Raw genomic sequence first — 70987 nt, forward strand, 5'->3', positions numbered from 1 at the left:
GGTATATGGAAACTCTACTTTAGCAGGTCGGTTGCGTTTGTACGAAAGGGAAATGTAGCGGTACTTACATAATAGTCAGTTTTCACATGCAACATGCCTCGTTACACGTTCGCATTCCCTTGATCTACTGTACCCAACAGAGAGCAGACTGAACAATGATGTACCATCCCATTGATTTAAAATATAATGAGAATAATACAAAGGAAATACACAACAAATACTGGTAGCAGCGTGTCGCCAGCGCGATACCTGTCGCCAACGACTGTTTTATGTTCACTTCTTGCCGAAAATTGAAGTCCACAAAGCCGCAACAACTTCTGGATCATGCGGCGCAAAAATAAATCACGTTAGGAGTTTAACCTCATCATTATTTGACTTTTTAGTCCTTGTATGACTTCAATCGCTTAATATTATGCCATGGGTTTTTTTTCTCTAAAGTTTGAGCCTCTAGTCAAAATTCTTTTTTTTTTCATTATTTTTGTTAAGATTCTTTTTCATGCAAATATAAAACTAGATTCCAGGAACGGTGACAACTTTTATACCTCCACAAGACGTCAATCTCGGATTTATTAGAAAGATTGAAAACTGAGTCTTTACTCTTGTTAACCCTTTAAGCCCAAAACACTAAACAATTGACAGCAATTCTGTAATTCTGTAAACTCCTTTAATGGTTCTTGAGAACAAAAAGACTACAACATTTCAAATATAATTTTCCATGAATTTGGATCATATGTATGTGATACATCAGTTTTTATTAGGGGATAAAATATCACACTGCATAAAATTCATGTATCAAATATTATACCTTTGGCCATATAGGGTTAAGAATATGACTTTTTCATAAGTTAACTTTTTTGTTTTCTATAAATAAATCACTTTTTTTCTAAGATTTTATTCTTGTGAAAAACAGAAGTTTCTTCAGAATAATTTCATATTTTCTTCACTCATTGGTTGCCATTCACAGCAGTGAGCATGATTTAAGAGTGGGAAAAAAAGTCCTGAATTTCACGATAATAATCCCTTTTTCTGGGGGAGTTGAATGTAATGGACAAGTGAGACAACCAGCTACAAAAATGTGTCTTATGTGGTTGCTGGGGGCGATGCACTCTGATGGGCTGTCACAACACAACCTCTTGATAAAAGTCTGCAAAAAAATAAAAAAGACAGTTTGGAGCCTTCCAAACCTGACCTTGGCTGCATGCATTTGCATCATGCTCGCTTTTGTTGTCGCTTTGTTAGTTGTGATGGGCTTGCTAGGCAACATTAAGTACAAAAAAGGTAGTGGGCTTCTTATGGAAATGCTAATAGCCTTATGGTTTGGAGGCTTCGAATACATCGTTGTCATTCTAACCCACAAAAGATACAGATAAAATTGACTGAGCAGTTACGTTTAAATTTTTCCATTTGTAATCTGACTCATAAGCTACTTTTCCCCTTTCGTATTAGCAAACACAGACACAAGGAAAACATCTCATTCTCTAAAGACGTTTCTATAGTATCTAAAATTCGGAAAAGCTTAGTATGACCAAACAGAAAAATAGTCTCATAAAAAGCTTTATGGGGTTTATTGTGATGAAAATCACAGTAGCAGTAAAGTGGTTAAACAATGTAAAAATATGAACGTTAAAACGTTGACATGAAATTACAATGTTATCACGTTACGACCTGTGTCATGTTTAGTTTTGTTATAACGGGAAATTGAACATGTTGTACTGGTTAAAATTTAGAACATTATGTCCTATGGAAAATAATAAATAATAATAATAATGTAAAACCTAAATGCTGGCCCGGTGAGAGAGTGGGTAGCGCGTCAGCCTCACAGTTCAGGGGCTGAGGGTTCGATCCCAGGTGGGTCCTCACTGTGTGGAATTTGCATGTTCTCCCCGGGCTTGCGTTGGTTTCCTCTCATATCCCAAAAACATCCATGGTAGGTTGGTTGATCACTCTAAATTGCCTCTAGGTATGAGTGTGAACATGAATTTTGTTGTCCATCTCCCGGCACCCTGTGATTGACTACCCACCAATTCAGGGTGATCCCCGCCTGGTGCCCATAGTTAGCTGGGATAGGCTCCAGCGGTTCAGAGAACTAATGAATGAATAAATATTGTCTGTCATTGACAAGGTTAGACGCCCAAGGAATTTAAACTGTGAAGAACTGTGAATGGTCATGTTTTAGTACCCATGACGAATGGTCACTGCCATCTCCCCTAGTCGAAATGTATTCCAGGTCTCGTGACAAAAATGGCAGCCCAATAGTTAGGTTTTATTTATTCTTTTTTTTTTTGAGCCGCTTAGTGTCACAATGGTGCTGGAGCCCATCCCAGCTAACTATGAGCACCAGGTGGGAGACACCCTGAATAGGTGGCCAGCCAATCGCAGGCCACAATGAGATAGACAACCATTCATGCTCACACTTCAGAGCACATGTGTCAAAGTGGCGGCCCGGGGGCCAAATCTGGCCCGCCGCATCATTTTGTGTGGCCCGGGAAAGTAAATCATGAGTGCCGACTTTCTGTTTTAGGATCAAATTAAAATGAAGAGTATAGATGTGTATTAAATTTCCTGATTTTTTCCCCCTTTTAAATCAATGATTGTAATATTTTTTAATCATTTTTTTTCTGTTTTTTTTTAAATCTAAAAATGTATTTAAAAAAAAGCTAAAATAAACATTGTTTTAGATCTCTAAAAAACTGAATATTCAGGGCTTTTAATCCAGTTCTTTTAATCCATTTATAAAAAAAATCTAAATTTTATATCTAAAATGGTCCAGCCCACATGAAATCGAGTTGACGTTAATGCGGCCCGCGAACCAACCCGAGTCTGACACAGTCAGAACACTCTAAAGTTTAGAGTGTTCAACCAGCCTACTTTGCATGTTTTCGACCCCTGGGCTGCCTGGCAGACTTCAAGATAATCAAAACGAAAATGAAAAATGTATCATGTTAAAACCAAAATTTCATTTCAAAAGGTGAAACTGTTTATTATAATGTGAAATTGATCATGTTAATACCTCGAACTTATGTTCTTATTTAATCGATATTATCGCCAAAAATACCTGCACCTGTTCCTGCAATGCACATTTTGGCCAGTAATGGCACCCCTATTTTTACTCACTTGCCATAATAGTACCACCAAATCCAATCCCAACACACATAATACATACAGAACAGGGAAAATACAACTTGTTCCAATTATCAATATTAATTAAATAATTATTGATATTATTTGGGCAGCATGGTGGTTAGCACATATGCCTCACTCTACTGATAGAGGGTTCAATCCCCGATAGGCTCCAACCTTCCTGTGTCGACGTTGCATATTATTGTGCCTGTGTGGGTTTTCTCTGGGTACTCTGGCTTCCTCCCACACTTTAAAAACATGCATAACATGTTGGTTGAACACTCTAAATTGCCCGTCTACTTGTGCCCTGCAATTGGCTCCCCCACAGATTCAGGCTGTCCCCCGCCTGCTGCCCAGAGTTGGCTGGTATAGGCTCCAGCATGCCCACAACCCTTGGGACGATAAGCGTTATATAAATAAATACATAAATAATTGATATTATGCTGTAAATTATGGCAGTGCAGCACAGTGGAACCATGCTTGTCCGCCACCGTTCTGAGAGCAAGGGTTCAATCCCTGGTGCATTCCGTCCGGCCTTTATGTGTGGACTTTGCTTGTCCATTCCGTGCCCGTGTGGGTTTTCTCTGGGTACTTTGGTTTCTACCACATTCCAAAAACATGCATGGTAGGCTGATTGAACACTCCAAATTGTCCGTAGATATAAGTGCGTGTGTGCATGGTAGTTTCAATCATTATGCCCAGAAATTGACTGTAAACCAATTCAGGGTGTATCCCAGCTACTGGCCAAAGTTGGCTGGGATAGGCTTCAGCACCCCTAGGACACTTTTAAGCATAGGGGGCTTGGGTGGTGAAATAATGAATATTATGGCAGTATTAAAAGTCAAAACAACTAGTAACAATTAATTGTAACTTAACATTTAAGCATGAATATGTTTGACACTGGGCCATTTCTGTTTACACTTGAGTTTTAGGTTGCAGCACTACTTGATCATTTGTGGCAGGTCAGTTTAATTTCAATTCAAAATTAAAGTAAGAGAAAAGCTGTCGTAGCTGTTGTAAAAATGTTCACCGAATAATTATAAATGTAGTACATTCTGGATTATAACAAATGGTCCATATTGTGATGATTTTTTTTCCATATCACAGAGTGCAAAGTGAATCCAACCAATGAGTCTATGGATTAAACAATCACCTGTCGTACCTTAACATGTGCGTCCAGACACACATGCATACGCACACGCACGTTCTTCTGTTGGCAGGATTTCTGTTCCATCACCATGGATATACCTCATTAACCATGTCAATATATTTGTTGGATGGGATGAACAGTGAGTATGCTTGAGTGTGTCCAAACACTTTGTACTGAGAGACGAGCGCTGGCTTACTGGATGCTTTCTAACTCTTTTTCTGTACAGAAATAAACAATTTCTATTTGCCTTCCGGTGTGGTCTGTGTTCTACTAAAATTATCAAGTAATTTTTTTGGGGGGAGGTGTATGAAATTTTTTCATATTGTCCAACAGGTGCAAAAAGGTTCCCAAAAAATTCTAACATACACATTTTTATACAATATTTTGACTACCACGAATCAGTAATATAGATTTAATATTTTACAGTAATGAGTCTAAAATGTTTGTTTTTATTTCTACAAATAGGAATAAGAAAAATAATCTTTTATTGTTTTAAAGTTGGAAACACATTTATATATATAGTGTGTGTGTATGTATATATATATACACACACATGTATGTATATATATATATATATATATATATATATACACACACACACACATATATACACACACACACGTGTATATATATATATACATATATATACATATATATACATATATATACACATATATACACATATACATATACACACATATGTATACATATATATATATACATATATGTATACATATATATATATATGTATACATATATATGTATACATATACATGTATTCATATACATATATACATGTATACATATACATATATATGTATACGTATATATATATATATATACACACACATGTATATATATACATATATATATACACACATGTATATATATAAATATATATATACACATATATATATATACACATATATATACGTATATACATATACACATGTATATGTATACATATATATATGTATATGTATACATATATGTATACATATATATATGTATACATATACATATATACATGTATACATATACATATATACATGTATACATATACATGTATTCATATACATATATACATGTATACATATACATATATACATGTATACATATACATATATGTATATATATATATATATATACGTATACATATATATACGTATACATATATATATATATACGTATACATATATGTATACATATATATATATATATATACATATATGTATACATATATATATATATATATATATATATATATATATATATATATATATACACATATACATATTGTCTGTGTCCTTGTGCCCTACGATTGGCTGACCAGATTCAGGGTGTCCCATAGTTAGCTGGGATAGACTCCAGCACCCCACATGTGAGAATTAGCGGTTGGGAAATTGAATGAATGAATGCAAAATATGGACATGTGGGTTTTGAAATCTATACTATTTCACTATGTTCACGTATGACTCTCAAATATTAAACTTATGAGTTTCTCTGTGTGTCTGGGTTGGCTTACAGCTAAATCAACATGCACTTTGTGTTTGTTTGTTTTTTTTTTTTTTTTTCTTCTCACTCCCCACGGCTTTCAAAAAGCTTCATTTCTCACTCTCTTCTATTTGATCGACATGTTGTTGTGTTTGTTTGTCTGCTCCTGATTGGCATTTGACCTTCTGAGTGTTCTTATTTCACACCGTCTACACTATCACTCACTCGTGGGGGCCGCAGAACTGTCATTACCCGCGCCAATCTCGTTCTTACTCCATGTGTTTTCGTTATCGGATTCCGGTTCTTCGTCAACTCCATGGCTACGGCTTTGGTTGGCATCATCGGCGACCTCCTTTCCGGGCCCCCACTTTTCCCGCGTGGCGTCCCAGTAGGTCTTATTCTGGTGAGTGTGCCTGCTCCGGAGGTTCTCAACCAACTTCTTCAGCTCCTGGCGAACAAAGGGTTTTAACTGTGGATCCAACTTCTCCACGGCAGCCCAGTCCTGACGAGCTTCTTCTTCGTTGCACAAGGCAGTGTGCGCTCGGGCGCGCTGGTGGAGTAACTTGAAGTGGCCTAAGATGTACGAAAAAAATAAAATGGAGGCGTTTTCCGGTGACTCCCCCCGCTTTTGTATGTACGAATTATATTGAAGTATAAATATGATGTAATTATATTTGTGTGAAAAATTTGTCCCAGCTCTCTGCCATTGCACTGAATCATATTTTATATTAGTGTTAACACTGTATTTTAAACCTTGATGTAAGATTCTACATTTAATTATAATTGATCATGCTATTGATAATTTCAAACTCCTGTTAATTGAACTCATTGCATAATTTTGACAGCGTTAGAGGTCTAATTAATTTTAGTGATCAACCAATATATCGGCATTAGACATATATTGGTATCGGACCTTTTTTAATCAAACTGGCCGAAATGAAGAAATCAATTTAAAACTGGGTTATTTCGGCTAAGATGCAGCCACGCTTTTCCTTTCATTAATGTTCTATGACGTTCAGGGCTTTCATCATTATTATTATCTCTTTTACACATTTACTGCAAATGAATATCGTCTCCAAATATCAGCCTCCTTTAACTAGTACTAATAATCAGTATCGGTCCTAATAAACCCATATTGGTCGATCATGAATTTATTTAATGGTGCTATGAAATGTCAAAATTTAAAAAAAATACAAATGCTTAATATAATTTTACATGTAGAATTTGGCTTTCAAATCTGGCCATTTTTTTGCCATTTTATAGTTATCCCACCCAAAATGACGCGATAAGTTACACTCCCCTTTTCATTTCAATTCTGGTTGTGACATCACAACCTGAATTGATGATAATTTTTAGCTTTATTGTGCTGCCCTAGCTTGTAAATGTTGACAGAATGAGAGGATGGTGACATGGCAACAAAAGAATAGCACAACTATTGATAGCATGCTAGCATTCTGGTGTGATATTAAATTCTGTTCAAGATCATTTTTTTCTTTTGTGGGTGGGAAAAGGAAAACTAACTAGGATCTTTTTTCAATATGAAGCCTTTTCTGGTACTTTTTCATCTGGAGTTTTATCCCAAATATGGTTTGCTATCATTTTAACTTGATGTAGTACTTCATAGCACCTTTAAACTAGGTGGACTGTCTGTGATTTCTCATCTTTCATTGCCACTGATGGCGATAGATGTCCAATTCATTAAGACTGAACGAACAAATGTTTAATGGCTGCCAATGATTTAACTTTTTTTTTATGTCACGGATTCCCCAGGGCTTTATTAGCCTTGCTTCTGTTGCATTTTTTCATTATTTCAGAAGAATTATGTATTATTATTATTAATGTAATTACCTATTATTTTAGAAGAATTAAGTGTTTTGGTTACTTTAAGATTTCAGCTGTTATAAAAGTAGTTAGATAATGTGTGTGAGAGCATATTGTAGTCTATTTAGGAGTAATTAGTTTACTTTGTCAAGTATTTTAGTACATCTCAGGAATATTTAGATATAACTTTAGAGTATTTCAGTATATTTATAAATATTCAAGTTAAATTTCAGAATCTATTAAGCAGATTCATAAGTAACTTTTTGGACATATTGCAGTAGTGGATTGGAGTACAAAATATTTACATTTTCTTTTTTCAGCTGTATTTTAGAAAATAAAGCATATTTAGGTAACATTCCAGTCCAGGAGGCTTTAAATTTCACTGAAGATGTATTGCAGAATTGATGGTGGTATGTGGAAAGCCGAGTCATTTTAAAAAGTGAGGATGTTATTAAGTGACTACAAACTAAAGCAGTAGCATAATTAATGATTTGATTTTCAAATGAAATAAATAAAATAAGATTTCTGAACGCGGTGCCCACAGGTGTTTGCCAAGTGAACTGATAAGATGTCACTCAGCGAGATTGGGCAGCGCAGTGGGATGAAAGTAAACACAACGCTGCGGGCTAAGTGAGAAATGTTCATATTTTGACTCTAAAAAGGAAAAGTGTGTCACCGGAAAATAGACTTTTCTAGATGCAGTTCACATCAAAACGCCGATTGCACCCTGCCTCCTCTACAGGTTTTGCCTACTACCTTGATGGCTTTGCAGCATCCTGTCGTTGAGTTGCACCACTTCCTGATACTGTTGGAGCTCCAGCAAGCACTGGCTCAGGTTGAGTGTGAGTGGTAGGCGGACCTTCTCCAAAGATTCCCAGTCGTCGTTGCCTTGGCACACCTGCTAACAACAATTGAGAGCGTGTCAAGGGAAAGTAAAGATGGAGGAAATTGTTCGGTGGACCAACAGTATCAAAATTCCATAAGTAATTACATTATTGAATCTTTATATGCCACTCATTAAACACTGGCGGCCATTGACAGGACGAGCCAACCCATTTGACTGGGAAGTCTGGCAGCCTACATGTCAACGGATTCCGAAATAGATTATAGGGTCATATTAAAAAAATCAAATAATAAACATTATAATTAAGACCTACATTATTCGAGATTATATTTTGGGTCATGAAGGCCAGTTTTACACCAAATGTATAGTATAGTGTGGCTAGGTCTTTATGAAGGTTAGTTTTATTTAGATTAGTACAAAGGCCATTAAGAATTCAGGAAAGTAATAAAATAAGTGTTTAAATGTTATTATTTCAGGTTTGATTTATTTTTCAATATTAATTGTGAAATTAAATTATGTATAGAGTCACATTTTTTATTTCATCTATTTATCTCAACATTTACTAAATTTTAATCCTTTTTTGCTTTGTTATTTTTTAGATAATTAAAAAAAAATAGTTTAAATACATACTATAAATCCTGAAACACAAACATTTAAACATAAATCACCAAAAATTTGGATGATGCATTCAGTTGCATGAAATTAGAAAAAAAAGGTTTCTAATAGGCGGCCTGTCACCATCACATCGCTGTGCAGGCGTGTTATTTTTGGACCTGCTTCACGGCGCCTGCATACTTAAAAAGACACTGATGCGCCTTTGTAAGCACAACAATGACAACGACATGTACAAGAAACATGACTGAAATATTAAAGCACACCTCTGCAATTTAATGAGTAGGGAAAAGTTCTACCTTTAAGAAAATAACTAGAAATGTATATATATATGTTTTGACGAAAGTTTGGCGACACTCTTTTTCCTTGTCGACGATAATGTCAAATATTTATTCATCTTATTAGACGTGCTTCATAACTGAGCAAAGAATACCCCGAGATTTGGTACAAACGTAAAGCTGGCATGCAAAATGACTTGAATGGCTGGACATCGTAAGGCTTTTTCTTTAAAAAAAAGTGGTCTATGTAAAGTAAAGCTTTTATTTGTTTAAAAAATAAATACTATGTATATATAGTCAGGCTTTTTTCTTTAAAAATGACCATGTATATTAAGGGTTTTTATTAAAAAATGACCATGTATAGTAAGGCTTTTTTATTTAAAAAAAACGACCATGTACAGTAAAGCGTTTTTCTTAAAAGACGACATAGTATAGTAAGGCTTTTTTTCTTAAAAAATGACATAGTATTGTAAGGCTTTTTTCTTAAAAAACAACATAGTATAGGCTTTTTTCTTTAAAGACGACATAGTATAGTAAGGCTTATTTTCTTTAAAAACGACACAGTATAGTAAGGCTTTTTTGTCTTTAAAAACGACATAGTATAGTAAGGCTTTTTATTTACAAAAAAGACCATGTATAGTAAGGCTTTTTTCTTAAAAAATGACCATGTATAGTAAGGCTTTTTTTCTTAAAAAACGACATAGTATAGTAAGGCTTTTTTTCCAAAAAAAACGACATAGTATAGTATGGCTTTTTTCCCCTAAAAAAACGACATAGTATAGCGTGGCTTTTTTTCTTGAAAAACGACATAGTAGAGGAAGGCTTTTTCCCTAAAAAACGACATAGTATAGTATGGCTTTTCCCCCTAAAAAACGACATAGTATAGTATGGCTTTTTTCCTTTAAAAAACGACATAGTATTGTATGGCTTTTTTTTCTTAAAAAACGACATAGTATAGTAAGGCTTTTTTTCTTAAAAAACAACATAGTATAGTATGGCTTTTCCCCCCTAAAAAACGACATAGTATAGCATGGCTTTTTTTCTTGAAAAACGACATAGTAGAGGAAGGCTTTTTCCCTAAAAAACGACATAGTATAGTATGGCTTTCCCCCCTAAAAAACGACATAGTATAGTATGGCTTTTTTCCTTTAAAAAACGACATAGTATAGTAAGGCTTTTTTTCCTAAAAAACGACATAGTATAGCATGGCTTTTTTTCTTGAAAAACGACATAGTAGAGGAAGCCTTTTTTTCTTAAAAAACGATATTGTATAGTAAGGCTTCTTTTCTTAAAAAACGACATAGTATAGTAAGGCTTTTTTTCTTAAAAAAATGACATAACAAGTAAGGCTAAGAGAGTCGGAGAATAAATCTGACTTCTGATTCTTCACCTTCTAGTTGTTGCTGTGGTCCACTGGCAAAATCATTGGGTCAGAACTTGAGGTGGGAATCAGGAGTGAGTTCAATTCCACTCGTTGCAATTCTCAAATTGTTTATTGAGGTAATGAAAAGGATAAATACAACTTCCAACTTTACTGTGGTGCAGTGGCAAAGACAATGAGTCAGAATTTCAGGTGGACTCAAGTTCAAATCAGAAGTGAGTTTGATTTCACTCTTTGCAATTCTCAAATTGTTTATTGAGGTAATGAAAAGGATAAATACAACTTCCAACTTTACTGTGGTGCAGTGGCAAAGACAATGAGTCAGAATTTCAGGTGGACTCAAGTTCAAATCAGAAGTGAGTTTGATTTCACTCTTTGCAATTCTCAAATTGTTTATTGAGGTAATGAAAAGGATAAATATAACTTCCAATCACATAATTTCAGAAGACACTGTGGTCCAGTGGCAAGAACAATGGGTTGAAGTTGAAGTTGGACACAAGTTCAAATCTGGAGTGAGTTCAAGTCCACTCTTTGCAAATCTCAAATTGTTTATTGAGGTGATGAAAATGATAAATATAACTTCCAATCATCTCATTTCAGAAATCACTGTGGTCCAGTGGCAAAGACAATGGGTCAGACAGACCTCAAGTTAGTGGATTTGACTGCCACGTGGGAAATGGGGTTCGAATCCCGCTCTCGTTTGACTAATCACTACACTAGTAGTTCAGTAAATGGGTAATCGTTTTTTCATTCAAATAAAGACTTAGTCATTTTTTTCAGCAAAACAATATTTCCGGTCAGCCTTCGGCTGACTGTCGACACCATACAGTTGTTGACTGGCGACACCGGGACGTGAACCCTCGACACCCATGTCGCAACAGGTGACTGACCCACTACACCACGAGGCGGCCCGCCAATACATGATTGGAAGTTATATTTATCCTTTTCATTACCTCAATAAACAATTTGAGAATTGCAAAGAGTGGAATTGAATTCACTCCAGATTTGAACTTGTGTTAAACTTCCATTTCAACCCATTGTCTTTGCCACTGGACCACAGTGACTTCTGAAATGATGTGATTGGAAGTTATATCTATCCTTTTCATTACCTCAATAAACAATTTGAGAATTGCAAAGAGAGGAATTGAACTCATTCCTGATTTGAACTTGAGTCCACCTGAAGTTCTGACCCATTGTCTTTGCCACTGGACCACAGTGACTTCTGAAATGATGTGATTGGAAGTTATATCTATTCTTTTCATTACCTCAATAAACAATTTGAGAATTGCAAAGAGTGGAATTGAACTCACTCCTGATTTGAACTTGAGTCCACCTGAAGTTCTGACCCATTGTCTTTGCAACTGGACCACAGTGACTTCTGAAATGAAGTGATTGGAAGTTATATTTATCCTTTTCATTACCTCAATAAACAATTTGTGAATTGCAAAGAGTGGAATTGAACTAACTCCTGATTCCCACCTCAAGTTCTGAACCAATATTTTTGCCACTGGACCACAGCAATAACTAGGAGAAGAATCAGAAGTCAGATTTATTCTCCGACTTTCTTAGCCTTACTATACTATGTCGATTTTTTAAAGAAAAAAGCCTTACTATATACAGACGCTCCCCTACTTACGAACATTCAACTTACGAACAACGGTACATACGAACATGTCTGCAAATTGCATTTAAGTCCAAAAATGTTCGCAAGTCCAATTTTGTATTTCGCGCCTTTTTCGGAGTAGTACTTCTTTCCGTCGCTAATACCGACGCCTGGCGCTGTGAGAGCTCAGCTCACCCAGCATCTACCTTCTTCTTCGTTGCAATGCGAAAGTGCGTGAATGTATCTCCAGTGTGCAAAGAACCTTTTTCATTTGTATCATTAAATATCTCATGCATCCAATATTGAATATGGTTGGTAAAAAGCTAAAGGCTTCTATTGAGGGAGTTGCAAGGAAGAGGCAAGCCATTTCATTTGAAACGAGTGGCAATAATAACGAAGCTTGATGCGCGTGAGAGTGGTGAGCGTTTCACGGGCATTGAATCGTTCGACCGTCAGTACCATTTATAAACAGAAAGATCGAGCAGCAGGACCCAAATATTGAACGTTGCACAAAGTTTGCAAATCAATTGAATGATGCCATACAGTGCTACCGCATCATTTATGATGAAAAAAAAGAAGAAAACTGTGCAATCGTCATTAGGTCGCTTCTTTTGGCCAGTTTCTAATACATAAATCTCTCTCTCTCTACAGTACTGTACATATTCTCTCCATTTTATTAAAAAAAAAATTTTCAGTATAAACCAATGCGTGTTACTTATACAAGCCTTAAACATACAAATGCACTTATATAAACCTTCAATATACTTATATCGGCCTTAAACATAAATTATAATACAAAATATAGCACTGAATCAACTTACAAACAAATTCAACTTATGAACAATCGCTCGGAACCAATTGCGTTCGTAAGTAGGGGAGCGTCTGTATTAAATAAATGATCGCATTTTTGCAGCATTTTTAACCTGTCCATGTCAGTTGCTGAGTCACAGAAAATAAAAATCTGAATTTCTTTGTAGACTGAAGAGGTTTAAATGTGCCACATGGGACTTAAGTCTTCTATTGTGGTTGTTTCTAGAGGAAGTTATGACAGAGTTCTGTTCCGACACTGGGGAGATAACCCAGATTTCCAAATTGGATTTCACTGTAAAGTTCAAAATTACATCAAAATACTATAAAACTATTTTTTTTTAAAAAGGTCGTTAGCACGTTCACCTCACAGTTCAGATTGAGGGGTCAATCCCCTGTGGCTTCTGACCTTCCTGTGCACCTTCCACGTGGTTGAGTGATTAGCACGTCGGCCTTATATGTAGTTCTGGGATTGAATTTTTGATCGCAAGTGGGTGTTTGCATATTGTCCCAGAGCTTGCGTGGGTTTTCTCAGGGTACTTTGGTTTCCTCCCGTATTCCAAAAACATGCATGTTAGGCTGGTTGAATACTCTAAATTGTGCCTAGATATGAATGTGAGTGTGAATGGTTGGTTGTCTGTCTTCTTGTGCCCTATGATTGGCTAGCAACCAATTCAGGGTGTCCCCCGCCTGGTGCCCATAATCAGTGCTCAACACATCAACATTGCAACATGAAGCATACATGCAACCCGATTCGTTACATTACCTTATTTTTTTTTGCTGACGTGGACCGGAAGTTGTTTGACTTTTAGCTACATAAGGTTGTGTGACCACAAAACTGCATTTGGTCACAAGTGAGGGGCTTTGGGGAATAGTCTGAATGCAGCATATCTTTACTCGATACCTCCCTCTGCTTTCTGTATTTGTTTTATGATGCTAAGAAGAGACACATTTCCTCTTTGGGGCCATCATGTGAAAAAAGGAGGATAAACAAAGGCAAAGATCCTCCCAGCAGAAAATAAACACTAAAGTGCATGGTTTTTGGTTGAGTTCATGGAAACCCTAGAACTTCCTGTGTTGTTTTGTTAATTCAGGAAAGAATTTTTGCAGAGGATAGAGCGAAAAGAACAATAGACAGAAGAACTACAAATAATGTCATTAAATGAATATGCTACCTAATACGAATAGCATTGTTGTCTACTTTTACCAAGGGGGCACTATGAGAGGATGGCCATTTTTGCGGCATATTGAACTTTAGCCAAACTCAAATTTTGACTGCAACACCAACCTTATTTTGAAGCACATCCACGTAGTCCAAGGCCTCCTTGAACTTGCTGGAAGCTTCCCAGAAGCGTTTTTCTTTCACCAGGATGTTTCCCTGCTCCTGAAGGAGCATCACGAGACGTAACATTTTCTGCCAGTCCTTCCCCTCCGTCTTATCACCCTCATCTTGGCCAATTTCCCTCTCCCCTTCTTCGTCCACCTTCTCCTCGGTTTCACCCTTGGCATCCAGCTTGTTCCAGTAGGCCTCTTTCTCCTGCCAGTACTTCTCTTTTATTCGCTCTGAGAAGGCCCTGAGTTCTCGCTGGACCAGCAACGCCAATGTGGCGTCCAAGTGGGCCACCATGTTGAAATCCCTCTGCGCCTCTTTTTCATTCCACACGGCAGCATGCGCTTTTGCTCGCTTGTAGTAACCCTTCACGCAGTCTGCAGAGAACACAAAAGTCAATATTAGCTTGAAACTGGATTGCAGAAACGCGGGTTAAAAAAAAATAGACTTTTGCGAGCCTCACCTTTGTGTTTGTCCAGCAGTTCGTCGGCGTGCTCGATAACTTCGTAATACTCTTGCAATTCCAGCATGCACTGGCAGTAGTTCAACTCCAGAGGGACGATCATGCGGCCCAAGTTGATGTAGTCAACGTCACCTGGCATCTCCTGAACTCATGAGAGGACAAAGAAAGTTGTTTTGTCACTACACCACACCATATTTTGATGTGAGCAGGCAGCGCTGATGAAAACCTTAGTTCAGGGGAGGGCAAACAATCTATTCCACAAAGGGCCACAGTGGGTGCAGGTTTTCATTCCAACCCATAGAGAGGGCACCTTTTCACCAATCTGGTGACCTACAAGTGCAATCAGTGGATTGCAGTCAGGTGCTTCTTGTTTTCTGCAGAAATCTTATTGGTTAAACTCTCTGTGCTGGATCGGTTGGAACAAAAACCTGCACCCACGGTGGCCCTCGATAAGATTTTTTAAATTAATGATTAAAAGAAACTAAAATTTGGAGGCGACATTTCGGAGTTGAAATCTACCCTGAAAATATAAAATTAAAGCTTTCATTGTAAATGTATTCCAAAATACATTATAATACAATAACATAAGCACTAATGTACAAAAAAATCTGCTGCGAACAAATTGCAACAGTGTTTAAATGAAGAACGAAAATAGTACACTGGAGAAAAAAGGAAAGGCAACCTTGAGTTGATAACTTGAGTAATGTCACAAGAAACATCAACAGGTCATTGGAGAAGTTATTTATCTGCCTACAGTGCAAAAGTAGACGTGGCACAATATTGATTGAAGTCGGGGGTTTTATTCTAATACTATATTCAATATTCTTACAACAACATAAAAGAAATAGAAAATCGTGTGTTGCCTTGACTTGCGAGTAAAAGACTTTTCTGAAAACCCGGCAGTGCGTCTTAAATTCCGATGCACTATATATATGGATACATATTGGTTAATCATTGTATGAAATTCCCTTTAGCACAGCTCCATCTAGTTGATGTATAACAACTTCCAACCACTACTACTACAGCTCCATGAGGGAACCCCCTACTACTACTACCACAGCCCCATCTAGTGGATGTATAACACAATCAATAAAATTTAAAATAGGCCATTCATGGAAGGTGCGCTTTATACTCCAGTGTGCCTCATAGTGCGGAAAATAGGGTACCGTATTTTCACGACTATAAGGCGCACATAAAATTCTTAAATTTTCTCCAAAATAGACAGGGCGCCTTATAATCCAGTGCGCTTTACATATGGACCAATACTAAAATTGTTATCACGATAAAATAAATTAATCAGTTGATAAGGTACACCATCCTCTACAGCTCTCATAACTACGGCAAGCAGCCCCCGACTCGACTATTTTCCCCGTAGAAAAAGTACTGCGCAGTGACTGCTGGGATATATAGTTCTTTTGTCAATACACCCAATGGATTGTGGCCTGGACATCGACATCAACACAGCTTTACGAAGCGTGGCAGGCAGCACCGGAATAGTTACGCTAGCTACTAGCTAGCTACTATTTGCGAATGGATTGTGGCCGCCTGGACGAACGTAAAAAACTCAGCGTTTTCGATGAACCATTTGGACAATTGTTCAATTCGGACACAGAAAATGAGGACTTTAATGAATTTGTGGGTGATGATGACGTGAGTACATTGTAAAATGGCTAAATAAAGTACAACCGAACTCAGTTTTGCTTCCGTTGCCTTTTTAAAAACGTGTTTTTAGCATGTGTCCATATGTTTAAGCTGGTGTATGTTTTGCCATGCCTGGCTGCGTTTTTAAAAACGGTGCGTCCTTTGTGTGTGTCAAATACAGAAATAGCACTCGTTACTGATACTGCGGCTTAAAATATGATGCGCCATATAGTCGTGAAAATACGGTACTTGATTCACAAAATTTGCTCATCATCAATTCACCTGTATATCCTTGAATTGGAAAGCTTTGTGGATTTGTCAAGTCGCACATCGTTACGAATTGGCAAATGCTCACCCGTGACTGGACGGTTTTAAGCAGCAATACAGCCTCCTTGTACTGACTGGCTGCCTCCCGGAACTGCCTTTGCTTGACTAGCGTATTCCCCCGCGCATGAAGAAGGGGCACCGTGCCTAGTTTCTCATCCTTCTCCATCATCCAGGACTCCCTGTAATAGGACATAGGGTCTCCCACCTGGAAAGTCAACGGGGGGTTCACTGTAACAATCAATTTAACATTTAAAAATACATCACAAAGATGTTTGTTTCCTTATAAGAAGTGTTGTTGGAAGACTACAATTGTTTCTATGTATGCCATCAACTGTGATTTTTGAAGATTTTTTTTTTCCAGATCAAGTCACCGCTGAATAAAACAGCAGGAGAGCAGAGAAGAAAATACTAAAGAGGAACACAAGAATCGTCATCTGAAACATGATAAGGAATGTGAAACTTTTGTTTTGGATGCTGCTGTTGTCAGGCCCCTGGTGGGTTGACTTCAAAGCAGAGTTTGGAGGCAGAGAGTGGCGTTGCTTCAGTTTTTGTCAATGCAGTCAGTGATTGGTGATGGGGTGTCCCATGCAGAAAAGGCTTGTTGAAGTGGAAACGAGATCGCGTCAACCGAATGAGGAAATGCTCCGCTAGGATTCTTTTCTCTCTTTTTATGTGGGATATTTTGGATATTCTCCTTTTTTTATAACTCATTTTGTGTCATTGACAGTAATAGACGTTCAATCCAGACCAAATAAATTGGACCTCTATCTCACTGAGTTGATAGGCAGAGAAAGTCTAGCGCCTCAAAATTGGTTTGGAAATGTAAAACTTGCATTGCTGCCTCGTGGTGTAGAGGTTCACTTGCCTGGCGTCGGTACAGGCAGGCGTAGGCTCGATTCCCGCTGGCGGTGGTATGATTGTGAGTGCGAATGGTTGTTTGTCTCTCTGTGTACCCTACGACTCACTGGCAGCCAGTTTGGGATGTAGTCTAAGTTTTGCCCCGAGTCAGCTGGGTTAGGCTCCAGCAACCCCCACTACACTTTTGAGGATGTGCGCTATGGAAGATGAATGAATTTTTCATTTTCTTACATTGCTGTGTGAGGCTGAAATTATGTTTTTGATATGATTGAAATTAAAAATTAACCTTTTTTTTACAAATCACTTATGTACGGACAAATAGGTTTAAGGAGAGGTAAGTGATCCGCTCAGGGGGTGATGCGATGTATCCATCACGGCAGAATGCCAAATTACGAGTCTGAAATTATTTTCACTTATTTGGCTCTTTTACCGGGAAAACGCACCTTATGGAGAAGCACCACCAATTTCGTCATACGCAGTTTCTGGGTATGATGACAATTAGGCTTTTGTCGAGTCAATGATGATGACAAAGCCTATGTCCAATTATATTATATTATATTATAAGATTTTGTATTTTATAAAATTGTTCAATATTTTATTTTATTAGAATTACCTCCTGTTATGAATTTTTAATGTTTTTACTGGCAATTTTGACCTAAATGTTTACACTTTTAGCAGTTAGGATTTCGAGGATAAAAACAATCAATAATAAAATTGAATATATTAAACAATACCTTCAATTTTATTATTATTGGTAGTCACCTGATGGTGTGTGTAGTGGTTCACTTGCCTAACTTCAGTGCGGGCATTCGTAGGATCGATTCCCGGTCTGTGGCGGTATGATTTTGAGTGCGAATGGTCATCTGTCTCTCTGTGTGCCCTACGACTAACTAGTGACCAGTCTAGGTGTAGTCTGCCTATCGCCCAAAGTTAGCTGGGATAGGCTCCAGCCACTTCCGCAACCTTTACGAGGATGCATGTTACAGAGGAAGAATGAATGAATTGCCATGTTCTTCAGTGGGATTGTATAAGCATTTCCCCTTTTCCATAAGGCATGACATTATTTTGAAGGATTGTGTCATCACCTGGAGCAGCTCCATGATGAAGACAAGAGGCTGTGGTGTTCTCATAAGCTCATCCAGCTCCGGGAATCCAGTAGAGTGATAGTGGAAGAGATTCCCCATTCCACACGTGTGCCTCTGGCCCTCCAAAGGGTCTTTGCCTTGAGCGATTAGCCGCATTCCCTTTGACACAATGGGGTACAAACCTGTGTGCTGAAAACAAAAGAAGCTTTGTTCAGTGCGGCGCAAGGTGATGCCTGGCGCATCAACATGAACCGCACGCTGCCACTTACAATGGCGTCGCACCAGAACTCAGCCACCTCTCCCACACGCATGGACATGAGCAGCGTCTCCCACACTTCCATCTTGAACATCTTTCCCACAAAGATCTCGGCCGGCCTGCCGGCCAGTCGGCTGTCATCCACCACAGTGCGGTCAAAGTTATCCAACAGCGTCTGGAAATGAAAAACCAGCTGGCGTGCCAGCAGATGACATGTCACAGTTAATGATGTTGACATACAACAGCTGAGAAATTACAGGCAAAGCCCAGCTGGCTTCCAAATCGCCCAGTAAAATGTATTTCATATTGATTCATTCATTCATTTTCCATCCCGCTCATCTTCACAAGGGTTGCGGGGGGTTATTGCAGCCTATCCCAGGTAACTACGGGCATCAGCTGGGGGACACACTGAATTGGTGGCCAATCACAGAGCACAAGGAGAAAGATAACCACTCACTCTCACACTCATACCTAGGGGCAATTTAGTGTGTTCAACCAACCTACCCTGCATGTCTTTGGGATGTGGGAGGAAAGCGGAATACCCAGAGAAAACCTACACAAGCCCAGCGAGAACATGCAAATTCCCCACAGTGAGGACCGACCTGAAATCGAACCCTCAACCCCAGAACCGTGAGGCCGACGCACTAAACACACAGCCGCCGGCAGCCCACTGTGTGATATTTACAACAAAACATAATCAGCTCAATAATTTTGAAGTTTAAAATAAGCTATACTGGACTATAAATCACAGCAGCAGTTCATAGAATGAAAATTATATATATACGTGTGCGGACTGCACACTAGAATGGTAGCCAGTCAGTCATAGGGCACACGTAGAGACAGACAACCATTCGTACTCACAATCACACTCCCAGCGAGCGGGAATCGATTCCACATTTGCCCGCACTGATGTCAGGGGTGTGAGCCACAACACCATCAGCTGGCTTTTTTTTTGTTAAAAATACATGTATTCTTTCATTTTTCTAATTCTAAATCTTTCATTAGGGACTACAGAAATTGTATCAAAAAAAAAAACCTCAAGTCAATGTCAGTCCCATGATTTACTTTTGTAGGCCACACAAAGTGACATGGTGGGCCTTAACTGGCCCCCAGGCCTAGAGTTTGTTTACCAATGGGAAAAGTAACAGCAGGTAGGTCACAAGCACACACACATGCATATACACACACACACACACACACACACACACGTCGGCACACAGTAGTGGAAATCCAGGCTGGCACGGTCATGGAAAATGTTTGTGAGTGTGTCTAGGCGAAGTGCCAAATGTTGGATGTGACCAGAATAATGAAAACTGCATTTAAAAAAAGAACAGAAACACCACAGACCCTGAGAGACAAACACAAACGGCTGCCATTAAACGTGTTGTAATTTGCTTGACCAAATGTTTGCTGGAGTGTGAGCGCCAAGACGCCAAACAATCCCCCAATGTCCTGAATATTTTAACACCAGGCTTAGTGAAAGCAAGTAAATGAAAGGCAGCACGAGATGTTTGACGTAAAGCTGTTTTTTGCTTTGATGTCCATTAATTTCTTTATTTTACAGTTTTTTTCTGTTAGATTTCAAGACGGTTAGAGCCCCGGAAAATACTGGGTTCCAGGTAGAAGCGCACCCTTTTGGGCCGGAAAAAAAATACAAAAATAGACAAATTTAAATTTCGCAATGGATTGGACGTCTAGCCCCGTAAATTGCTCTGAAAGATGAGCATTCACAGACAGTCCTCACACTTTAAATGAGTGACAGGAATTTTAAAATTGTTGCAATTTTTGTGTATTATTATAAACCACAATACAATAGCACATTATCCTGAAGGACAGTTTTAACAAACAAATAAATACATCACAATTCAGTTCAATGGGCAGCCTGGCGGATGAGTGGTTAGCGCATCAGTCTCACAGTGGGGGGCCCTGGGTTCAAATCCAGGTCGGTCCACCTGTGTGGAGTTTGCATGTTCTCCCCGGGCCTGTGTGGGTTTTCTATGGGTACTCCAGTTTCCTCCCACATTCCAAAGACATGCATGGAAGGCTAAATGGACACTCAAAATTCCCCGTAGGTATGAGTGTGAGCGTCAGTGTCTCCTCGTTCCCTGCGATTGGCTGGCCACCAATTCAGGGTGTCCCCCACTTCTAGCCCAGAGTCAGCTGGGATAGGCTCCAGCACCCCCACGTCCCTAGTGAGGATAAAGCGGTTCAGAAAATGAGATGAGATGAGATCTTGCACAATTTGCATCTGAAATGCAGTTAGAAGTTTAAAATGCCTAAAACCATCCAGGTTCCGATGAATTCCTAAAAGTTAAATGAAAACACAATGTAGAACATGATTTCATACTAATATATTACACCAGTTAGATCTGAACGGTAGTTACAATCATTCATTAATATTCCTTACCGCTCATCCTCTTAAGGGTTGCTGGAGCATATCCGAGCTGACCTCAGGCAAAGGACAGACTACACCCTAGACTGGTTGCCAGCCAGCCATAGGGCACGCAGAGAGACAGTCAAACATTCACACTCACAATCATACCGCCACGAGCGGGAATCGATCCCGTGCCTGCCCGCATCGAAGTCAGGCGAGTGAATCTCTACACCAGGGGTGTCAGACTAGGGTTGGTTCGCGGGCCGACGTCAACTCGATTTCATGTGGGCCGGACCATTTTAGATAAAATTAGATAGACTTTTTATAAATGGATTAAAAGCCTTGAATATTCTGTTTTTTTTAATAGATCTAAAACAATGTTTGTTTTAGCTTTTTTAATATATTTTTAGATTTTACAAAATTATTTTTGAACTAAAAACACAGAAAAAATAGATTGAAAAAATACAATTATTGATTTAAAAGGGGGAAAATCTGGAAATTTAATATACATCTATACTCTTCATTTTAATTTGATCCTAAAACAAAAAGTCGGCACTCATGATTTACTTTCCCGGGCCACACAAAATGATGCAGCGGGCCAGATTTGGCCCCCGGGCCGCCACTTTGACACATGTGCTCTACACATGTGCGGCCTTAGTTACAATCAACGAAAGAAAAGAAAGATGAAGAAAAAAAGGAAAAACTAGATTTCCGCCTTTTGTGCGTAAAATTATTTTAGTATTATAGCCGTATAAAATGCATAAACCGGCCAGACTTCCAATGAAAATTGCCGATTTATCTTAATATAATTGGGTAAACGGCATTTAGAAATAAGAGAAAAAAGTTTTATTCTAACAAGCTTCGTATTCTGCAAGTCATGTGACTTATACCTTTGTCCCAGGTGGGAAGTGAGGCAGTGGGCCAGTGCCTCCGGCCAGAATCTTCTTTTTAACCCCCGGATGATTGAGAAGGTATGTCTCCTCCATTGTTCTCCTATTCCTCTTCTCCTGATTTATTTGGCTCTGAGATGAGAGCAGCGTCCGGCCGCTTGATCTCTGACAGATGGCAGGATTAGGCCAAACCGTGGCAAGGTGGCCACCTTAATCAGAACGGCTAATCCCTGGCCAGCTCCTACCATTGGCGGGTGAATCCCTGCAAGAGGATGAGTTCAGGTGACTTTCACACAGCCAAAGATCCTTCGAGAAGCGAACGTAATCCTACTGAAGGAAGGGGAAAATACCGTAACATTTGGTAGCTTAATGCTCATTGAAGCTGTTTTTGAATTTTGAGGTGGTATTCTTTTGCTTTATTTAATTTACTTCTTTAACCATATTTAACTTTTTTCATTGTATACCATTTTTCTCTGAAAATATGATGTAAAAAAACTCGTTTTTTTTTTATTCAAACCCAGAACCTCAGGACTGTGAGGCCGACGCGCTAACCACTAGTTCGCCGTGCCACCTCATCCAGTGTAGAAGCCCATAAAACGTATAATGAAAACCTTACAATTTCTAAATTCAAAAATAGCTTCTTCACAGTAAAAACGAATCTAAAAAAATTCCAGCACAATTGTAATTTTTTTATCGTGACATTATGCAACACCCCCATCTGGTGGTCGATTTATTGCAAGTGTGCAAACTCACCCATGGAACAATCAACTCCGCTCTCCCTTATTAATTTGTGAAAAAAATTCAAAAATAGGTGAGACCTGATTTCAGCTATACAGTAAAATTCTTGAAATAAGCATCCATCACAATCCATAATGATTTAAATACGGTAATATTAAAGCATTTGAAAAACTACCATCTAGAGAAAATTTTTAAGTTTCTCTTTAGGTGTATCATGTCGTGGGTGTATAAAAGGAAACCGCTTAACAACTGCGTATCAAGGGAGCTAATCAGAACTCATTTGATGAATAGAGTTTCAAAGATTCAACTCACCTTGATTAAGGTTAATCAACCTTATGTGGTAAAAACAAGCGTCCACCTGTATTTTTAGACTGCAGAAAAGGCTTAATCAAGATCCTGTCTGTCAGTGTGTATAACCAGAAGCCATCGTTGACAGCTGGCTCCGAAAAACACAACACATCATGTTTCTGTTGAAACAAAACACTTTAATGACAAGGCTACAAACAACCTGATGTGAACCGGAATGCAAATTGGCCTGCTATGAGTAAAAATATCCAACTAAAAAAGGGAATGACACAGCAAGTCTGTGTCAAGGCTCACATCCTGTTCCTCATCTTCCTCCTCCATTTTATATAGGGTGCTGAGGGTGTTATAAGGGTGCCCCCTGGTGCTCATTTTTCGATTAATGAGTCCAGCTGCTCCTGTAGCGAGGCCAGCTGTTGGGAGACGAACAGAGTAGAGCATTAGTGGATTAACATGTTTGAATATGGAGTTTGTAAACTGATTTAATGCCTCAACGGTCTCTGTAGATGTTAGTGCCCATTGTTAGATGTTAGTCCCCCAATGACCCTTGTGAACATAAGTACTTGGGAAAATAAATGAATGAATAACCCAGTTTAAGAACAACTAAAACAAATAAAACTAAACTGAATTTAACAATTACATGAAACCTGAAAATAGCAAATCCACTTAAATCTAATTAATTTAGTGTATTTTTAACTAAATCAAAATTGACTATGATGAAAAATCATAATATACACACGCACGCACACTTACTAACCCTCTTGTGGTGTTCTAAAACCAAAAATATATAATTTTGTTTTGGTTGATCCACTAAAGGCGGCCCGGTGGCACGAGCAGTTAGCACCTTGGCCTCACAGGTCTGGGTCAAATCCAGGTCACGTCCACCTGTGTGGAGTTTGCATGTTCTCCTGTGTGGGTTTTCTCCGGGTACTCCGGTTTCCTCCCACATTCCAAAAACATGTATGGTAGGCTGATTGGACAATCTAAATTGCTCCTAGGTATGGGTGTGAGTGTGCATGGTTGTCCGTCTCCTCATGCCCTGCGATCGGCTGGCCACCGATTCAGGGTGTCCCCCGCCTCTGGCCCGGAGTCAGCTGGGATAGGCTCCAGCACCCCCCGCGACCCTAATGAGGATAGAGCGGTTCAGAAAATGAGATGAGATGATCCACTAAAACAAGTATCTCAAATCACCACACTTCTGCATTTGGTAGTAACCTGGCTGTATGGAAGTCTTACCTGCTCCATCTCACGTTCCTCTTGCTGAATGATCTCATCCAAACACGCTTGGAACCGGTTCTAGGAGAAGAGAGAAGTAGCATTTGTTTGAAATCGACACCTCGCACCTCAGAAAATTGTGAGGGGCAAAAATGTGCATGAGTATGTGTGTGTGTCTCACTATCTCCACTCTGACAGAAAGGCCACCCAGAATTGCCAGTCAGAGATGGCTGACCTTTTGCGCCATGACCGTGATGCTAACGATCACAGACGGCGGCCCCCAAAACGCCAGGCAGAGAGAGCGCTAAATGGCAGCCGTGTCTGCTCGTTGTCCCCCCAGCTCAATGATCCCTGCGTCACACTCTAAGCGCTCTAGCTCTAACACAATCTGTTCACATTTGCGACAGTTCCCTTTGAACCCTGCGACTGGCAAAGCAGTTTATTTGTGATTTTTTTATAGGTTCACTAGCTTCCTTGCTGAGAGGTAAACACTTTCTACATGGAAGCGTCAAGGTAAACTTGCATTACCATACCATAACCACCATTACCATAACCTAACATTTCCACCTAGCTCAATCACTAGAAACTTAGACATTATAATAATCCATCCTGGTTCTGATGTGACAATCAGAATTGTTGAACAGAAAGTGTGTGTTCCCTGACGCATTGATTTAGAAGGAATAACTAAGGAATGGTAAAAACAAAAAAACAACTAGACATATGACGGCCAAATTCTTTTTCTACATGTAAAATTACACAAGTGCAGTCATTTTCCATTCTGTTTACATGCTCAGCATTTCCTAGGACATTTGAATAGAAGTGATTTCTTGTTTTTAGACTGGCTGAGAACACACCATTGATAAACAGATTTTTGATCAAGCCAGGCTTTTTCTTTAACATCTTTCCATGTGAATATAAATTAGCGTCTCTTTGTGTGTACGTGTGAATGTGTGCGTTTGCATGTATGTGTGTTACACACTTTTAATGCCTGGTTTTCCACTTTCATGATGAGCTCTTCCTGTTGTTTTTTCCGGGCTCGCGTTTCCTGAAGTTTGGCCTTGACGCCGTTGATCTGCACCTGGTACTCCATCACTGCGAGGACCAAACAGCAGAAAGATATGCCTTAATCTGATGAAATCGTATCGCATGACAGTCTTTAAGAAGCTAAGATAATTCTATAGTTTGATTAAAATTGTGCAGTCCTCCTTTGTTTAGGAAATACATAATTATAACAAGCAATTATGCTACAGTGATGCTAATGTCCATTCTACCTTTAGTAGTGCCTTCTGGTACTTAGATTTTCACATGGTTTCCAGTTGGGGGACGTCATCGCACAAGCCAGCATGTCACATATTGCAGTAAGTGGCTACAAGACATCCATTTATAAAGGACGAAGGCAGCGAATTAAAGGACAACTATTACAGCCTGCTCGGGGCGGCACACAGAATGGCCGTTAAACGACACCATGGTAAAGGCTCGCTACCCCACTGCAACTATGATTATGGCCTCCTTTGCAGATATTTGAAAGCCTTTTTTTCTCCCAAGACCTTATTATAAAGTGTCAGGACCACAAGGAGAAGGTAAAAATGAGAAGGTAAGAAGAAAAAGTAAATTAAAAGGATTTCCAAAAAGATTTTTTCAGCTGGAATTATTTTGAAATACAATTTACAAATCTTAAAATGAACCTGTTCAGATCATTGTTCATAATTGGACATTTTGATCAAAGATTAAGACAACTCTGATTTCCTTATTCAGAGCCATTGACGGCAGACAATATCGTAGGCATTGTGTTAATTTATTTTAAAAAACTTTAATGGCATGAAAATAGTAGGAAGGGTGGTGGTCTTTTTGCTTAGTTTCACTATTGTAAGTGGTAGTTTAATATAATAATTGCATAAACTGTTCACTTTAAAAGCAACTCTGGTTTGTTTATGCCCAAATCCTCACTCACCTATTTGGTTATTTGTGTCAGCCTCGCGTTGCGCCGGGTCAGATTCGTCCATTTTGTCTTGGCCTAGATCGTCCTCCATGTCCATTATATTCAGGTCTTCATCCTCGTGGCGGTCTACGTCATCCTCCTCATCCTCGCTAGAGCTGCTGATGTCGTTGAACATCTCCCGCAGTTCGTCACGTTGAGCTACCCAAAGTAAAAAGTTATCGGGCGTTAACTGCCATTGGGCTCAGAGAGGTTGCTCAAGTCAGCTGTTGTGAAGGTTAACGTTTATGTCACATTAAAGTGCTTCAGCCAACTGCTCTTTGCCAAAAAGGGTTGTTAGCAAGCAAAAACTGGTCTAAAGTCTACTTGACAAATTATAGTTTGGGAGTGACAGCACAAAACTGCACTCCGGGAGTATAAATCCTACCATTTTAGCTCATTGTTGTTGATGAATGTGTCACTTACTTGAAGACCCGTGACCCAGCTTGTGTCCTGATGTGCCAGGTGATGAGTCCAAGTTGGCCAGAGAGCCATGCTGGTCTCCATCTTTCATATCATCTTCTGCTATGACTTCCCACCCTGAGTTACGAGTCAAGGTCAACACACACCTTTTAACTCATTCACTTCCATCCAAAGTATGTGTGTAACATTCACAGTTTACGTGTTGTGGTACTTTCCAGTGTCAAACTGACGGCACCTACATGAGTTGATGTGGCCAGCAAAAGCAAATCATGTGAATTGACTTCATGTCTCTTGCTAACAGACCCAAAATTCCTCCAGGTGGTTGTCTTTCTAAATGCTGAGATACTATAAGTATGAGTGGATACCAATATAGTACAGTGCATGTCACAGTGAATTTGAATCAAGTTTAAAAAGGAAAAAAAGGTTTTTTTTTATATCCTTTTGGGAGATAGGGTTGGCAATCATAATCACGCTCGAAACCATAACTATGTGACAAAAATGAGTTTGACAATCATGTGATAGTTTGTAAAACAAGAAAAATATATATAATAATCAAAACACCAATTAACAGCAATAAGCATCCAATCCATGTTGACCGGGAAAGCTGTCAGTAATCGCTGCCAATCCTCCCAGTCAACATGGATCAGATGTGTATTGTTGTCAATAGCAGCCAATGAGTGAATATTTCATTCATGCCAAATTGTTTTTTTTTATCTCACTATAAGCTCAAAATCAATGGAGATCAACATTGTCCAATCTGGCAGTTCATGTTTTTCAATCCAGCCATTGAGACAAAATATTTTAGTTTAATTTAACATGTCAGATATTGTCCTTGCCGAATGTCATGACGGATGAGCGTTTTACAAAAGGATACGCACACTGACAGCGTCGGCATCTGTGCTCAGGAGACGCTTCACCTCTTTTTCCACATCAGGAGATTCGATGTACTGTGAAGGAGGGAAAAAGAGATGGAGGGTTACGGCAGTTGGCCCTGTGCCAGCCAGAACATTAGCGATTAGAAAACGCAAGGCGGTCAAATAGATGCGACTCAACTCTGCACATTCAGAAAGATTGAAGTTGAAATGTAGCGCTCCAGTATACGCTCCTTCACTATGAAAAGGAGCGTGTGCAAAATTGTTTTTTTTTTGTTCCTTTGCCTTCGGGACCAACAAAGATGGAGGGACTTTATTTATATGTAAATGTGAAGTTCACTGAAGGTGCTAGGATAAGAAATGTAAATGCTTGCTTGAGTAAAAGCCAAGGAGGGATATGGATGTGAAAAAAGGCTGAGATTTAAAAAAAATTGGAAACCTTCTTTTTTGCGGTCTTGCGAAATCGCCTTTTGCGCGTGTTCTTGAGGGGACAGGTGACTGTGAGAAAAAGCAAAAAATAAAGTCAGTAGATTTTAAGTAAAGAATTCTTAAAAAGTCCACATTTGTCTTCTTACTGCCGTGGTTCCAAATGAACTTCTTGTCCTTGTCTTTGTCCTTCTTCTTGGTCTTAGGATCGGTACCAGTGGGCTCTTCCAAAGGAGGATAAAGGTCTCCATCTAGTGTACATACCAGCATCTAAGCACGAACAGTGAATACATAACATACAGTACTTCAATGAGAAAGCAGGAACATTATATTGCAAAGACGCTCTAAAGCCAAACATTCTGTTGGACAAGTAGCGGATCCAATATAAATAGAAGTTATTACTCTATTATGCTGTTCAATTGCCACGATTAATCGACACCAAATTGCTTATCAAATGAACTAACTACAATTTTGACAGTCAATTCATCATGAGATATTGACCTAATAATCGTCAGAATGCTGTATTTGAGCCTCTAAAGACAAGATTTGTTATTATGTATTTGTACTTTTCTTTTTTAGTTTAAAAAAAAAAAATCAAAAGGAAACCAAATATTTTTATCCATTTATTTTTTTATCTGGGGGACTGTAAATATAATTTTCTTGTTGAATGTTTTGTTTTTTTAAATATTTTTTGCAGGCAGGCTACAGAGCATTTAACATAGACCAAAAAAAGACCAAAACAAAACAAAAAAACCTGTAAATGTATATGTATATGTATATATATATATGTATATGTATATATATATATATATATATATATATATATATATATGTATATATATATACATACATATACATACATACATATACATATATATACATATATATATGTATATATATATATACATACATATACATACATATACATATATATATATATATATATATATATATATATATATATATATATATATATATATATATATATATATATATATTATACATACACAAATATACATGTATATGTATATATAATATATATTATAGATATAGATATACGTATACAGGGTTTTTTGTTTTGTTTTGGTCTTTTTATCCTTCAATGTTCAATCCCAGAACTATATATGAGGCTGACGTGCTATGCTAGCCCCTGTGTTTCTATATTTTACAGTTTGCTTTGATCTATTCTTTGCTTCTCCCTACCTGGCAAACATCAGCGGTCTTATAGAATGTCTTCTTGTCCACCGTTTTAAGGGACTCAATAATGCAGGGCAGATCCACCAGCTTGCAGGCCAGAGGCACCCTGTCTACTCTCACGATGCCATGGCGACCATCAGCTGAGAATTCACAGGAAAAAAAATATTATTACATTTATTTCACTATAAGAAAAGTGTTCCTGAAATATTCAGCCAGATAGCTCACGATGCAATTCAATGGTGAGTCTGTCCTTCATATTCATACTGCTAGACTGGGCAATCCTCCTCACAGTAGATGCATATTCCTACAAAAAATATACATATATATATTTAGAAATTGGTCAGAAAAGAAAAATCCCTGAAGAATCGCACCGTCGGCAGCCGCAGGACGAACTGATTCTCCAACTCATAGGGAGCATCCTCCTTACTCTTTGAGCCAACTTTTCCTGCTTTAAACACACACAAAAAACACGTCATGTTCCCCCCAAAATAACAATTATCCAGTTTCATTTATAGTAGTTCTTGTTGACGGCGTAAGACGTCCAATCCAAAGGAACTGGGTATAGCTGGCAGTAGATAATCACTGCCTGTCCTCAAAGTTTAATTGTATTAGACGTCTGTAGTCGTCAAATAAAGACAGTAAGTTAAATGTATGGTGATAATACAGTATTATTGTCCTATTCAATTGTTGCTACCGGTCCACTGTAATGTAAATATCACAATACCACTAAAAACACGATGCGATATAAAGAACCCTAATACACTATGTCCTTGCTATATGTCTTGGTGTATCATGTTGACAATATATTAGAATGAAAGTAGCTGGCTAGCGTTAGCATAGCAACCTAACCAAAAGGGATGCACAACAGACGTACCTTTCTGTTTCGATGTCATGTTTTTTTGTTCGTTTTTGTAATTTGAAGACAAGGTGGCCAGCCAGACGGCCAAACTATATAAAAAAACAACAAGAGTGTTTTAACATTTATGCAGGTTTAGGAGTGAGACAAAACATGGCTAAACGGTAAACTCATGCTGCATTCAAATGCTGCTCGTAAATTTCCCACTTGGAACGCCAAACCACTTCAATACTAAAAACATTTTTTTCTTTAAAAAAAACCATTTGTTTGTCGTTGTGTTGCATACCATTACAGCATTCTTAATGTGCGTATATTTATAGATAAATATTCTTTTTTTAAATCCAGGAAAGTATTACGTGGAAAAGGTAACGATTCGATATTAGTGCATTCAATAGTATATATTGTACTCAATGAATTATCGCATCGTTTTTCTCTGTAAAGAAATATATAAAATTTTGCCGCAATAAACTATTTCTAATGTGACTAATTTAATCTGAGAACAGTTCAATTAGGGCTGTTAAGTGTTTGGCACGTCAGCCCCACAGTTCTGAGAGCGAAGGTTAAATCCCCGGTGCGACCCCAATGTGGATAAAGCGATTCAGAAAATGAATGAATGTTATGTTATTCATTTCAGTAGGAAATCTAAAATGCATTTTCATGAAAAAAAATATAATGGATAAAGATTAAAATGGGTCAAATGGTTAATCGTACCGATGTCATGCTATTTTAATTTTGCAGCCTTTTCACGTGATGATTTTAAGTTGAAGCCCCCTCCAACACGTTCTAGAAAAAAAAGACTGTTTACTTCCGGGTAAGGATCGACTACTCTGTCGCTGTCTTTTTTCAGCTCCTTTTCCAGGGCGTGTAAGGTATCAATTGGATAAGTTTGTGGCTCAGTAACGTCGACCCCGCAGCGTTTAGCTGCCGAACATCGGGCCATGGTGTTTAAATGGACTGCCAGTCGAGGCCGCGGGGCGAGCAGGACGCGGTGGCGGCGCTTACTGCCGCTGCTGGTGTTGAGCTTGTCGGTCAGTGGCTACGTGTGCCGAGCATCTTCGGAACTGGAGGAAGAGGAGGAAAGTGCCATGGAGAACATTGTCACGGAGAAGAAGGCTGAGGAGAGCCACCGGCAGGACAGCGCCGACTTGCTGATTTTCATCCTGCTCCTCACCCTCACTATTTTGACCATTTGGCTCTTCAAGCACCGCCGGTTCCGCTTCCTGCACGAAACTGGACTGGCGATGATCTATGGTGAGTTGACATGATTTTATGGAGAATTGTGTGAATTCACTTCCTAGCCGCTAAACGGGTCCCATGACGTTTTCCTAGTTGGCGTCGTTTGCTTCCGGTTAGCCTAAGTCATTTGGCTAATGTTCAGTTTTAGGATACAGTCATACTAATGAATGCCTCTAGGTTTGAAATTTTCAGGTTACGATTTTTATATGCAAATGAGTGACTTGAGATACGAAAAAGATCCAGGTTACGAAATCCCCCCAACATAAATGCATTGCCTTATCCGTTATTTTATTTTGAAAATATTGTCGCGGATGCATTGATTCTCAATTTAGAACATAGCTACTGGGGTCTCATTTCTTCACTCTCATTCTGTCTCTTAATAATGACAATAAAAGCATTCAATTCAATTATTCACCTTTTCTTTTTCAAATAGCAAAGCTATCCAGGTTAGATAATAATCCCTTTATCCGTTCTTGAGTTATCTTAAAAATAAACATACAAACAGGCATACGGCACCGGGCTACTTGACTGTCATCATAATCATTTCCAGCCCTCATCAATACACATTCATTTCTCCTTGGCAGGTTTACTTGTGGGTGTAGTGCTGCGCTACGGCATCCACGTCCCACGGGACGTCAGCAACGTCACTTTGAGCTGTCCCGTCAACGCCAGCCCTGCCACGTTGCTGGTCCAATCTCGGGGCAAGTTCTACGAATACACACTGAAAGGCGAGATAAGCACCAGCGAAGTGGGCGATGTACAGGACAATGAGATGCTGAGGAAGGTGTGCGAAAAAGTTTTAAGATATATTCCCAAGGCTGCCATTGAGTACGATAGACGTCCAATCCATTTTAATTACAAGAGTCCCAGTCCCAATGGATTGGACGTATTTCGCCGTCAATGGCACTGACACCTGAACATTGTGTAACTCAGGTGACATTCGACCCTGAAGTCTTCTTTAACATTCTCCTGCCACCCATCATCTTCCACGCCGGATACAGCCTAAAGCGGGTATGCCCATCTTTTATCGTGTCTTGTTTTGATGACATCATATGTATGAAGCAGAGTGGGGTTAATGTTGATTGTTTTGTTCATAGAGACACTTTTTCCGGAATATGGGTTCCATACTGGCCTACGCATTTTTGGGGACGGTGGTTTCTTGTTTTGTCATTGGGTAAGATCATTATATGTGTATGTATGAGATGATTGGTTATGTTCATCTCTGGTGGGTTGTTTTTGTTTTGTTTTTGTGGTTTTACTAGGTTGTTGATGTACGGCTGCGTACTGCTGATGATGCAGATGGGACAACTGGGTGGAGACTTCTTCTTCACCGACTGTTTGTTCTTTGGTGCAATTGTTTCCGCAACTGACCCTGGTGAGAATATAATGAAACCATACCTGTCAGCCTCTGCCGATAACTGCCCTTATAAATGATTATGATTCCCCTTACAACCCCCCAAAAAACCTTACAAACACCGTACGAGTTATACAGTGTTTGTAAGGTTTTTTGGGGGTTTGCAAGGGGAATCATAATCATTTATAAGGGCAGTTATCGGCAGAGGTTGACAGGTATGTGAAACACAGGAGGATTTCAGGAGTTGTGACCGAGTTATGTTCCCACGCCGGTGATGTAATCCGAATTTTCCGGGTAATTTGTATTTCATTATTTAAGTCAAAATTTACCTCAATATTGTTATTTAAAAAAACTTAAAATAAGATAAGATGCTGTACTTAGCATTATTGCTGAGAGTTGGATGGAGAGTAGGTCTTTTTAAAGGTTATTTGGAACCAAAAGCACAGAACACCAGTATTGAAAATGAAGCCAAAACGCCCAACTGACCGCTCCCTCCCAATAGACATTCGGAGAGTTTAGGGGAAGGGTGTCAAACTCGGGTTGATTTCATGCAGGCCGGACCATTTTAGATATAATAATAAGATTTTTTTTTATTAATGAATTAAAAGAACTGGATTAAAAGCCCTGAATATTCAGTTTTTTATAGATCTAAAACAATGTTTATTTTAGCTTTTTTAAATATTTTTTTTTGATTTTACAAAATGATTTTTGAACTAAAAACACCGAAAAAATTAATTAAAAAAATACAATTATAGATTTAAAAGGGGGAAAATTAGGAAATTTAATATACATCTATACTCTTCATTTTAATTTGATCCTAAAACAGAAAGTTGGCACTCATGATTTACTTTCCCGGGCCACACAAAATGATGTGGCGGGCCAGATTTGGCCCCCGGGCCGCCACTTTGACACATGGTTTAGGGGAAAGCCCAGAAAACACAGCACTCAACACATAAACATGAAGTATAAACGAAACCCAATTTGTTACATTGTTGTCCTTATTTTTTGGTTATGTGAAGTTGTTTGACTTTGACCGTCAAAAACGTAAGGTCTGTGTGGTCACAGACACAAAAAGAACTGCATTTAACTAGGGTCCCAACCGATTAACGTCAATAGCTCTGTATTTTCTCTGTTCTTTTCATGATGTTAAGCTTTGTTTCCATTAGTAATTGCTCATTATTTTACCTGCACCTAGAGGACACTACTTTCTTTTTTAGGACCATCATCTGAACAAAAGGAGGGCGAAAAAGGCAAAGATACTCAAACAAAGACAAGCACTATGCACTAGCTAAGCAGAAACTATCGTGGAGGGGACTTAATGGCGGACTAGGAACGGGGGTCTTAAAAGTTCAAATGTCTTAGGTCGACGGCATTTAAACCTGTGGACTCCCTGTATTACCAAAACAACAGAACTAAATAGTGAAAAGTGTAAGAATATTTTAGGGTAACATTTTGAAATTTGGATTTTCTGTTGCCATAGTGACAGTGCTGGCCATCTTCAATGAGCTACAAGTAGACGTGGACTTGTATGCGTTGCTGTTTGGCGAGAGCGTGCTGAATGATGCCGTGGCCGTCATTCTCTCCTCGTAAGTGTGAACAACTGAGAATTTGTTTTGTGCGCGTAGCGAGGAGGAAGGAATAAATCAGACTCCCAAGACCCACTTTTGCATGCTCAACCAAAGAATACCTGGAAAGTTCATCACGTTAAGAGCAAAATACATTAGTGTAGAAAGTTATGGTGGATCCGAAAAGATCAAACGTCAAAGTCAAATGCGGTTCTGATTTGTAGTAGTGGTGGGCGATACGACGATGTAAGATCCTTAAGGACTTTAACGCATTGACAATCTCATAAGGTTGAAAAATCATTTTATGAGATTGGTCGGTAATGTGCAAATTAGTCTAAATTTATTTTTTTAAAGAATCACTATAGAATCGCAATTTTATTATTTTAAATCGGGATATGCTAATAATGCTATCTAATATGTAGCTGCAGCTACAAACTGGATCTTTTTGGATGTTGTCTGCAGGGCCATTGTGGCATACCAGCCAGAGGGCGACAACAGCCACACCTTCGAGGTGGTGGCCATGTTCAAGTCCTTCGGCATGTTCCTCGGCGTCTTCAGCGGCTCCTTCGCACTCGGCGTCGCCACCGGCGTTGTCACAGCGCTCATATCCTTTGTCAAAAAAAGTTTTTCTGAGCATTTCTTTCCATAGCACCAGCACTGGTATCAAACTTCAGGCCCGGGGACCAAATCTGGCCCACAACATCATTTAGTGTAGCAAGAAAAAGGAAATTATGTGCATCAACATTGTGTTTTCTGCTAAAATACTATTTAATTAAGCATATCTGTTGAGTATGAAGGGTATGAGAATATTTCCCAAATTAGTATTTACTATTAACATAAAATATTTGTTTTTTGGAAACCCTTTTTTCTTCATCAATAAATTTAAATAGATTTTTAAAAATTTAATTAATAGATTAGGGTTAGGGGGTTACAGTTTTTACCTAATTGGCTATTTTATAATGTAAAAAATAAAGACCGATAGATCAATAGTAGGTAAATACTCTTTTTTTAACTTTTATAAATTAAAACTAAAACAATTAAAAATTAATACAAAAAAAATAAAAATATATTATTTTTTATTAATAACATAAAAATGTTTTTAAAAAAGAGCAAATATTTACTGTTCCCCCTTCACTTTATTTCATTAAACAATTAAATCAAGCGGCTCGACAGTTTTTACCTAATTGACTATTTTATAATGTAAACAATAAAGACTGATAGATCAATAGTCGGAAAATACTGTTTTTAACTTTTTTAAATAAAAAATAAAACATTTAAAAATTAATACAAAAAATAAAAATAAAATATTAATTTTTATTAATAACATAAAAATGCTTTTAAAAAAGAGCAAATAGTTACTGTTCCCCCTTCATTTTATTTCATTAAACAATTAAATCAAGCGGCCCGACAGTTTTTACCTAATTGGCTATTTTATAATGTAAAAAATAAAGACTGATAGATCAATAGTAGGAAAATACTGTTTTTTAACTTTTTTAAATTAAAAATAAAACATTTAAAAATTAATACAAAAAAATAAAAATAAATATTAATTTTTATTAATAACAAAGATGTTTTTAAAAAAGAGCTAATATTTACTGTTCCCCCTTCATTTTATTTCATTAAACAATTAAATCAAGCGGCCCGGCGCCGAGTTGTTAGCGTGTTGGCCTCACAGTTCTGGGGTTGAGGGTTCAATCCCAGGTCAGTCCTCACTGTGTGGAGTTAGCATGTTCTTCCCTGGCTTGTGTGGGTTTTCTGTAGGTACTCCAGTTTCCTCACACTACTCAAAAACATGGAGGGTAGGCCAATTGAGCACTCTAAATTGCCCCTAGGTATGAGTCAGGGCATGAATGGTTGTCCTTTGTCTCCTTGTGCCCTGCGATTGGCTGGCCACCAATTCAGGTTGTCCACCGTTAGCTGAGATAGTCTCCAGCACCCCACTGTGAGGAAATGGTTCAGAAAATGAATAAACATGTAAATAAATAAGCAAGAGAACACTTGCTAAGAAATTTACTATTTGTCGGTCCACAACAAGTCACTGATTATCACAATAGTCCTAATTGATTTGTTTTCTATTAGTTGATTGTAGGATGCAAAGATGAGTTTGACTCCCTCTTTTACCCACTTGACCTCCTTGACTACTTTCCCGCACGTAACTAAGTTCACCAAACTGCGAGATTTCCAGTTGCTCGAAACGGCCCTGTTCTTCCTCATGTCGTGGAGCACCTTTCTGTTAGCTGAGGCCTGCGGTTTCACCGGTAAGACGTGTGCACATTCTAACGGTATTTGCATAAAGCACAAATTCCACCATCTCTATGCTGCAGGTGTGGTGGCGGTGCTGTTTTGTGGAATCACTCAAGCACATTACACATTCAACAACCTGTCTCCAGAGTCACAGGACCGCACCAAACAGGTCGTTCTACAATGACAATACACCGCTAATCAGAAGAAGGATACAGGTTTCAGGGGCAGGTAGTAAACGGAGACTTTTTTGTTTCAGCTCTTTGAGTTGTTGAACTTCCTGGCGGAAAACTTCATCTTCTCCTACATGGGTTTGACCCTGTTCACCTTCCAGAATCACGTATTTAACCCCATGTTCATCGTTGGGGCTTTTGTATCCTTTTGGGAAGAAAGTTGCTGTGGTGCATTCATAAGCAATATTGCTTGAGACTGGAAAATCTAAGCAATTTTGGAGGCATTTCATTGTTTTACATGAAACAAGAAATGCCAAAAGGTCGCGCTTCTGGCTGATTTTGTTTTTGTTTGAATATTGATTTACAAGTTATATACATATTTGATTTCCTTGTGACCTTGGGATCTGTCAATGCAGATTTTCTTTTTACTTTGCTCCGATTTTTTTTTAAAGAATTCTTATAGTTATATGAAAGAATAACATAACTGGTAAATGACAAACCATATTGTTTGTGTTTAAGTGAGCCTTGCTAGTACCTACGATACTTCTTAAATGTGGCAAGTTTTTCTTCCTTTTGTCCGTAAACATGTTTTAGGGTTTTCTGCAGTGCTTTATAAGCCTGGTGGGCTGCTGGACTTTTCATACCACCCCATCCTAAAACAGTGCAATAATGAAAGACAAAAAAATTCAATTGCATATGTTTATAACAGCTGATGGCGCAATGGGTTCCCTCTATTCAGTTCACTGACCTCCTTTACAAACATACCACCTAGCTGGCAGTGTTCCTTGGTCGAGCCGCCAACATCTACCCGCTTTCTTTTCTCCTCAATTTGGGCCGACACAACAAGATTCGATCCAACTTCCAGCACATGATGATGTTTGCGGGTTAGTCACGCATGTGGTGCCTTAAGCCGATTCGGACTCTAGTCCCCATACTCACTTTTTTTCTCCATCAGGACTTCGGGGCGCCATGACGTTTGCGCTGTCCATTCGAGACACAGCCACCTATGCCAGGCAGATGATGTTCTCCACCACACTGTTTGTGGTCTTCTTCACAGTGTGGTTCTGCGGTGGTGGCACAACACAGATGTTGTCGTGCCAGCAAATACGGTACCGATTTGGCAAATCTTTTGATTTACAACAAAAAGTTATTTACTATTTTCTTTCTGTTGTTTCTCATAAACAGAGTGGGAGTGGATTCAGACCAAGACAACTCTGTGAGTGTTTCCCTGTTGTTATGAATCATTCGGAAAGGTTAATATGTGTGTATGCATGTATATATGTATGTATATATACATACATACATACCAGGATGATTGAAAAGTAACTCCAAGTTTTAAAATATCTGACATGTATTCATGTTTTAATATTTTCCTCATTTTCTGAGTGTATGTATGTTCGATAGTGTATGGTAAGGGTGTCCGAATCGGGTTGGTTCGCGGGCCACTTTAACGTCAACTCGATTTCATGGGGCCGGACCATTTTATATATAATATTTAGATTTTTTTTAAATAAATTGATTAAAAGAACTGGATTAAAAGCCCTGAATATAGATTTTTTATAGATCTAAAACAATGTTTATTTTAGCTTTTTTATTATATATTTTTAGATTTTACAAAATGATTTTTGAACTAAAAACACAGAAAAAATTGATTAAAAAATTACAATTATTGATTTAAAAGGGGGAAAAAACAGGACATTTAATATACATCTATACTCTTCATTTTAATTTGATCCTAAAACAGAAAGTCGGCACTCATGATTTACTTTCCCGGGCCAAACAAAATGATGCGGCGGGCCAGATTTGGCCCCCGGGCCGCCACTTTGACACATATGGGAATTACATTTATGTTCCTTTTCTTTTCTGATTGGGCATGTTGTTTAAAATTTGAAAGCCCTACAACCATGGCTGGGCATCCTACCCTATGAAAACGTGCCCAGCCCAGCCGTTTTTTGCAGGGCTTTGAAATTTTCAACAAAATAATCTGAAAATAAACATAAAATAAAGCATGATGGAACAGGTAGACAAAAAAATGGAAAAATATTAGAACAAAAGAATAAATTACACGTTTTTAAAAATACAGAGTTACTAATAAATCACCCTGTGTATGTGTACATAGATGCTGCACGTATACACATACAGTATATATGAAGATATACATGTAATTCAATTAAGTAACTAACATACATTAGCTGCATTTTTACAGATAAGCGTCAGCGAAGGTTCTGAGCGACGAAGCACCAAACAGGAAAGTGCCTGGCTTTTCCGGATCTGGTACAATTTTGACCACAAGTATCCTTGAAGCAGGGTTTGTTTAGGGTTATTTGGCCAGCAGGGGGCGTGTCACGTCACATTTTTTGACAGTCGGGTCTTTTCTTTGACCGACATGCCCAGCTACCTGAAGCCCATCCTGACCCACAGTGGCCCCCCGCTCACGGCCACCCTACCGCCCTGCTGCGGTCCCCTGGCCCGCTTCCTCACCAGCCCGCAGGCCTTCGAGGTAAGAGCAATAGCTGCCACAATTATTATTTTGCTAGTCAATCATCCAAAAAATTGCGACTGGGGAACTCATCAGCTCGTATTTAAATACCAATAATTTTTTCGTGTGTGTAATGTTATTCTGAGCTTTAGATTTTAGCTGGAAATGTGCATTGGAACCAAAAATTATACACTGAAAAAAGCTGGACTGTTACAGGAAATTACACAAGCCTGTAGGTAAGCAAAAGCAGATGTTGGCAATTGTATAATTTTGATTGGATATAAAGATAATCATCTGCTTTCATTGCTCCTTATAAATCAGAAAATATGTCAAATTTCTACCCTCTTTTTGTACTTTAAAACATTGATAAAATTAGGCGCGCTGCCAGAAATTCCCTTTAAATCTCATTACACCAAAATGTTATCACATCCTCCGTTTCCCATTACAAACAACTCCTGCTAATTTGATGATTATCCCTTTATCTTCTTGAATCATCTAGAACAGAAAGAGACAAATAGAAACACCAAATATTTAACCACTGTTTTTCTGTAGGTTTCACCAGCTACATAGAGAAGGTATAAAACGAGAATGTGAAATTTAGTGTTCAACCAGCCTACCCTGGATGTTTTTGGGATGTGGGAGGAAACCGCAGTACCCGGAAAAATACCCACGCAGGGCTGGGAAGAACATGCAAGCTCCACACAGGAAGGTCGCATGTGCGGTCGATTGGTCGCCGGTCTTTTGGTCGCCCCGACCGCGACAACGGGCGACCAAAAGACCAGCGACAAAACAAGGTAAAACAACACGGTCTACGCATCAATAAAAGCCAACAATGGCCCTGAGCAGTTTCACTGAGCCGACGTGTGAGTGTATAAGAGTTTGTATGTACATGAGTTGTCCCCTTAGGAAGGGACGTCAGTCAGGGTCTTAACAAGTTCTCCAACAAAAAACTATAGAAATCCGGGAAATTTGGAGCTTTTCTTTAGCCTAATAATTAATAGAGCATTAAGTATGACTAAATAGTAATTCGCAGTTTTTATTTAGGGAATTTGAGCAACGATTTAAATGGTAATTATCAATAACCTTGCGCGCGACCAAAAGATCGGCGACCAAAAGACCGGTGACCAATCGACCGTGAACCGGAAGGTCGGTACGCACAGGGGATTGAACCCTCGACCACTCATGCACCAGGGTGCCTAGCTAATAATAATATTTTGTTTTTTCATTTGATCAATGATTAGTAAATGTTTTGTCATGCATGATAAAACCGCAAAACCATGACAGTTTAAAAATCGTTTGTTCAGTGCCGATGATGAAATTCTCATCCTCTCCAGAACGAGTGTGAGATCAAGGACGATGACTCGGACCTGATCTTGACTGACGGCGACGTCAACCTCAACTATGGCGACGTCACCGTCAGCACGGACGGCACGCACGACGACCCCGACTGCGAGTTGGCGTACGGCGAACACGAACTGGTGATGCGGGGAACGCGCCTAGTGCTACCCATGGACGACTCAGAGCCACCCTTCACGGACCCCCGCCGTGACTTCTGAAGGCACCGTGGTCCCCCCGCTTTCTTCCCGCTACCTCATGGCGCCGCCCCTCTTGTCCTATTTATTTTTCACTTCCAGTTTTGCCAGCTTTCGACATTGGCTGTCGCTGACAGACATCCAAGCCGGTTTTGACCTGGAGGGGCTTGCAGCGAGCTTGCACAGGCCATCATCTGTGCCAGCTCCTCTTAGTCAAAATGGATTGCACGTCTATCCTCATCAATAGCAGCCAAATACAAAATGTAGCATTGAACAGCATGCTTTCTGTACAGCAAATTTATTTTGATCCCTAGTGTGCCCATAATGTCAATTCATTCTTTTTCAGCATTATAGCAACGATCGACTGTGTGTAGCGAACTCATTACTTTTTATTTGAAGCCAAATGGCATTTGGTTCAAAATAACCGTTCAAAGTAATCCTTTTCAATCCTTTTAGAAACCTAATCTATTTGAACCTGGAGATAAATCGCTGCTAACCCTTCTAGTCCAAATCGATCCAACGTCTATCGCCGTCAATGGCACTCAAATGTGATTATTCACAAGCCGCTCCCTCTCTTTAGCCTTGTGAGAAGCAGCTGTCTAGTGTGGATTGTTTTAACAGGAAGTGTTGATAGGACGTCGCCTTAGCGACCGCCATGATGTCGTAGACTGCAGCCAGAAAAACACTCGTTAACAGTGTGTGTGTGTGTGTCTGTTGAGAATAAATGAGCTCATTATGTGTGTGTGTTTGGGGGGGTTGTTTGAGTGTGTAGTGGCTGCAATGTAGATGGAAGGAAGAGGGTAGCCTTCCAAGTGTTATCTTCTGCTGTGCAGGAACTTGAACCTGATAGAAAGTTTTTTTTGTTTATATTCATGTTTATGGCCAAAAAAGCTTAAAGTAAAAAAAAATAAAAAAACATCCAGAGAGTTTGCTTCCCTCATGCCCCAGTTAATGCTGTTTCCTTCAATTTTATTTCATATATTAAAAAAAAAAACTTTTGCACTCCATAAGTCACTTTCACTGAGTACAAAATGAAATGCAATCAAAATGACCTGAATGAAAATTTATGCTTGTCAAATTGATATCAGGTGAATGAATTGTATGTTGCTTGCTGTATTCCATCCGTCTGTAGCATTCGGGTACTTTTTGGTGTTTGTATGGTGTCGCTATGGATGTGGTGAAGCAAGCATGAATCACTGGGAGAAGGAAAACATATGTATGATATATGGAATAAAGATGCTGAGTGTTTTTTTAATCGATGGCGCACGCTAGATGCGGCATTTTCGTTTCTGCTTTTGTGCATTTTTGCGTGCAGATGAGCCATACACGTTTACATCCGTGTAAATATACTTTTTCCTGTTTACATGTAAAAAAAAAAGATGAGAAACAACAGAAGCCTGTGCTTTGGATTAAAACATCAACTCTGTTTGGTTTATGGTGTTATTGTTATGAATGGTTGTTATACAATGAGAAATATAATATAAATTCACCACAGCAATTTAGTTTAATGTGACATATTGCAGATTTTTCAAGGCCAACTCAAATTGAATCCTTGTTTATATATTTTTAAACTACTACTCACATGACATGGATGGAGAACCATGGCTAATCACTGTTTTTAATATCTTAACAGTAAAGGACTACCAATGAAATGTGCAATATTTGTAAATAATTTTTAATAGTGATAATTAAAAGTATTTTGTGGTTTGAATAGTCCTTTAAGGTTCATGTTAACATCAATTCAAGACACAACACATGATGGTCTAGCATCAGGAGTGGTAGTTTTAGAGGCAACAAATTTGAACATATTGAAGTGGACAAATATAACAACAACATTCACAAGCATATATTCTTTATCCAGTTAGAAATTGATTTTTAAATCATGTTATCATTACAAAGAAACATTTTGTCTGCTGCCCAGTTCTAGAATGCCTTCTTGTGGCTGTGGGATACACAGCAGATTGATGCGTCTTATTATATTCAGAGGATTTACATTCAAGTCTCATCTAATCTCATTTTCTGAACCGCTTTATCCTCACTATGCTTGCGGGGGGTGCTGGAGCCTATCCCAGCTGACTTCGGGCCAGAGGTGGGGGACACCCTGAATTGGTGGCCAGCCAATCGCAGGGCACAGGGAGACAAACAACCATTCACGCTCATACTCATACCTAGGGGCAATTTAGAGTGTCCAATCAGCCTACGATGCATGTCTTTGGAATTTGGGAGGAAACCGGAGTACCCGGAGAAAACCCACGCAGGCCCAGAGCGAACATGCAAACTCCACACAGGCGGGCCGACCTGGATTGTGAGGCCGACGCGCTAACCACTCGCTCCACCGGGCCGCTTACATTCAAGTCAATTCAATCATGTTACGAACCGCTTATCCTCAGAAGGGCACACGGGGTGCTGGAGCCTATCCCACCTTAGTATGGGCACCAGGCGGAGGATACCCTGAATTGCTGGCCAGTCAATCGCAGTGCACAAGGAGACAGATGTAAACAATTCACGCTCACATTTATACTTAGGTGCAATTTAAGCCAACCTAGTAAACCAGGGGGCCCAGAGAAACCCCACACAAGCCCGGGGATAACATCATACCTGTCAACTTACAAGTTTTTTGAACATTTCAAATTGTGCACACCGTATAACAACATTTGTACTGGATTTTTTTAAGTACGTTTTTTGTAAAACCAATCTCGTTTTACCCATTTCGACTCTAATCCTGGTCATCTCGGTCACTGGTAGCAGACGAAAACCTCATCGCCGATTGCTAATAGTACTATTTCTATGCTTTAAGCATGATATGCGCACGTTCATTCCCTTTTACCTGTCTGCCTTTTCACTATATAAATATAGCGCGTCAGAAAGCCGTCCATTTTGCAGAAAATATTCAACTTTTACATTCGCCCTGTGTGAGCAAATTTGTGCCGTGTTGCATTTGTACGTTTTTTATCGCTTAATAAGGGGAATTCCAATCATTAATAAGGGAAGCAATTAGCCAAGGCTGACAGGTATGTAACATGTAAGCTCCACCCAGTAAGGACCCACCTGGGATTGAACCCTTGACCCCAGAACTGTGAGCCTGATCCGCTAACCATTCGGGCACCGGGTACCCATTCAAGTCAATATGGAATGGAATTGTTCCCTTTAAATATTGTTTGAATTGTAACATTAAATGACATGAGCATGTTTCCAAATCTTTGTTAAATAAAAGTGTGGACGTGTAGTTGATGTTGGAACTGTCTTGCTTTTTTGGCAACACTGAAATGAAACAGACAGATGTGAACATTCTTTTCTCTGAGAATGAGTCATCTTCATGTCCTTCTTCTGTTCATGACCAAAGAAGGCGAGCAAACATCAGCTTCACTTTACAGTTTTTTTCTTCTTTTTCTGAGTAGAAAGGTTGGAATGTCATTGCAATTTTTTGATGTCATCATCATCAGCCTTTCATTAACCGAACCACAAACCTTTTAACCGTAAATTAACGTGTAATATTTTATAGAAATGGCAAATTGGAAATCATGCGGTGACTGTTTTACTGAATTTTGTGGTTGTCCAGTCTAGTTTACATGCTGGTTGCTAAAGACAAATAAAGAATTGTCTTTTGGGGATTTTTTTCTCTCTCGTAATTTGGGAAACCCAAGATGCACCTTCCGCCTAAATTTTTCAAAATTTCTCAAAATCTGCATGTCATTGGACAAATGAGAATATTACCAAAGCCAGTAAGAGAAACCGATTGAACAGAGGTTATGATTTGGTTTTGTATGACTGTCTGTTTTTGTTCAAAATCACTCCAGAATGAATGAAAGACATTTAAAATTTAAAGTTGACACAGGTTAGAAAAGGAACTTTTAGTAGAGGTCTACCCTCTACGTTAGTTTTTATTAATATTATAAAAATAACGGAGAAAGGAGCGACACCAAACAAACATCAGTAAAGACAAAAGTTAAATGCCTTGCTCATTGCAAAAAGCAGTTTTGCATTGACACAGACCTAAAGTCGCCAACAGTCGAAGCAAAACTTCCAGTTCCACAACGTGAAAATAAGGACAGCAATGTAATGAATGAGGTTGCATGTATGCTTTAGTTTGCCATTTTGACATGTTGACATTTTTGTTTTCTGGACTGTGCCTAAATACACAGCGTGACTGACTAGCATGAGAGAGGGGGGCGGGGTGGAGAGTTGGTTTAGTTTTGTTGGAGTCACAGTAGTCATGTTTCCTGTTTTCGATTGCAAATAAACTATTGAAAAGTCTAATGTTCTCATCTCATTTTTTGAACCGCTTTATCCTCATTAGGGTGGTGGGGGGTCTGGAGCCTACCCCAGCTGAACCGGTGGCCAGCCGATCGCAGGGCACAAGGAGACAAACAACCATTCACACTCACACCCATAGGGCAATTTAGAGTGTCCAATCAGCCTACCATGCAAGTTTTTGGAAACCAGAGTACCCAGAGGAAACCCACGCTGGCCCGGGGAGAACATGCAAACTCCACATAGGTGAACGTGACCTAGATTTGAACTCAGTACCCCAGAGCTGTGAGGCCGACACGCTAACCACTCGCGTCAACGAGCCGCTCAATATTGAAAAGTATAACTTTCAATCAACCTCTCAGCAGTAATGTTATGAACAGCATCTTATTTTTAATTTTTATGTAAAATCCGACTTACGGAGAAATTCGGGTTTCTACGCCAGCGAAGGAACTCGCCCGTAACTCAAGGACTCCATGCATACCAAAAACCAAAACCTCGCATTTAAAAAGTCACATAATACATATATGGTGCAATATCTTAGACCACAGGTGTCAAAGTGGCGGCACGGGGGGCAAATCTGGCCCGTCGCATCATTTTGTGCGGCCCGAGAAAGTAAATCGTGAGCGCCGACTTTCTGTTTTAGGATCAAATTCAAATGATTATAGATGAGGTACATTACATTTCCTGATTTTCCCCTTTTTAAAAACAATCACTGCAATTTTTTCATCCATTTTTTTTTCTTTTGTGTTTTTAGTTCAAAAATGATTTTGTAAAATCTAAAAATAAATTTACAAATATTTTCCGTTTTCCACTTTAAAAAAATATTTTGTTTCCATTTGAAATAAAAAACATGATTAAAAGACATTTTCCAATACTAAGCAAAAAAACTCAAATAAACATTGCTTTAGATCTATAAAAACGGACTATATAGGGCTTTTGATCCAGTTCTTTTAATCCAATTTTAAAAAATAAAAATAAAAATCTGATATTAGATCTAAAATGGTCCGGCCCACATGAAATGGAATTGACGTTAATGCGGCCCGCGAACCAACCCGAGTTTGACACCCTTGTCTTAGAGACTGTGCAATATTTTAGAATTACCTTGCAATCTGATAATTGGTGCCAGTTTTTATGCGTTTCCAGTTTTTTTTTGTGTGTTTTCTTTGTTTCCCTTAAAATGCATAACCTGCCTTGAAAAATTCTCTGCTTTTTTTCCAGCGAAATCAGAGCTTTCTTTTGTTTTTTGCACAAAAGTAAAAATACGATTTTTCGAGTGACTTCTAACGCTTTGATGATGGCAAATAACTTAACTAGCGCATGCTGGTCATCTTTTAGAGACAAAATTAGGAGATGTCCCCACCGCCTTACCCCATATATTAGGTACACTTGCCTAAATATATTTAATACAGTATAAATGATAATAATTCTAACGTTTTAAAAACAAATAAAAAAACGTTTTGAATGTAAATATATAAAAATACAAAAACACTTCTTATCAAGACTTACAATTTACATTTTTTTCTTATCTGAAAGATTTTTTTATTTTTTTAAACGTTAGCATTATTATCATCCGGACATGACTTTTTACATTACTTATTTATGTTTTTACTGAAACACGCACTTTGTGGAGTAGCACCACTAATTTTGTTATACGCAGCTGTTGCATAATGACAATAAAGGCTTTTGATTGATTGAAAGGTTTCAATTACTTGCAGGTTAGCTAAAATCTTAATTTGAACTAGATGAGTTTTCACATTAAGAAGTCACTTTAGGTACTATACAAAGGATCAAAGACACGTTATCCCAGCACAAACTAAAAAAAAAAATCAGAAAAGTGATGGGCAGCTTTGAAAGAAAATATTATCAGTTGTGGAGTATTTTGATTATTGATAGTGATGAATTATTTATTTGTTTATTTATTTTTATCCCTTTTCTTTTGGGTGAAAAAGTCCTAACTATGTATATCTTTGTAACTTAGTGCTACGTCGTCTTCATTTTTAGCCTTCGAATTCCTGCTTGAGGTCATTGTTTGCAAACACTTAACGGAGGTTTGGCTTCTGTCCTCCACTTTTTTTTTCTTTTGGGTTTGTTCCTCCCTCTGGATCGGCCCGTAGCTTTTAAAGGGCGACCACATTTCCCAGCTCAGCTGACAAGGCAGCGGTCGCATTATCATTCTTGAAGGTGAGTCTAATTATGTGATGCTAAAAATGCGCTGATGACACAATTGGCCTTTTGTTAGTCTCTTTCATCTTTATGAGGATTCCTTTGGCTTGCTTTGGTTATTTAGGGAGTTTGGAAACCGTTTGAAGGAATGTTAGTAATCCTTTTTTAGATGTCCAATCTATTTGGACTAGGTGAGGCTGACATTGAATAATCGCTGCCAGAGCTCCCAGTCTTTATGGAATGGACGTCTATCACTGTCAATGGTTTTCGTAGGGTAGTAGTTTTCTGCCGTGTTCCAAGTTTCTCGAATGACATCATCTTCTCAAAATCATGAAACATTTCCCGAAAACATGTGTTAAACCTTTTCCGCAATTTATAAGTTTGTGAATTTGTTCATATTTTTGGGAGAATGTGGATTAATTATCTGATTGGCGAAGCTGAATTGGATTGAACTTGAAATTCACCAACCTGAACTTGTTCAACAAAATGTTGAAGAAACCAAAATTCAAGTTCAATCCACTTCATTTTCATCTTCTTACACTTATACAAGAAACTTAAGATGATGATAATAAGGTGGATTAAACTTGAATTTTGGTTTCTTGAACATTTTGGTGATATTGAGAGCATTGTGGACGGATGTTGATTTTTTTTTCAATAGTGCCAACTTTAAGTAGCCTTAATTTGGATGAAAAACATTGACTAACAACCAAAGCAAGGGTGGACGGAGTCTACTCGGGTAAAGTACTCTTGCATAGATGACATTTTACATTTGTTCTCCTTTGCTCGCGTCTTTCATTTAGTTCTATTCTCACTCCATACAAAAAGAAAATTGCACAAGAAAATTACTTAGCTATACTAATGAGAGTAAATGTAATTCATTACTTCCCGCCCATGAAGCACAGTCACACAGCACTCGGGTCAATTAAATTTAACAAAACAAACACATTGATGCACTTAAGTACTTTTATGAGCATCATTGCTGAATTGTGCTTCCTTGTAATGAAGAGAAATTGTAGTGTGGGGGTTTCTGCCTGCGTTTTATTAGCCTGGCGGGCCGCCAGGCCTTTCTCGCAACCATCCTTCAGCTTGACAGGGTAAAATAGTGCTACATAAAACACACACACACAAATTTGAACCGCACTTAAACCACATATGAGGATAGGACTGAAAGCGCAATAACAACATTTTATGGTCAAAATGTGAACAAACCTGTTGTAGTTCTGCCATTGCATTGAAATGCATTGCATTTTTGTTTTTTGTTAAAACTGTATTTCACACTTTTCTAAAATAGGAAGCGGTGCATTTAAGTATTGTTAATAAAGGTAAAAAAAAACAAATATACTGTCAACTTAACATTTTTATTTATTTTTATTTATTTTTTGTCCCCAAAAAACATGGTGGGCTGCCAATGTGCTTTTTTACCACCATGCTGGATTTTTGGGGGTAATCCTGAGGGTGTTCAATTTATTATTAATAATCATTAATTTTGACAACTAGAATTGCGTGGTAGCTTACAAAAGAAGCTAACAATACAACAGTAATGCGCTGAAATTACAAAATTCTTTATTGATTCCCACATAAGAGAAATTTGGGTGTTGCAGCAAAACATACAATCAGATGTATAAAGTATTTCAAAAACTATCAAAAGTAAATAGGTTTATACAACTAATATAAGTACAAGTTGCTTTAAAATGAAATGTACCATTTTGTGCTAGCTTCACAATAAAAGCTTCTGACTAAAAGGCTGGGTTTTTCAGAATAAGACCTCTGGGGCTAAGTTAAGAATGTTACTACAGTGCTTGTGTCAGATGATAATATCACAACTGCAAACATATTTTTTCCACTTCCATTAAAAAAATAGCTATTAACTAGTTCATTTGTAGTAACAGTGTTAGTCAACATGTGTGCTCGAGCTTCCACTTGGGGGTCGCAGAAGCAGGCGCGACTAAATTAGACCTCAAGGGTTTTTATCTTAAATGTGTGTGTGCATTTACAGACTGTTGACCTACAATGACCTTTGCTACACAACACTTGCCTGTGTGAGTCATTGGCACCATTTGGTTATAATGCAGAGGCATCTGTCAACACTAACACAATTTAGAGGATGCAGACACAATTTTCAAGCACTGTTTTCCTGTTTTTTTTCCAAGTTAGTGTGGAACACACAGGTAACGGAAACAATGACGTGACTAAAAAGTGAAATTGAAATGTTGACCTCGTTTAAGTGAGCAATCAGTGAACCAAGCGTCGGAGTCGGGTAGAAAATGAAGGAAAAATATAACAATTTCGAAAAGATGACATGCCACCCGATGGTGCAGTGGTTATTTTGCCTGACATGGGTGCAAGCAGACTGGGTTCAATTGCTACTTGGTGGCGGTGCGATTGTAAGAATGAGTCTGTTTCGTTGTGCCCTGCGATTGGCTGGCAACTAATTGAGGGTGACCCCTGCCTGTTGCCTGTGGTTGGCTAGGATAGGCTTGTACGCATCACAATCGGAATAAATGGTACGGAAGATGAATGAATGAGGTTTTTTTTTTTTTAATCACTTTTGGTCAGAAGTAAATTGTTATTGGGACTTTGAAAATTCTGCTGGCCAAAAATAAATAAATGAATGAATAGAAACCAAAATATTTTAACAAAAAAAATGTAAATGTGTACAGTAATAAAATGGGATACGAGCTTAATGCATTCCAGGACCAAATTTTCCCATGGAAAATAACTAAATACAAATTAATCCATACCCACCCTCTGAAAAAAACAACACAAAAAACAGATAATTACAATGGAAAAACATATTTTATTTGTTCGAATTCACCAACTACTTACAAAGTAACAAATACCTAACTAATGGTTATGATCTTCAATACTAAAATGTGACATTCAGTACAGACAGACGGTAGCGGCTTAACGCGGACTTGACGGCAAGACGCTCGTAACACAACATAAACTTTAAATTTAACTGAAATGAATTTAGATTATTATACACACACTTAAAAATAAGTTTTAATCTTAAGTTACACTAAACTTGAACCTTATTGTGCGATAACTGAGACAAAGGTGTTGTTAATGTATTCCACCGTGCCTTTCGAAACGAAACTTGCTGCCGAGTGTATCCCAATTTTCCCACTTAGGGTTTATCTTTTATCCATATTAAAAGAAGACTCGCCATCTCGGTATGAATGTCAGTGCGCAGCTTGGAAATGATGGTTAGTCCTTGGGAAGGCTTGATACCCTTTATAGCAGGGGTGTCAGACTCGGGTTGGTTCACGGGACGCTTTAACGTCAACTTGATTTCACGTGGGCCGGACCATTTTAGATATAATATTTAGATTTTTTTTATACATGGATTAAAAGAACTGGATTAAAAGCCCTGAATATTCCGCTTTTTATAGATCTAAAACAATGTTTATTTTAGCTTTTTTTTTTTTATTTAGATTTTACAAAATGATTTTTGAACTAAAAACACAGAAAAAATGATTAAAAAATTACAATTATTGATTTAAAAGGGGGAAAATCAGGAAATGTAATATACATCTATGCTCTTCATTTTAATTTGATGCAGAAACAGAAAGTCGGCACTCATGATTTACTTTCCCGGGCCACACAAAATGATGCGGTGGGCCAGATTTGGCCCCCGGGCCGCCACTTTGACACGTGGTTTATAGCATCCTTATGCTTGAGAATGGTACATATTGTTGAGGTACTACTCTCGTATTGGCGAGCCAGCTCACTTACACGTACACCCCTATCATTTCATGCTTAATATCTATTGTCATCATAAAACTACAATTTACGTATAAAATAGATAAAAATTACAAATTTTGATTTTTTTTCTAAAGTAACATGTAACTTTAACAATGTCTTGCGAAAAACATACTGAATAATTAATGTAAAAAAAAAGATTTAAAAGGAAAAAGCAAAATACAGAATATTCTGGTACACCCTCAATTGCCTGTAAAATCGTGTCCAATCAGCCTACCATGCATGTTTTTAGAATGTGGGAGGAAAACGGAATACCCGGGGGAAACCAACGCAGGCCCGGGGAGAACATGCAAACTCCACACAGGTGGACTGACCTGCACTTGAACCCAGAACCCCAGAGCTGTGGGGCCGACGCACTAACCACTCGATCCACCGGGCTGCCCGTGGAGAAATATGTTAACTGAATATGAAAAACAAAATAGAAAATAAATTCAGGTAAAAGATGAAAAGTCAAATAATACGACCAAATATACTGTTGCCCACACATTAACTTATGATTTCAACAGTAGTAAAACTGAAATAGTAAGAGAAAAGTCAAGCATCCCCGTATCCCTCTGTGAGTCATCATGATGAGTTGCGACACAACCTTTAACAGGCGGGGGGCTTTGGGAGTATCTGTTGTCCTCGGAGGTCCGCCATCATTCAGAACCCAATTTTTTTTAACCTATTTTTGAAATGGTGATTGGACAGCAGTGAAATTCAATCTCCATCACCTAATCTAGTTTCTGTGTTCTCCAGAACCTAAAAAGGAAGGTTGGATTTGGATTGGAGATGGGTACGCGCAAGGGGGGTGTACAAACGGGCCACGAGAACTTATATAGTGCATGGAGGTTCACACACCTCTCGTGGTTTCCTCCATCTTTTGTCTCGACTTGCGAATTTCACCGCCGATACGAGAATCATGACTTTCTTCAAGCACTCAGGTATGGTGACCAACAGTCTTATTGCGTTAAACTGTTATGTAGCAATTGCAGTTGTAAAGTAAAACTACTGTAATTTTCTTTAAAAATGCCATAATGGTACATCCAAAGAGAAATATATTCACAGCTTGCTGTTTGAACGCTTCACTATCTCTGCTAACTTGTAAGCACATGATTTCATTTCAGCATTTGCATGTACTCCCAATGGGTTTTCTCTTGCTTCCTACCACATCCCAAAACCTGCATGGTTTGGGTTAGGGTTGAAGAGTGTAAATTGCCCCTAGGTATGAATGAGTATGAGTGGTTGTCCATCTCCTTGTCCTCTGCAATTGGCTGGCCACCAATTCAGGGTGCCCATAGTTGACTGGGATAGGCTCCACCACCTCCTGCAACCCTTGTGAGGATACGTGGTGCGGCAAATGAATTAGATTAGATTAGATAACTTTATTCATCCCATATTTGGAAAATTTCACTGTCACAGTAGCAAAAGGGTGAGAATACACACAGGAAAATACATTTTAGACATAAATAAATAGGTAATAAATAAGTTAATAAATAAATAAGCGGGTTGCTGAAATAATATATATATATATATATAGATATATATATGTATGTATATGTATATATATTTATATATATATATGTATATATATGTATATATATATATGTATATATATATACATATATATATATATATATATATATATATATATATATATATATATATATATATATAGACATATATACATACACATGCACATGTAAACATACGGTTGGTCTTAACATTCAGCCATTTCTTTTGTTAAAGAGAATGAATGAATGCTTCAATTCTCTTGATATTTAAAATGGGTAGTGGACCCAAAATTGAGCCCTGGAGGACACCTAGTAATTTGTCATTGCTTCAAGATAGTCAAGTTGGGTTTTTCTCTGATGGATTTTTTTTTGTCTTCCAGAATTTAATGTCTGAGACATAGTTAAAAAGAAGTGGAGGTAATTTTGAGCAAAATTTGTATTGAGATGAGCATCAATGCTCAGGATGTCCATTTTCCCCGTCCAAGAAGCCATATTGTTCCTATGGTGAAAACCAGATTCTCTGATACAAAAACTCACTGAAATCTTGACAAAATTAAAATTTTGGGAGTTGGGACAAGCTGATCCCAAGACCATAAAAACAATGTTAAAAATATGGGATAAATGAAACATTATTTAGATTAGGTGACAGTCATTCTGACAGGCAGTGAAATGTTAATACTACACTAATTTAAAAAAATTAATAAAATCCCATTAATGTAAATATTATAGAGTGCCTGTTTTATAGAAATTCCCAAGTTAAGACAAAACAAGGATCTTTAAAGGAAGGTCTTGGAGACCAAGTCGGGTCTTCAGAGTTTGAGTTGTATTCATGTTAAGGGGCAAATATTTACATATTTAGCAATTTTTATTTTGGCCAACTACTGAGTGACAAGCATTAAAGAATGATTTCAATAATTATGAGTCTACTGCATTCTGACATTTTAGCCTAGTCAGTCTCCACTTCTCAAATTGTCGCACATTTTTTGATTTCATATTCTATGATATCATCTTGACAAGTGTAGAAATGCAGTCTGCTTGGACTGAGGGATGAGTGGCACGGTCAAAGGCCAGGGTGACATTTCAAAATATTTGGTCCGGGATGATGAGCTCAACATTTCTCACAAATAAAGGGAGCCAATGATAGTCAGTAGGCGGTTCCAGAAAAAAATCCAAAAGGTCAACTCCCTTGCGGTGGAACATTCCACGTCTGTTGCCATAAATCAGGAAAACACTGGAGACATGTAATACCTTAACCCTGTACTGTTGCTGTTGTGTTCTGGTGTGACTCATCCCAGCAAGTGTTGTTACTCATCTGGTAGTGATGGAGCTCAGCTGTCACAAATGGGAACAAAGATGAAAGTCAAGCAAGTGGGCAACTCCCACCGGGGGGCCGTTAGTCAGACCGAGCTTAGTGGTCCTCAAATAGAAGTCAGAGTTTAGAAAATACGCTGTGATTTGTTTCGTGATGACGGCAACGGCATCTTCTTTATCCCTGACACACAGCTGTGGACTGCAAGAATTCAACACACACGGGATAGGCATTACATTGAACTGAGAGTGCTGGCAGTCACTGACCAATAAGGACTACAGAAATCAGAGAATAGTGGGTTAGTAAAATCCAGGGAGTAGGGAACCCCACTGGAGGTCTCTCATTCATTAATTTTCCTTACCGCTTATCTTAACAAGAGTTGCGGGAGGTGTTGCAGTTCACGCTCACACTCATACTTAGGGCGAATTTAGAGTGCTCAACCAGCCTATGATGCATATTTTTGGGATATGGAGGGAGACTGGAGGAGCTGGAGAAAACAAATGCAAACCCAAAATAGAACATGCAAACTCTACACCAGGGGTGGCCAACCAGTCAGAGACTAAGAGCCACTTTTTTTACTGTGTTACTGCAAAGAGCCACATCATACATGGGCACACACAGACCTCTGCTCAGCCAGATTTATTGAAAATGACCCACAGCAAGATAATGACAGTTATTTTTTTCAACAGTTAACATTGTGTGCACTGTCTCACACACACACACACAAACTCTCAGTTAAAGCAAGTCCACAAACAAAAATATAACAATTTTCAATGACATTTTTCTCTTACTATGCTGCTTAGTGGGACTTCTGGCATTCCTTGTCCTGAACAATCCTCCTCAAATCTGGCTTGTATTCCGTTGTTGCCACTCGAAGCACACTCTTTCACATGAGTGTCAGTCAAAACAGATCGATGCTTTGATTTCACATGTTTCAGGGTGGAAAACACAGACTCGCAGACGTACGTTGACCCAAACATCGACAGGATCTTTAGCGCAGCTCGTTTGATGTTGGGGTATTTTTCCCATCGGAATACGTTTCCAGAACTCAATGATCCCTTCCCTGAAAACAGCTTTCAGTTGATCCTCCTCACAAAGATCAATCATCTCCAACGATGTTCCAAGCCAGTTGATATGAAGCAAGAGTTATGGTTTTTGAGTGTTTTGTTAATTTTTTGAAAAACTGCATCTGCTTTTCTGCCTGACTTTTCAAAGTGACCAACCTCTGCTTGCGAGGTTCAGTCCCTTTTGGAAATTCCTCGTCGATGTAAGGATGGATTGAGTTAAAGTGACGCTGAAGATTTGAAGCTTTGAAATGCGCCAATGATGCCTGACATATAAGGCAGAATGGCTTGCCATTACGTTCAACAAAAAAATATAAATTCTCCCACTCTGTTAAAAATGTCCTGTTCTCTTCTTCATATTTTCGTTTGGCTGTGCATTTTTTTCCTGCCATTTTGAGAGCGCTTGAAACAAATTATTTACAACTCAAATAATCTCGCGCGTTTGACATCACATCAGACGTTATTCTTCTTCTTTTCAATTCAAACTGGCTCACCTGGTCAGTGCGCCACCTAGTGTAAATGAATGGCAGCGCCAGCCAAGCATTTTTTAAGCTTGTCATGTGAAAGCCCCTGAAGCCCCGACGAGTGGATCCCCGAGTGCAGGTAACAGGCTAAACTAGCAGCTGTTTGACGGCTCGGACTACGTGCTGGGACCCTGTGTGTACTATTGATGAAGTTTGGTGCAATTCTGAGCATTATTTGTGGCTAATAGTGGCGTTTGCGGTCGGACAGTGGCTCCGTACAGCGCCGTATGTGGCGATAGTGCGGTATTTGCTGAAGTTGGTGGATCTCGTGAATCTAGCGGTCGGGTAAATTAATCTCTTAAATGGGGTTGTTACGGTGTGTTTGACCATGGTTTACACTTACGCCTTACGCCAGAATATCGCTTAAAGAGCCGCATGAAATCAGCCAAAGAGCCGCATGCGGCTCTAGAGCCGCGGGTTGGCCACCCCTGCTCTACACAGTGAGGACAGTCCTGGGATCAAACCCTCGACCCCAGAACTGTAAGGCAGACGCACTAACAACTTTACTCCGGGCCGCCTCCAAGGCCTATAAACAACTATGAATAAAAACATGTGGAAAAAAATGTAGTACCCCACCAGGCCCGTAAAGCACTGGGGGAAGCTTTAAAGAATATTCAGTTTAGTTTTTTTCCTTTTTAAAAAAATTGACATGTTTTTTGTTAATTAAAACTAAAAAAATAATAATATTTATTTTTCAGTTTTGTTTTTTTTTTTTGAATATTTAATAATTACTTGTTGATAGACATACCAGAGTTATTTATTTATTTATTTTACATTGGCCACACAGTAACTTTAGCATACTACCATAGAGCATTTGATTGCTGCCACCACTCCAGGTCATGTTGGCTTGGACAACTGTCACTGTTAATGGATGTAAATATGTGCAAAGGCTAAAAAAATGCACAAACCTTAAACGGGCACCCACACACAGACAAGAGAAGCACAAGGACACACTTGAACACAGCGGCATGAACGTAAACACACACAAACACAAGTGTAAGAGATTGTCTGTCATCTGGCATCCCAAATATTGTGCGTGTTGTCATGCTTCGGAAGACCAAATGCCTTGACCTTTGATCCTTTGCTCATAATTCCAGCTGTATTGTTTTCAAACGAAATGAAGTCAGTCCATCAATCATCTATTTCCCCTGCTAAGCCAGCCCTGCAATTTTCCCAGATCGGCCCTTCTGCATTCCTGTGATGGAATTCCTGATAACCCAAGCTGATAATGACTCATCTCCGTTCTGTCCTGTTTTCATTTAATGGAATTCTAAGAATTCTGACAAGTGAACTTTGTTTGCTGCTTTGTTGTGCTTTTTTATGCTAAGGAGCCTTTCCATCCTTTTTCCACAGGTCCCAGGAGTTACCTGACATCCACTATGACAGAGCGCTTTGACTGCTTCTACTGCCGCGACAACCTGCACGGCAAGAAGTACGTAAAGAAGGATGACAAGCACGTGTGCACCAAGTGCTTCGATAAAGTCTGCGCCAATACCTGTGCCGAGTGCAGGCGACCCATCGGCGCCGACTCTAAGGTGATTTAGCACGACAAGGACAGCTCAAGAGTCTTTTTTTAAACGTGTGCAAGACAATTTGGTGCAATTTTAGTGTGTGTTGGATTTGTTTTGTAGAGAATTAAGGTATCGTGAGTTTTTGTGTTTAATTTAAAAAATATATTTTTTTAAAATTATTTTAAAGGATGTGAGAGGATTTTTTTGTATTATTGTAGGTGTTTTCTGGAAGTTAGAAGACTTTTTTTGTCAGTATGAAGGTTTTGTAGGTTTAGTGTATAAGGTTTCTCTCAATGATTTATAAGCCTGGGGGGCTGTCAGGCTTGCCCAGGGGGGTGCCAGGGTATTGGCTCCAAAACAAAATATTAAAAAATTAAGTATGCATTGATAAGAAAGTGACTACAACCTGAAAGACCAACAATGGATGAATGATGATTAAAATACAACTGGACATTTCTTAGTCAACGTGTCCTTATACACTATTTTTCTGTAATTTGTATAACACTGGGCCGCTCGGCGTCCAAGTGGTTAACGCAAGGGTCAGGAACCTTTTTGAAATAGAGATCCATAAACAATTCCTATTTTCAAATGTTATTCCTTGAGAGCCATACTCACAATTTAATAGTCAAAATACATGAAAATGTACAATTTTTTTAGTCATTTTACCATTTTGAAGGTATGAAAAATCTCTGAATTCTTTTGACAACATTGTTACGCTGTTGCTAATCAATGAATATCAATGAGTATCAATGAGAGAATGGATGCAGAAGGCTAATAAAAAAATAATAATCAATGCCACAGTGCCAACGTGACATTCCTATTGGTGCGTTGGGTACTCGGCTCTCTCACCACCGGTTTCCATATTTTAGCTCATATCATAGCATCATATGCACCCATAAAAAGAGCCACATGTGGCTCCCGAGCCATAGGTTCCCTACCCCTGGGTTAGTGTGTTGGACTCACAGTTATAGGCCCAAGAGTTCGATCCCAGGTCCTCACTGTGTGGAGTTTACATGTTCTCCCCAGGCTTGTGTGGATTTTCTCCCACATCTCAAAAACATGCAGGGTAGGCTGGTTGATCATTCTAAATTGCTCCTAGGTATGAATGCAAGCGTGAATGATTGTCCGCCTCATTGTGCCCTGCAATTGGCTAGCTACTGAATCAGGGTCTCCCCCGGCCGTAGTTTTCTGGGATATGCTCCCGCACCCCCTTAAAGCCTAGTCAGGATAAGCAGTTCATAAAATGAATGAATGTATAACATTGTCATCGGTTCCCTTGCTTTTCGGTCTGTTAGTTGGTTTCCTTTGTAGGTAAAATCAATGGAAATGCAACAAAAATTGCAAATTTGCCATTGACTGTGAACGAGCAATGTGCTTTTCAATAAAAAAGTACCCACCCAGGGCCATTCACAATGATAATCATCCTATCACTATTTTCATATTGCTGTTGTGAATTTAAATGAGTTGCTTGTAGACATTCAAGCCATTTGAACCGGGAGGGATAGCAGCAAGTGAGCGTAGTATTCCAAATGCTATCGTGTATTTGCCAGCACTTAACGTTTTTCCATTTTGGGGTGTAGGAGCTGCACCACAAAAACCGCCACTGGCATGAGGACTGTTTCCGCTGTGCCAAGTGTTATAAGGCACTGGCCAGCGAATCCTTCTGTGCCCGTGACGACGGCAAGATCATGTGCGGCAAGTGCAGCTCGTGCACCGATGGCAATCGCTGCCAAGGCTGCTACAAGGTGGTCCTGCCAGGTGAGACGCACTTTACTGGACGAGCTTGAGGCTTCTTTGGGGGTACCCAGAAACATTCCAACCCATTTGTGTGACAGGCTCCAAAAACGTGGAGTACAAGAACAAAATGTGGCATGAGGACTGCTTCACCTGCTTCGAGTGCAAGCAGCCAATCCGTACGCAGAGCTTCCTGACCAAGGGTGATGACATCTACTGCACTGCGTGCCACGAAAAGAAGTTTGCCAAGAAATGCTTCCACTGCAAGCAGGTATGGCCAGTGTCGGAACTAACAATGTTGCATAACGAAAATTGCTAAATATGCAGAAGCCACCTTAGTTTAACAAATCTTCCATCACAAAGCTCCTCCTCCACTGCAAGATTTTGTACAGAGAAAATCCCAACTCATCAACAAGGGCTGGCTCCAGAGGTAACTGTGTAGTTCCCTTCAAAAAGAGTGCATTCAGCCAAAGCACTTTCTCTGTCCGTGCCTCACATACCTGGAACTCAATACCAATTACCATACTTTAACTCCCGTCTCTGAACCCCTTCGCCAATCATCTTAAAGCAGGGGTGAGCAAACTGGTCCTCGAGGGCCACTGTGGGTACAGGTTTTTCTTCCAACCGATCCAGCACAGAGAGTTTAACCAATGAGATTTCTGAAGAAAACAAAAAGCACCTGACTGCAATCCACTGATTGCACTTGTAGGACACCAGATTGGTGAAAAGGTGTCCTCTTTATGGGCTGGAATGAAAACCTGCAACAGTGCAGCCCTTTGTGGAATAGTTTGCCCTAGCTGCTAGACCAGGTGTGGCCAACTCCGGTCCTCGAGAGCAGCTATCCAGTCTTGTTTCCATATCTCCCTTCACCAACACACCTGAATCAAATAATCGGGATCGGTATTATGCTTCTGGACAGCTTGCTGATGAGTTGATCATTTGATTCAGGTGTGGTAGAGGAGGGAGATATGGAAAACAGACTGGATAGGGGCTCTCGACCACCTCTGTGCCAGACGAACAAAATTACGATCACAACGCTGTCTAAAACTGTGCTACTTGTGTGTGTGTGTGCCATCGTTTACCTTCAACCTGCACAAAGAACTAAAGATGGAATTAGCCCGTGGCTACAACCTTACATACATATATTTGTTCATTAGACATGAATATGTTCATTATTATGTGCTGTCCCTTATTACACAAATCAAACTCAAACTACTTTTCTACGGTAACTTAACCTTTTAACCTATGAAAATAGTTATTGTTCAAGCGTTACCCGCATCACGTATGTGATTCAAATAAACATCTTTATTTCCACTTGTGAACGGACTGTGAGCAAACACAATGGACTTTGATTCAACTAACATTGTCTGCAAACTTCATTGGTCACAATCCCTCAGCCTACAGGCAATATTTAAGAGCACGTCTGTACTGGCATGTGAGTATTATATTTGTCATTTACAGATGTCTCTGCTGCTTTCTCACTCTCCATAGTGTCTCAGTTGGCAGCGTTGAGCTCTTGAACAACCCTCTAAAGCAGTGGTAGGGAACCTATGGCTGGGGGAGCCATATGTGGCTCTTTTGAAGCGTGCATATGGCTCTCCGCTAACTTGATAGCTAAAGTATGGAAACCACTAGTGATAGAGCTGAGTCCGGAACACACTGATTGGAGCGTCACGTCAGCACTGTAGAATATACTGTTGAATATTTTCAACCTTTTTTTTAAAACTTTGTATGCTTGTAATTTTGGTTCTGCCATTTTAAATATTGACCGTGAGAGGTGTAACTTTGTTTAAAAAAATCAAGTTTCAGTTCAGATTCTTTTAAAGAACAAAATAAAGAATCAAGATTGGATATGAAAATGTTAAAGTTCCTTTTTTGCTCTCTCATCGAACACGAGTGAGATACTGTAAATTGGCAATTGCTCATAGTTGGATAAGTTTTGTGATGACGTGACTTTATGTTCTTTGGCAGCCCATCACATCCGGAGGGATAAGCTACCAAGAGCAGCCATGGCACAGTGAGTGTTTTGTGTGCCGCACCTGCCGCAAGCCCCTGAGCGGCACTCGCTTTACTGCCCACGAGGATGCGTTCTACTGCGTGGACTGCTACCGGACCGACGTGGCCAAAAAGTGCCACGGGTGCAAGAACCCCATCACAGGTAAGACGCTAACAAATCGTAGCCTCCAAAAAGCATGGGCGTCCAATCCATTTGGACTTTTATCTCATTTTCTTAAGCCCTTTATCCTCACTGTGGTCACAGGGGGGTGCTGGAGCCTATCCCAGCTGACTTCGGGCCAGAGGCGGGGGACACTCTGAATAGATGGTCACCCAATCACAGGGCACAAGGAGACGGGCATCCATGCACACTAACACCCATACCTAGGGGAAATTTACAGTGTCCAATCAGCCTACCATGCATGTCTTTGGAATGTGGGAGGAAACTGGAGTACCTGTAGAAAACTCACGCAGGCCCGGGCAGAACATGCAAACTCCATACAGAAAGGTCCGAACCTGGATTTGAACCCAGGTCCCCCACTATGAGGCCAACGCGCTAATCAATCATCCACTGGGCCACCTGGTGTTAATTATGTTTATACAAAAATCTGATTTTCTAGTTCGAATTTCTTTTACCACCTGGCCACCCTGCAATTTTATCCTCTAACTATTTCTCCTAACGTTCACAGGATTCGGCCACGGCACCAACGTGGTCAACTATGAGGCCTTCTCCTGGCACGAGTATTGCTTCAACTGCAGAAAGTGCTCCCTGTCCCTGGCCAACAAGCGCTTCGTCCTCACCGGCGATCACATTTGCTGCTCCAACTGCGCTAAGATCTAAGAGGCCTTTTAAAGTGCCATTACAACCCTCTGCAAAAGAAAAAAATACATATACATATATTATGTTCAGCAGTCATGAGTAAAAACCAGCAAAGAAACCACATACTAATGAGCAAAAGGCATTTTATATAAAGTGTAGTTTTACTCTGTTGTCCATGCCTGCTTAACATTATACAGGTTTTTGTTTTGAGTGGTTTCAAATAATAGCGCTTGAAGTTAAAATTGAAGCACCAAATGTATTAAAGCTTTGGAAGTGATAAAATGCATGAGAAAGAATAAAGACGACTGCAACCTCAGGTCTAGTTTTGGGAAACTTTATTAACAGTATATATATCATCTCAGGACACTTGAATAATATATTTACAGTACAAATGTTAATTGTAGTCGGGCATTTTTTTTTAACTTGTTAGCAAAGGATTTGATTGTCAGAAGCAGAGGTAAGGACACGCTATTTTTTTAGACAACAGTAACTTTACAGACTAACCCTCCAACTAAGGCACAGCACTATCTAGTAACCAAACGCTAATGGATAAAGTGGACAGCGGTAGCAGCCTACATCCAGCAGGCAGTGCTCATGAGTGCCTGACGGGCAGGTTAAAATCCAAAACCCATCAATGTTTATGGAGAAAGTTAGACATTCTTAAGCTCTCAGGTCCTTAGTTTAGTTGGCGAGAGGGTACGGGCACCAACAAACAACAAGGCAGTAACTGGACATTCCCAAAGAATTCAACATTTTAACTGCAGGAAGAAATATTGAAGGCTCAAACCTACGGTCACTTTCAGAGTTGCTACTCGGCCCTTATCGTGGCTTCATTGGCCTAACACTGATTTATAATATACACAAACAAACACACACACTTAAATATATGCAGAACTGTGTATTCTTATAGAGACAGTCTTTTGTACTTTAAATAATAAATTGCTGATATACATTTTGCCATCTTTCCAATGAAGCAGCTAGCATGTGGTACGAAAAAGACAACAGAAGACTGAGTGAAATTCCTGCAGAAGTTAAGAATGTTACGCATTGTTTTTTTTTTCCTTAAAGAAAAACACTGACAAACTACAACCATATTATTAGTAAACATAAGCTTCATATACAAATGTACAAAAATTCAACAAAAACATACTAAGCCCTGAATATCAAAAACAACTTAGAGTTGTTTTGGGAATTTAAACATGGCTGCTCTGCTCTCTTGTGGCCAAAAATCAGATTGCAATGCCGGGAAATGTCCAGAAGAAAACGCCTTTTTTGAATGCTTGGTTGACATCCTACTCGTGCACCCAATTCTTTTACTAGTGAAGACAAACTGTGTTCGGTTGCATGAGAGATCACAAGTGATCCTATTTGGAGTTGTTGAAGAAAACAAACGGGTAAGGCCATAGTAGACGGTGGAAAACAACAGTAGTCGGTCAATTAAATTTAAAGGAGCCACGTGCCGTAAATCCCCGAGATACGAGAAAATGACATCTAACCAACAAATAAGCCAAACTTAATAAATTACAACCGCACATCGCTGACAGAGACACAAAAAAAGCGCTTAAAAAAATCAGAACGTAGAAAACAAAGGGGGGAAAAAAGACCTAACGAGAGGAGAAGGAACATTTCCCTGAAGCTTTTGTCATCTTGAAGATGAGACACTTAGCACTTAGGGTGACATCTTTACAGTTCACCTTAGTCTCCCTCCTGGGAATTAATGGGGTGAGGGAGCCGTTAGGAAAATTGTGCTCAGAAGACTGCAACAGCAAAGACGCTTCTCAGTGCTGGGCAGACACAGCATCAAATCTCTGCAGGAGACATGAGGACAGAGTATTGTTAGGCCTGAATGGTAAATGAATTCCTAACATTGATTAGAGTTGTCTTTTTCCAGACGATCTAAAAAAGAATTAATTTGGGGCCATATTACGCAGCCCTAAAAAAGCAACTGAAGGAGGAAGACTGGTTTATTCTGCTAACCTGACAGTGCCTCTATGGCTTGACTAGAGGAATGCAAAGAGTTGACTGGGCTTCCTTTGGTCCCTTCTGACCCGTCACTGTTGATCAAATCCTCCGCCTCGATAAGCGCGTGAGTCTTGGCATTGACGTTACGATCCATGAGCTCCTCAAAGCTCCACTGGTTGGTCTTCCCGCCCAGAGATGACACCTCGTCCACATTAGCCGAGTCTTGTTCGTTTAGAAACTCCGAGCCTTCCACCAGGCGGCCCTTTGGAACAGGACTGGAGAGAGGAAGGTCCGAGTTGAAAGCCAATGTCTTTTAGGGACGTCAAAGGAATGGAATCATGGTTCTGTCGGTCTTACCTGACAGCCTGAGTCTCTTCTGGGGCGTTGTTGTTCTCCTTGTCGTCCGTTTCGTCTCTCCCGTTCAGGCAGCCAATAGGCTCTTCTCTTTTTCCCACTCCATTGTCACAGTTGTGTGTTTCCATGCCAATGTCCCCCATGTGTGCTTCACCTATCATGAAAAACAGCTAAGTGTTAACGCATTTAACCTTTTAGAATTGGAATAATACACTTCATTTTAATGTGTCTTTCAAGACACTGAAGGACACTTTACAACCAAATTTACAAGAGATATGTCAATTTGGGTCATGATGAAAAACTTAGGTACCTTTTGCCTCAAAGCTCATCGTGTCCATGCCGTCTTCGGCGTCATCCTGCTCCTTATCATCATCCCTCTGCATAAAGAGTGACAATACTGATTCATGAAAAGCACATTCTTACATAATGCTTGTTAAAAAAAAGGCAAAACGTTCTCACCTTAAATTCATTTCCATCTCCCTTTCTAGTCCTTTTCATTATTTCTTCAATTCTCTGTAACGTATATGCATCGTATTTCACTTCCATTGATCTTCTACGATTGATTGCGTTTTGACTAAGTACCTTCTTTCTCTCCATACGCTCTTGCTGGTTTTGCTGCATGACGCGGTCACGTTCCTGGCGGACCCTCTCGGCCTCCTCCAGGGCTTTGGCCTCGGCCTCCTCCCGCTCCCTCTGCAGCTCAGCTTGCCTCAGAACTTCCTCGGCCTCCAGTCGCTCTCGCTCCTCCTCGGCTCTTTGGGCATCCTCTTCCTCTTTCACTTTCCTCTCCTCCGCCAGTTTCTTCTCCTCCTCTTGTCGCAGCAGCCGAGCCTCCTCTGCGAGACGGTCCTCCTCCTCTTTCCTGAGCCTAGAACCGGGAACCAAAGAACTCTTTTTTCATCCTTGACTTTCAAATTGACCTTGGTCATGAGACAACACCAGCGATAATGGTGCTCTTGCGGAAATATTCAACTCACTTTTCCTCTTCCTCGCGCTGTATTCTGAGTAGTTCATCTTTCTCCTTCTGCTCCCGCATTTGTCTGCGGTGCTCCGCCAAGAGTTTGGCAGCCTCGGCCGCCGAGTTGGTTCCGGTCTTAGAATCTGAAAGATTTTTCAAATTTGATTGAGTTAAATGTAAAATTAGACAGGTTGGAATAACTGTTTTATTTTGCTGGAGGCTCGAGATCCTTATAACGATACACAGACAAAATATTTTCTGCTAAATATCAGTAACTACACACCATTAGTAGGAAAACTGTGCGACAAAAAAATTGATTCATTTTAAATTTAAGTCTCTTTTTCTAAACTGCTTTATCCTCATTAGGGGCACGGGGGGGCCTGGAGCCTATCCCAACTGACTCCGGGCCAGAGGCGGGGGACACCCTGAATCGGTGGCCAGCCGATCTCAGGGCACCATGTTTTTGGAATGTGGGAGGAAACTGGAGTACCCAGAGGAAACCCACGCAGGCCCCGGGAGAACATGCAAACTCCACACAGATGGACGTGACCTGGATTTGAACCCAGGACCCCAGAGCTGTGAGGCCAATACGCTAACTACTCGCCCATGGCGAGTATTTATGATGTTGCTCACACTGGTCCTCCGTGTGCTAAGGGAGGTTGTCTGTATGCCCAGACATATGAAAAAGAAGAGGGAGCAACAGGACAAGTTGCCTGCCACTTTTCATTCTTATCATTCAATCAATCCAATTAAAAATAAAACGTGTAACACCGTGATATAAAATTGCCTATAGTATATTGTTTTTCTCTACCTAATATTAAAAAAATGTTTAAATGAAATGTGACTTTAATTGACATTTGTGAAATCACTTATAAAGTATCAGTTTGACTATGTTGATGGAATTCTGACACACAAAAGATAAAATAAAAAAGTTGAATCTAATTTTGCTTGCCCAGAAAGTGTAACTGCTCGGAAAATCCAATTTTAGGGAACACTAGATCGATCAGTGGTTCTTAACCTGGGTTCGGTGAGTCGGGCTCATGGGTTCGGTGGACCCTCTGCCACGGAGTTCAAGACACATCGACTCATCATGTCTATTCACGATAACGTGCCCCAATTGACCATCAGTGGCTGCAGATGATCACGTGACATTGTTTGGTCAATCAGTGCTGCGACGAATTTATATATGTTCAATTTGAAAAAGAACATATTACATTTTACACTAAAGTCGGGTTCGGTGAATGTGCATATTAAACTGGTGGGGTTCGGTTGCTCCAACAAGGTTAAGAACCTCTGCACTTGGTCTATTGAAAGACAACATTTAACCAGACGGTGGCAGCATCACTGTGCATGATGTGGGACAGGAAGTGACAAAAGCTGAGATTTTGAAGGGGCTGCTCTACTGAGATTTACTGCCACATCACTGTACACCAGACACAAAATAAAGTACACACCAGAGGCAGTTAAAGACAGTGACAGTTTTGTGTTCACTTTAAAAACAATGAAATGAGGTTTTATGCTTCTATTTGTTGTGACGTCATGATTAAGAATTCTTGTACAGCCTTTTCCAACAATCAGAATAGTCCGTTACAACAATAAGATATTTTTTTAGTGTGTTTTCATACTCACCGTCTTTCTCCTTGGATTTGCTTGAGTCAGAGGACTGTGATGACCCAGCCTGGAGTGGTAACAACATGTCCTTAGAGCGGGAGTCCCTCTTTCGCAGTGTCGGGGGGCCTGGTGGGGTGAGAGCCGGTTTCTGGATGGGTGGGGGCTTCGCTGACGGTGTTTGAGTATTTTGGGAATGTTTCATTGCAGGTGAGGGCGGCCGCGCCTTTGAATTTGGCCTGTCACAACAAAACATGGTGGTCATTAACTTCATATAACTGACACACGTTCACTCAAATAGGAGTTGGCATCTTACTTTGATGCTCCTGGGGAAGGTGCCCTCTTAGGAGATGGTTTCGGGGCAGGGGATGGCGAGCGGTTGCGTACCATAGGGATGGATGGAGACGGTGGGCGTTGCCGCCCGGGCGAGGTCAATGGTCTTTCCTGCTTGTTCTGTTTTTTCCCCCCCAAGACAGCAGAGGTGGAACATTAATTCACAACAACTAGAGTTACACTGTCTTTCACACAGCAACCTATACTTGAACTTAAATTCATGTCATTCTATGCCGTTCAGAAAGGCGAGCTACATTTGTCACAAAAAGGGGTTCATCACCAGCAATGATGAGACATTTGCACTTGTAATAAAACATGTTAGCTCAAGTTACCAGCTCTGGAAAGGCTGCCTGCTTCATAATCGAGATAAATATTTGGTAGGTTGCTAAAGAAAAGCTTGAACATAATACACAGAGATTCATTTGGAAGAAAGTCCTAAATGTATCTGCACACCAATCATTCAACAATGAAGCAGACACAAAGAGAAGGGAAGTGGAAAGGCCTAAGGCTCAGGGTGTAGTATGCTTTGCATGAACCGATCTGGCCGTAATCAGGCCACCAGTTTGTCTCATGCCATGTCAACGCGTCCTTTCACAGCCTCACAGAATGACTGAAAGGTTACAGCAGCGAGAGATGTCGCGTCCAAGTGGCGCTATATAACATTGTGCTGAATAGGGTTAGGGAACGACATTTCCTTGTCATTTGCGTCCAAAGTACTTTGACTGGCAAATGTATCTATTGGTAGTCCGTTTGTACACGTTACCATGATATAAGGAGCGGCCTTGTGCTTAACATCTCCCAAAAAAAAAACCTTCATTTTTCATCCCAAAGCCTTTGTATAACACAAGTAATATATATATATATAAATATATATATATATATATATATATATATATATATATATATATATATATATATATATATATATATAAAGGTTACAGTTGTACCTCTAATTATAAATGCCCCTAATATCTCAAGTTGCAAAACGCTTTGATGTGTAATTTATTGTTCCAAGTTATGAATCATCAAAGGAGGTATAGCATATAAATATAAGATGGGAATGTTGCAACACTGACCATAGACTTCACTCTGCATCCAGCATGCAAGGCAGACTCACTTGTTACACCTATCAATAACACCCAAGCTAGATAGCCTCATGCAATACTCTTTACAATCAGTGTCGCAGCCCTTGCACCCTGGAATGCACCACGCGGAGCATCACGAGGCCAAATGGCACCATGTGAATTTTTTAACTGAGGTGCTTTCAATTGTGCCTGGATCGGTGTTGTGGCATCATTTTAATGGCTTAATAGTTTTCTATGTTTGCTCTTTTTTTCCCCATACATTCGCAAACATTTCATACAGAATCGGATACTTTTTTTATAATTTCCAAAAAATGTTGGGGATAGTGTTAAAGATTGTGGAGCAAATTATGGTAGTAATTAAATGTAAAATATACCTCTAGTTACAAAAAAAAAAAAAAAAAAAAAAAAAAAATTGAAGATACGAAAAAACCTCCGGAAGGAATTAATTTCGTAAGTAGAGGTACCACTGTATCAGCGTGTCGGCCTCACTGTTCTGGGGTCATGGGTTTGATCCAAGGTCCAGCCTCACTGGAGTTTGCATGTTCTCCTCGGACTTGCGTGGGTATTCTACGGGTACTCCGGTTTCCTCCCACATCACAAAAACATGCACCGCTGGTTGAACACTAAATTGTTCCTAGGTATGAGTGAGAGTGTGAATGGTTGTCGTGTCCTTGTGCCCCGAGATTGGCTGGCCACCGATTCAGGGTGGTCCTCATAGTTATCTGGGATATCTGGGATAGGCACCAGCACCCCCGTGACCCTTGTGAGGATAAGGGGTTCAGAAAATGAATAAATGAAAGGTACTACTGTATTTACTATTAGTGCTGAGAGAAGGGTGTACAGTTAGACTTCTCATTGTTTTATTTGAAAACGAAAGCATGGAACATGACCACTGTGACGTTAACAAAACAAAACCATTTTGCCAAACCCTCCCTCTCTCACGCCAGTCAGACACACAATGCCGTTAGGGACAGCCCAGAAAACAACCACCCAACACATCAACATTACAACATGAAGAATCTACACGAAACCCAATTTGTTACAGTGGCATTCTTATTTCTAGGTTACGTGAACTGGAAGTTGTTTGACTTTTGACATTTGGTGAAAAAAATGCTGCTTCAGGTCTACACTCTAAATTAAATCAATGGATTGAAAGGATGGTCTTACCAACGATGGATCGAGGGCTCCGTCAGCTGACACGGAAGTGGTCATGCCGTTCTTCTGCCGGTCGATGCTGCGGCTGCGCAAGGGCCCGCGCGGTGGGTGGAGAGGGGCGGCGGAGGCTGAGCGAGGACACAGGTGACACTCTGGTAAAGGACACAGTCATCGGCAGGGCCAAGCACAACAAGCGAGCCGGATTGGGCAGCGAAGCAACAAAGAGCAAAAGTTGGAAAGAAATAAACAAGAAAGGGAGTAGAAAGGGGGGGAAAAAATTAGAAACAAAGAGGTGCGGATGACAGTAAAAAAAATGGAAGGTTAGGAAATTGATTTTAACGGGACCAATTAAAAAAAAAAATCTGTTAAATGTAGCATTGAAGCAAGCAACAGTTGAAATTGTTTTTCACAAGTAATTGAGGGAAAACCAAACACACATGTTTGGGTGTGAGTTTATGGACAACAACTAAAACAGAAACACTGACAAACATTTCCAATATTAGGATATTATTTTCAGTGTTAAGAAAAATGTTGTAGTTTGTGATTGTCGCAAAAAATTGAAATTATTAGTACGTGCCACTAAAGCACAAGGAAATATGTATGTATGTAGTGGGGACTCTACATATGGACTAAATTTGTTGTGTGACCACGGTCATAACTCATTGAAAAGGCATTTAGATTAAGAATATTTTAGAAAATTGGCACTTTTAATAAGGTAAATTTTGTCATCCACCATAGATTTGTTGTTTCTTGTGACGATCAAAGTAAATGTCTTTCTATGTTGTGTGACCTCTCGCACTGCAATAGCACTAATCTGCCCCAATTAAACCTAAGTGGAATAAAAGCCTACTTAATGCCAATGCTAACACCTGTATAAATTCCTCTATCTTTTTCAAATGGAAGTGAGAACAATTGGCAAAGCCAACACCCTACAAATTTTAGACATCGATACTGAGCAGTCAAATGACGACGGCAGCTTTCATTCAAGTGTTGGTTTCCACAGGACATCTTATTGTCAGATAACTATCGACTCTCTGTGCCAGGCTGAGGGATTAGTAATGATAATCCGACGACCTCGAGGACTCTCGCTGCCAAAGCTCAGTCACAAGTGTCTTCTCGTTGAATCCGCATTAAAGAGGCGCGGACTACATCTTGACCACTGCAGTCTGCTGCAGATGGGTTATGTTTCCACGGGGCCATACTTAGCAAACAATCCATAATTGGCTAATGGGTATGTAATGGCTGGTCAATAAACGTCACAACTAAAAACCTATACAGCTGTAATTTGTTGCAGATTCGATACGCTTTCTAAAACAAAACATGGACTGTACTTACTAAGCAGAACCTTTGCATCTACTTTAACCACATACATTTAAATACTGTCTTGTATTATTTAAGTGGTGAACCACAGGCACCACCACTGACTAGTATTCATTTTCAACACTGCTTATCCCAGTTGACTTGAGTCAAAAAGGAGGACTACACCCTAGACTGAAGTGTGGTCTAGACTGGCTTGGATAGAAAAAGACAAGCATTCGCACTCGCATTCACAACACCGCCGACTGGGAATGAATCCCATGCCACCTGCACCATCGGACGGCTCTATGAGTATATTGTTAGAGGAAAAGAGCCACCTAGACTGGCAGGTCTCAGAACTTGGTGCCTGAACACCTGTAGAAGCATAAAGCTTTCATTCTGACAACATGTAAGAAGCTTAGAGAAAATCTGCAAGTTGAGGAGGCGGAACCATGTGTGATTTCGCACATGGGTCTACTTTTGTCCTAATATTTAGGGTTCGAGTCTATTGGAAACAGTTGGCTGACACCAGCATGATTTGTTCCCATTTCCATAATCAGGAAAACCTGATTGCACTGAACATCGGTAAGAATAAAAGGATTGCAAACAGGGATGCTAAGGTCTGATCAAGAGAAATTTAAGACCTTTTTAAAACAAACTTGAGCAGAAGTAAATTCTAATTCAAATGAAA

General features: G+C 39.4%; 6 protein-coding genes across 42 annotated transcripts in view; 3 read left to right on the top strand and 3 right to left on the bottom strand.

Moving 5' to 3' along the window:
- Positions 1-4517, top strand: part of drp2 (dystrophin related protein 2) — a 189634-nt gene extending 185117 nt beyond the window's left edge. For all 6 annotated transcript variants that reach the window (XM_077609084.1, XM_077609085.1, XM_077609082.1 and 3 more), the window contains one exon: positions 1-4517. This exon is cut by the window's left edge and continues 345 nt beyond it. The gene's annotated coding sequence lies outside the window, so the exon portion shown is untranslated.
- A 1361-nt stretch (positions 4518-5878) lies between these two features.
- Positions 5879-22590, bottom strand: LOC144082152 (aryl-hydrocarbon-interacting protein-like 1). 2 transcript variants are annotated; one of them, XM_077609045.1, is made up of 8 exons: positions 22335-22590; positions 19084-19263; positions 18815-19003; positions 16900-17076; positions 14904-15045; positions 14399-14817; positions 8342-8486; positions 5879-6337 (listed from the first exon to the last, which is right to left on the bottom strand). In XM_077609045.1, exons 1-8 carry the CDS (start codon positions 22428-22430, stop codon positions 5982-5984), a joined length of 1704 nt encoding a protein of 567 aa, XP_077465171.1. In that variant the 5' UTR covers positions 22431-22590; the 3' UTR covers positions 5879-5981. The 2 variants fall into 2 exon arrangements, with proteins under 2 accessions (XP_077465171.1, XP_077465172.1); XM_077609046.1 differs by having other exon boundaries at positions 8342-8483; positions 22335-22587.
- A 946-nt stretch (positions 22591-23536) lies between these two features.
- Positions 23537-31641, bottom strand: taf7 (TAF7 RNA polymerase II, TATA box binding protein (TBP)-associated factor). Of its 7 annotated transcripts, none has more exons than XM_077609053.1 (14): positions 31342-31641; positions 31051-31122; positions 30358-30431; positions 29855-29928; positions 29709-29787; positions 29490-29623; positions 28436-28556; positions 28300-28358; positions 27863-27935; positions 26992-27105; positions 26542-26727; positions 25570-25682; positions 24612-24671; positions 23537-23788 (listed from the first exon to the last, which is right to left on the bottom strand). In XM_077609053.1, the coding sequence occupies exons 3-14, from the start codon at positions 30374-30376 to the stop codon at positions 23744-23746; spliced, it is 1077 nt and encodes a 358-aa protein (XP_077465179.1). In that variant the 5' UTR covers positions 30377-30431; positions 31051-31122; positions 31342-31641; the 3' UTR covers positions 23537-23743. The 7 variants fall into 7 exon arrangements, with proteins under 7 accessions (XP_077465179.1, XP_077465174.1, XP_077465178.1 ...); XM_077609048.1 differs by having other exon boundaries at positions 29855-29931; XM_077609052.1 differs by lacking the exon at positions 31051-31122.
- Positions 30931-42345, top strand: slc9a6a (solute carrier family 9 member A6a). Its single transcript, XM_077609044.1, has 16 exons — positions 30931-31590; positions 32160-32359; positions 32509-32586; positions 32673-32749; positions 32838-32950; positions 34410-34515; positions 34957-35103; positions 36652-36752; positions 36819-36907; positions 36995-37108; positions 37681-37792; positions 37864-38017; positions 38094-38124; positions 39115-39200; positions 39303-39408; positions 40722-42345. The coding sequence occupies exons 1-16, from the start codon at positions 31278-31280 to the stop codon at positions 40941-40943; spliced, it is 2049 nt and encodes a 682-aa protein (XP_077465170.1). The 5' UTR covers positions 30931-31277; the 3' UTR covers positions 40944-42345.
- Positions 42346-46990: 4645 nt separating this feature from the next.
- fhl1a (four and a half LIM domains 1a) lies at positions 46991-61861 on the top strand. Of its 2 annotated transcripts, none has more exons than XM_077608648.1 (6): positions 46991-47351; positions 56839-57020; positions 58577-58754; positions 58832-59001; positions 60702-60888; positions 61415-61861. In XM_077608648.1, exons 2-6 carry the CDS (start codon positions 56865-56867, stop codon positions 61564-61566), a joined length of 843 nt encoding a protein of 280 aa, XP_077464774.1. In that variant the 5' UTR covers positions 46991-47351; positions 56839-56864; the 3' UTR covers positions 61567-61861. The 2 variants fall into 2 exon arrangements, with proteins under 2 accessions (XP_077464774.1, XP_077464773.1); XM_077608647.1 differs by lacking the exon at positions 46991-47351 and adding an exon at positions 51831-52018.
- Positions 61862-61863: 2 nt separating this feature from the next.
- Positions 61864-70987, bottom strand: part of map7d3 (MAP7 domain containing 3) — a 24837-nt gene continuing 15713 nt past the window's right edge. For 15 of the 24 annotated variants that reach the window (XM_077608625.1, XM_077608623.1, XM_077608621.1 and 12 more), the window contains 10 exons: positions 69013-69152; positions 66744-66880; positions 66449-66666; positions 64839-64962; positions 64444-64729; positions 64321-64374; positions 64172-64238; positions 63865-64015; positions 63523-63782; positions 61864-63353 (listed from right to left, as the gene is read on the bottom strand). In XM_077608625.1, coding sequence (XP_077464751.1) covers positions 63346-63353; positions 63523-63782; positions 63865-64015; positions 64172-64238; positions 64321-64374; positions 64444-64729; positions 64839-64962; positions 66449-66666; positions 66744-66880; positions 69013-69152 — 1445 coding nt within the window. In that variant the 3' untranslated portion in view covers positions 61864-63345. The remainder of the gene's footprint in view (positions 63354-63522; positions 63783-63864; positions 64016-64171; positions 64239-64320; positions 64375-64443; positions 64730-64838; positions 64963-66448; positions 66667-66743; positions 66881-69012; positions 69153-70987) is intronic. The other 9 variants (XM_077608622.1, XM_077608643.1, XM_077608645.1 and 6 more) reach the window with 1 other exon arrangement.

Source organism: Stigmatopora argus, chromosome 9 (assembly GCF_051989625.1).
Source record: "Stigmatopora argus isolate UIUO_Sarg chromosome 9, RoL_Sarg_1.0, whole genome shotgun sequence".
Taxonomy (NCBI): Eukaryota; Metazoa; Chordata; class Actinopteri; order Syngnathiformes; family Syngnathidae; genus Stigmatopora; species Stigmatopora argus.

Coding starts and splice junctions, on each gene's coding strand:
- slc9a6a (XM_077609044.1), top strand. CDS start 31,278: ATGGTGTTTAAATGGACTGCCAGTCGAGGCCGCGGGGCGAGCAGGACG. Junction 31,591..32,159: donor TGGACTGGCGATGATCTATG/GTGAGTTGACAT, acceptor TCTCCTTGGCAG/GTTTACTTGTGGGTGTAGTG. Junction 36,753..36,818: donor TGAGGCCTGCGGTTTCACCG/GTAAGACGTGTG, acceptor TCTATGCTGCAG/GTGTGGTGGCGGTGCTGTTT.
- LOC144082152 (XM_077609045.1), bottom strand. CDS start 22,430: ATGGAGGAGACATACCTTCTCAATCATCCGGGGGTTAAAAAGAAGATT. Junction 19,264..22,334: donor ACTTCCCACCTGGGACAAAG/GTATAAGTCACA, acceptor CTGGCACGCCAG/CTGGTTTTTCATTTCCAGAC. Junction 6,338..8,341: donor GATGCTGCAAAGCCATCAAG/GTAGTAGGCAAA, acceptor CGTACATCTTAG/GCCACTTCAAGTTACTCCAC.
- taf7 (XM_077609047.1), bottom strand. Junction 27,936..28,299: donor GCAAGACCGCAAAAAAGAAG/GTTTCCAATTTT, acceptor CCTCCTTCACAG/TACATCGAATCTCCTGATGT. Junction 25,683..26,541: donor TGACACAAATAACCAAATAG/GTGAGTGAGGAT, acceptor TGGTCCTCGCAG/TGATGGAGTACCAGGTGCAG.
- fhl1a (XM_077608647.1), top strand. CDS start 51,997: ATGACTTTCTTCAAGCACTCAG. Junction 57,021..58,576: donor CCATCGGCGCCGACTCTAAG/GTGATTTAGCAC, acceptor TTTGGGGTGTAG/GAGCTGCACCACAAAAACCG. Junction 60,889..61,414: donor GTGCAAGAACCCCATCACAG/GTAAGACGCTAA, acceptor TAACGTTCACAG/GATTCGGCCACGGCACCAAC.